The sequence below is a fragment of the Arachis ipaensis genome, chromosome B10, assembly GCF_059453495.1.
Source record: "Arachis ipaensis isolate K30076 ecotype BB chromosome B10, ASM5945349v1, whole genome shotgun sequence".
Lineage (NCBI taxonomy): Eukaryota > Viridiplantae > Streptophyta > Magnoliopsida > Fabales > Fabaceae > Arachis > Arachis ipaensis.
In genome coordinates this window covers 147139058-147209075 of record NC_142435.1, presented here as the reverse complement: position 1 = coordinate 147209075, position 70018 = coordinate 147139058, and the positions used below count along the sequence as shown (strand labels likewise).

Here is a 70018-nt window from a genome sequence, read left to right as displayed (position 1 = left end):
ATAGTGGAGGGAGTTATTAACCATTAAGGGCGCGATTATTAACCAGGGAAGTTTCAAAAAAACTGAACTGGAGTTTCCTTGAATCAAGGGATTAGTTGGAAAGAAAGATTTGATTTGACAACATGCTTTTTCTAACAAGATTTGATAAGACAACCAAGAGATTTTGTGATTTTAATTTTCAAAAAAAATTGAGGAACTAACAAAACTATCATGGTGGGGTCAAAGATATTTGGTGGGGCCCATGAGAATTAAATTCTGCGTTGCCTCCCCCTTGATCATAGCTCTTCCATCATGCCCTCATTTTTATCTCGTCCAAACCTACGAGACAAAACTGAACAGAATCAAATATTCACAGTTTATCAATAGAACTTAAATCAAACATTCCCAAACTTTTTCTCAAGGTGCAGAATCTGTCTTCACAGAGGGGTTTTGTAAAAATATCAGCAATTCGGTCTTCAGATTTTACAAATTAAATATCAATAGTACCCTTTTGCACATGCTCTCTAATAAAATGATATTTTATTTCAATGTGCTTAGTTCTCGAGTGCAGAACATGATTTTTTGAAATGTTTATAGCACTCATATTATCACAAAATAAGGGTATACTATTGATCTTTAATTTGTAATTTTCTAATTGTGTTTTTAACCAAATTAATTAAGAGCAATATGCAGATGCTGAAATGTATTCTGCTTCAGCCGTGGATAAAGCCACTGTGGCTTGCTTCTTGCTTGACCACATGTTGAGTGAGCTTCCAAGGAAGCAACACATGCCGGATGTGCTCCGTCTATCCACTCTATCTCCCGCATAATCTGCATCACAAAACCCTCATTCTTGTCGAATTGAGCAAGCTCTTCTTGCATTGCTTTGACCCAAGATGGATCTTCAAGAGCTTGTTTGACATTGTTGGGCTTCATTTGTGACAAGAAGGCAAAATTGCTTGGTTCAAATTGCCTTTTGGTGGAGGATCTTGTTGTTACTCCTTGAGAGGAATCACCAATTATGAAGTCATGAGGATAACCCCTCATAGACTTCCATACTCTGGGCTTTCTAAGTGGCGCTGAGCTTTGATGAGCTTCTGGTGGTCTCACTGTCTCAGTTTCTCGTGTCTGTTCAGGAGATAAAATGGAAATATCTCCTCCAATCTGACGAGACAAAACTGGACTGGCAGATTCTTCATTTTGAGCAGATTTGGGATTTTCTTTACTTGTTCCAGCCTCTTCACCATCTGAATCATTATGTATCACAATACTGGAAATTAAATTAGAATCACAAAAAGTAACATGTATGGATTCCTCTATGGTTCTATGCTCTTTGAGATAAATTCTATAGGCCTTGCTTGTGGTGGAATATCCAACAAACATTCCTTCATAGGATTTTGGATCAAACTTTCCAAGGTTTTCTTTATTGTTAAGTACAAAGCATTTGCATCCAAAAACATGAAAGTACTTCAGATTTGGAGGGGTTCCTTTCCATAGCTCATAAGGGGTTTTCTTCAACCCTTTTCTAATGACTGTCCTATTCAAAATGTAACAAGCTGTATTTACAGCTTCAGCCCATAAAAATTTAGGAATCTCATTCTCACAAAGCATAGCCCTAGTCATCTCTTGAAGGCTTCTATTCCTTCTCTCAACCACCCTATTTTGTTGAGGTGTTCTACGGCATGAAAAGTTATGAGAAATTCCTAAGTCATCACAGAATTTTTCAAAATCTTGGTTTTTAAATTCTATTCCGTGATCACTTCTTAAATGGGCAATTTTTAAATCCTTTTCGTTTTGAATTTTCTTGCAAAGAGTGGAGAAGGCATGGAAAGCATCATTTTTATGAGCAAGAAAAAGTACCCAACCAAATCAAGAGTAATCATCTACCACCACAAGACCATAGTGTTTACCTCCTAAGCTTTGAGTTCTTGTTGGTCCAAAAAGATCAATATGTAACATCTCCAATGGCCTTTTGGTTGAGATTCCATCTTTAGGTTTAAAAGAGAATTTTACTTGTTTGCCCAATTGGCAAGCATCACAAGTAAGATCCTTATCAAATTTGATATTTGGAATTCCTCTAACCAGATTTTTCTTAACTAGCTTAGAAATTTGGTACATGCTTGCATGACCCAACTTTCTATGACATAGCCATTTTTCAGATTCAAGAGATGTAAAACATGTCACATTTTGTTCTTTTAGGTCCTCAAGAGTCAATCCATACACATTATTGTATCTTTTAGCTTCAAATAAAATATCTCCAGTTTTTTCACAAACAATCAAACATACAAACTTCCTAAAAATAACTTTAAAACCTAAATCACACAGTTGACTAACACTAAGCAAATTATGTTTCAAACCATTTACAAGAAGGACATCAATTATACAAGATGAAAAGTTTTTACCAACTTTCCCAACAGCCACTATTTTTCCTTTTGCATCATCACCAAAAGTGACAAGTCCTCCATCATATTCATCAAGCTTTATGAAGAAGGTTGTCTTTCCGGTCATATGCCTAGAGCATCCGCTATCCATATACCACATATTTTCCTTCCGTTTGGATGCTAGGCACACCTACAAAACAAGCTCAAGTGACCTTAGGTATCCAAATTTTCTTGGATCCTTTCACGTTAAACCATCTCTTATGTCCTAAGCCATTATAATCAAAGACAACTTTACAAACTTTATCACCAATCATTCTTTCACCAAAAAAATATTGAATCGGAACGTGTCCATTTCGATTGCATAGTCTACAAAATCTTGGAGTTGCTGTTTTGTTAAAGTAGGTGGGATCTTGAAATCTTGTATCATTAGAGGATGAAGCAAGGTTTTCAAAATGAGATTTTTCAGCAGATTTATAAAACTCCAACCCAGCCTTATCATAAAGAGGTTTTTGACTAGCCAAGATTTGATTCAGATTTTCAGAACTTTGGGTGAACTTGGCTAAGTCTTCCTTAAGCCTTTTAACCTCTTTAAGCAACTCTTCATTTTGTTTAAAATAATCTACATATGCAAGAACAGAATGATTACTTTCACAGCTCTTAATTTGGGCTTTTAACTGCTTATTTTCTTCAACAAGATCACAAGCAGTTTTGGCCTCCCTTACTTTTTCTTTAAGAAAACTGTTTTCAGCTTTAAGAATGGTGATTTGTTGTTCAAGTTCTTGATTTTTCAGCAGGAAGCATCTTATTTTTTCAGAAAGATGGTCTATCATAAGATGAAGATCTTCAGTGTTAGGGTTATGGAAGACTACCTGATCTATGTGATCTGCCATGAGACAAGGTTATGACTTGGTCTTGGATTCCTCATCATCATCATCCGAGTCATTTTCCAAATCTTCCCAAGAAGCCATCGGTCCCTTCTTTTTTCCTCTTTTTGGCTTCTCTTCCTTCTTTAACTTGGGACAATCAGATTTGAAATGCCTCATTTCTTTGCAGTTGTAACAAGTTACTTTGCTAAGGTCTTTCCTTATTTTCCTTGAGCTGCTGCCTTTGCCTTTGAGCTTCATCATTTTTCTGAATTTTTTTGCAAACAAAACAAATTCATTTTCAGATGAGTTGTCACTGGATTCATCATCCAGAGGGTTAGTGATAGATGAAAAAGCTATTCCTTTTTTTTGAATCTTTTTTCAAGTAGGTGTTTTCAAAAGCAAGTAAATTTTCTCTCAAATCATCATAAGTCATAGAGTCAAGACCACTACTCTCAGAAATAATTAAAGCTTTTGTTTCCCACTCTTTTGTGAGACATCTCAACACTCTTCTCACTAGCACAGATTCAGGATACTTGATTCCCATAGCATCCAAGCCAACAATGATGGTGTTGAAGCGCTCAAACATCTCATCAATGGATTCTCCTTCCTTCATTGCAAACATTTTGTACTCTCTGTTTAACATATCAATCCTGGTCTTTTTCACAATGGTTGTTCCTTCATGAGTAACTAGGAGTTTATCCCAGATTTTCTTTGCTGTTGTGCAACGTGATACCCGTCGGTACTCCTCAAAGCTGATAGCACAGTTGAGCAGATTAATAGCTTTGGCGTTGAGCTCCACCTTTTTTCTATCTTCATCCGTCCAACTTGCTTCTGGTTTAAGAGAAACAACTCCTTCGGCACTTGTAACAGTTGGATATTGAGGCCCTTCCAGGATGATCTTCCAAATTCTGTAATCCACTGCTTGTACAAATATCTTCATCAACTCCTTCCAATAGGTATAGTTTTTCCCATTGAAAAGAGGAGGTATGTTGCTTGATTGTCCTTCGGTCAGATTGTAGGACACCACATTTGAGCCACTGTTTTCTGCCATGAGGATCTTTACTCCAAGCTGCAAAGCTTGATCTCTTTGAGATCAAGCTCTGATACCAATTGATGGTTATCAGTGGCTAAGAGAGGGGGGTTGAATCTTAGCCCCCTTTTTTTAGCTTGAAAATACTTGCTGACCTTCGAAACCAAGTTTGGAAACTTTTTATCTTTTTTATCTCGTAACTAGCCACGAGACTTTTTCTTTTGTCTCGTCCCCAACCACGAGACTTTTCTTTTTGTCTCGTCACTTGGCACGAGATATTTTCTATTTTTGCTCCTGTGCAGTAGAAACAGAAATGGAGTAGAGAGGAGAGAAAATTACACCCAGATATATCCTGGTTCAGCTGCTAAGTGCAGTGCAGCCTACATCCAGTCTCCATCACAAACATGATGGAATTTCACTATAATCTTCCTGATTACAATCTGTAAAGTGCTAACCCAGCTTACAAGGGGATTCCCACAGAATCATGAAACACAATATAGATGAACAAAGGAACTCTAAGGACATCTATGGCTTTTTCTTTTAATTTTACATTTTCTGCCTTTTTTCGCTCTATGGCTTTTTCATACAAATCTCACTGTTTGTCTTTTTCCATGAGACTCAAGACATGACAAAATTAAACAGAAAAATACAAAACAAAATACATTGAAGGAGAAGAGAAAATTGTTAGCTCAGGTAGCTCTGAGAATTCTGTGCCTTGCACTCTTAAACTTTCTCCTTGCTTCAAATCGTGACTGTTCTCTCTTTTTATAGAAGAGGGAAGCCTCCACACTTGAAGCCAAAACCCAAGCCAACTTCTTCTTCCTTCAAGCACAAAACCGGTTCGGCCAGAGAGAGAGAAGAGATAATCCATGCAATAACCAACATGCAATTACCTCTAGTCCTTCCTTGGTCATCACTCTTCATCAATCCGAGCTCTCCATCCTTGGCTTACTCTCCAAGATGGATTTCTGGCCCTTGATGCTTTATGATGATGATGACTTCTTCTACTCCACTTTTGCTTCCTTCCTCACGCAGCCACCCTAGCTACTTTCTGTGATGAGTGAACCCAAAAGCAGTGACAAGCCATCTCCTCCAAGATCTTCTTTCCTACTGGCCGAATCTCCTTGCTCCATTTTTGGTATGGAGAAGCTAAGATCTCATCACAAAATCATACTACAAGTGATAAGAATCTCAGCCACTACATTTTTTATGTTTTCTTGCCATCATTGTGATGGTCTTGAGACGTGCTCCATCTTCTTTTCGGTGAGTAGGTGTAGCTTCCATGGCTTCCTGGATAATGACCGAAAGAGAAGAAGGAAAGATGAGAGAGAGTGTAGAGTTAAAGTAAAAGCAATTAGTTAAAATAAAACAAATTAATGTGATTGCTTTTTCTTTCCTAGCTTGAGTGGTGTGCTGCATTAATCAAATCAATCATGTCACTCATACTCTCTCACTTATGTTTCCAATGCTTGCAAATTAAAATTTGAAATCCATCCCGAAGTGAAAAAAATGGAATCCGTTGGAGAGCATAAGGCAAATGATAATATTTGCTTTCCTGATGGACTTTGGATCAAGCATTGGATCACTTAGCATAGATCTTGGGCTTGTGACAATAATAAAATCAATTTGGCCCATTATAACAACTAGCTTCAGCCACAAATTAATTTGGACATTCAAAGCTGAGCTAATAGTAAAACACTTGGGCTTGTCAATTTTCTTTTGTTTCGGCCCAAAATTAATTCAGTCATACTCATCATGTATTCTTGCATTAAATCAAGGCTGAGTATAATTGGACTTGCACCAGAATTTTATTTTCGGCCCAATTAAAATCTGCATCACAAAATTATTAATTAATATATGTTAAATGAAAATCAAATTAATAATTTTATAATTAAATATTTCAATAATGTTTGTTCATCATCAAAATTAAATTGGAGTTTTCCAAACTCATCAATGGCTAATGATCAATTCATTGTAGTGATAACATTAACAGAAACACGGACATTACCTTGAAACTTTTCGTCAAAAAGAATTCCACATTATTATGGTGGAATTTATTGTTGGATTTCTCGACGGTAATAGAACAAATTAGAAATATAAAAAATTACCATTGAATATGAAAATTTGAGATTAAATCTTAAGTAATTATAGCGCCAAAGTTGACTCAATTTGAGTCGAGTGTTACCCTCAGTAGTAGTTGAACTAAAGACATTTGATTAGAGGTAAATATCAAATTAGTATCCAAAAAATTTTGATGCTGATAAAATGGTATCTAATTTTTATTATTGACAAAATAATTTTTTAAAAATTTTAAAATTTGACAAAAATAACCCACCGTCAATTGAGTTACATTGAGTTAAAGTTTAAGAATGACATGACAATTAACAATTATCATAATTACAAAAATTACTCACTTTTTTAAGTGAAGACCTAGAAACTCTCATTTTCAATTGAATCAATTTCAGTGTTCAGTGACAGTTTCTCGCCGGAGAATTACGAGCAGAAGAGACTGAAAATGCAGCAACAGAAAGATGAAAATGAATCTAAAGGGACCGAAAGGAAGGAAATCGGGACGAGTGACGAAGGAGAAGGAAAAGAGAAATTGGTGGAGATATGCAGTGAAAGAAGTAGGGAAGAAGAAGAGAAAAAATAGATTAGGGTTTTTATAAAATTAAAATTGGAATCTACTCATTCTTTTATAAAAGTTTGGAGAGGTCATGACCTTCCATTGTCTATAAAAACCTGTCATTACTATCAAAATTTTTTTACAATAATGAGAAGAAAAATCTATCATGAGAATGGTATCCAATGCTAAGTCAAAATCGCATCATTTTTATCATTGAAATCGTTACCGTCAAATTAATTCAATCGAAAATCTAACACTCATGTACCCTAAAATTCAAACTTCACGCCTCCTTCCTCCCTCTCCTAATTTTCGAGCCCTGCCCTACTTGAAACTCTCCCTCATCTTCAAACCATCATCTTCTTCTTCATCACTTCAAACTTTCTAAAATATTTGATAGCAATAATCACTATTTCGTTGAATCTAGGTTAGTATTAATAATGTGAAAATTTTTTATGATAAATTCGACATTAATTATTGTCAGACAAAAAATTTAATGGTAATATCCATTTTTATATTTTGCGTCGAGGTTTTTATTGTTGAAAAAAATTCAACAGTAAATTTAAAGATTAATCTAATGGTAACAAGTGAATTTTTTAAGTATAAAAGACGTTGAATGGTCGATTAGAACTAATTAAGATTATTTAGAATATATATTTTAAAACTTGTACTTGAATAAATATATTAGAAAAATATTAAAATCCTCAAATATTTGAATTTTTGTTCAACAAAATCTTATTTATTAACATTCTATGTTTTTGGTTCAATTTTATTCTTCTTTTTGTTGTTTCAAGTAAGTACATTGAATCATGTAATATAGTGCTAAACGACTCGTAATCTTTGGCATCGGTGAATCACATGATCCTTGTACCTTGTTTTTATGCTTTTGGAAAATGGTGAAAGCTAATTATATTACATAGACATAGTTGACTTTTCCTTTTATTATACCTTACAGTCTTACATTGCATTTTCGTAACGTCTTTCGTTATTTGGCATTTTGGCCAAGTGAAATTGTAATTCTCTAAAGTTGCGTAAAGAAGTACATATTTTAGGAATTTTAACTTTTAGCAAAATTATGTGCACTCAACTTAAATTCTATCATTTTGAAATATATTTATTAGGATTAAATAAATTATTTTTCTTAAGATTCGGTTGAGAATGGTGGATGGTGGTGTGCATGGAAAGTCATGGAAGTCTTGAATTATCATGATAACACAGTTGAGAAATAATTTTCTAATTTCGAATACACTCTTCTAGGTATATAAAATCTTATAAATATTATTGGAATTTTGAATTTTTATGTTACGGAAACAAATAATTTTATGAGATCAATTAAAATATTCTTAAAAATTATATTTTCTCTCATGTTGCACCATTCTGGCACAACATAACGTTAATCTATCGTTTAACAAAGGAAAAAAAAAAGTAAAAAACAATATGTTCCGGACCTAACACTTGGAGCTGTAGTAGGACCGAATACGATCTGACCCAAATAGCTTTCACTATTTATAACTGTCTGCCCTAATCATCTTTTGGTTATTAAGGGGCTCCCTCCACCAGAAAAGATAAGACAACCTTTCGTAGCTATAAAAAGGGAGTCCCTTCACTCTCTTAGGTATGATCACTCTTCTCTATATATTTACTCTTTACCCCTCTAGCTCTCTAATTTGGATGTTGGAGTGTCATTATAGGTGCTACTCTCGTTCCGAAGATCTTGCCTTGCCACCTTGCTAGACCAGCCGGCACCCGATCTATCTCATCCAACTGAACCATTAGGCAATTTTCTTGTATATTGGCGTTGGCTGTGGGATCGCTAGGATCCCAACAGTCATGGCAGATATTCTCGAAGAACGTTTCTTGGATATCGCTGAATCAATCCCCCACGACCAACCCGAGCAACTCGAGCCCTAGGACCACGACGACCATCCAACTCACGGAAGGATAGCCAGCATGATCCAACCCTGCATGACACACAGCCAGCCTAGGCCACCTTCGCAAGGAGATGACTGTCGATCCAACGAAAGTAGGCCGGTCGACGGCTTACGAGAGAATACGAACCGAATAATCCAAGAACTCTGCCACCGAGTGCAATCCCTAGAAGGCAGAGTCACCACTAATGAGTGCTACCAACCGGAGCACACAGGCGAAGCGATCTCCTGGACCGCCTCCTGAAGGGTTAACTGGTCAAGAACCCCAGTTCACGATTACGAGAGGTGTAAGGACAGGAGCAGATCTCGCGACTCCGATCCTGACACGTACCGATATGATCGCGACGAATGACGCCAAAGGGAACCCAAGTGGAGAAGAAGCAATCACAAAATAATGGGAGCCATCTCGTTTTCCGAAAAATTCCTAAGGGTCAAGCTGCCAAAAGGTTTCGACAAGCCAACCGACATGAAATAAGACGACACTAAAGACCCCCAAGAGCATTGAACGGCCTTTGAGGCCAGAATGAATCTAGATGGAGCTGTTGACGCTGTCAAATGTCGAGCCTTCCTAGTAACGCTAGGCGGCCCAACCATTAAGTGGTTCAACACGCTTCCAAACGGCGCGATTTCTTGCTTCACTGACATCTCCAAAAGATTTATGGCGTAATTCACCACACGGATTGCAAAGGCAGAGCATCTAATTAGCTTGCTTTGAGTCACCCAAAAGCCAGACGAGTCCACAAGAAAAATACCTGAATAGATTCAACAACAAATGCCTCTAGGTAGATGGATTGAAGGACTCAATGGCTAGTTTGTGTCTAACTAATGGACTCATAAAAGAAGATTTCAGGAAGCACCTCACAATCAAACTAGTATGGACAATGCACAAATTTTAGAATGTAGCAAGAGAATACATTAATGATGAGTAAGTGGGCCAGGTCGTTGCAGCCAATAAACGACATCACGGCAACATAGCACCATGATTCAATCCTTCGGGTAAGGAAGCACCGAAAGAACAAACCAAAACACCCGCCACTAGCCGGCCTCCCTGAGTGGGAAAGTTCACAAACTACACACCCCTGCCGGCCCCGATCACCAAAATCTATCATCAGATAACAGAACGAGACATGCTCCCGAAAGCCAAACAGCTGAAAGAGTGCGCGGAGGGAAACAAAAGTCTATATTGCGACTATCACCAGGGTTACGGACACAAAGCCCAAGACTGTTTTGACCTCAAGGACGCTCTCGAACAAGCCATCCAATACGGAAAAATTTCCGAGTTCGCCAACATCATCTGAGAGTCCCGGAGGACCAGAAGGGAAATATCACCCAAACAAGAAGGAAGAAACCCCAAGGTGGTATGGTCGGCGCAACATGAGAACCCAGATACTAACCCGACCATCGTAGTAAATAACATCACCGGGAAGGACACGTCAGGGAAGTCCAAAACCGCAATAAAAAAGGACATCCGTGTCTTGGTCGTCAAGGACAAAAAGAGGACACCCCTGCCATAAAGATGATAACATTCTCTTCTGATGACTGCCAAAACGGCACACTGGAGGAGGATGCCCCCTTCGTCATCTCAACTAGAGTCAAAACCAGACTGGTAAAATGCATCTTGGTAGTCACAAGAGCTGACTCAAACATCCTGTTTAGGGGAGTCTTCAACAAGTTAGGGTTTTCGAGATGAAAATTTACAAAGCCTTCGCAACAGAATAATCAGACACGGAGACAATTTTCTCAAGTCAGACGTATCCATAGTTCTGCCCATCACCATTGGAACCGGTAGTCAAAGAAAACTGTGCTCTTCGATTTCGTAGTCTTGAAAGACTCCACGACCTATCATATCATTCTCGACATGAAAACTATCAATGACCTCTCTGCCTCTATATTCACCAAATTCTTGGTCATGAAGTATCAAGCAGACGACGGGACCATTGAAACTATCCATGGGGATAAACAAATAGCAGTAGAATGCAACAAGGCTAGCCTAGCACTCTGAAAATGGTCTCGCAATGCGGCAGGAATCTTCCTCACTAGCTTAGGCATGCTGCAAGATGACTTGCCGAGACCAAAAGCGGAAGGAGACTTGAAGAAGTTAAAGATCGGGGATTATGGGGAGGAGATCACTTACATCAACTGGAACTTGCCTTTCAATCTGAAAGGACCACTAATCAAGATGCTAAAGGAGAACAGAGACTTGATCACTTTTACGCCTGCCGATATGCCAGGAATAGACCCAGAGATAATGTCTGATCAACTAACCGTGGATCCCAAAGCCAAACTAATGACCCAAAGAAGAAGAAAAATGTCCCCAGACCGAGCAAAGGAAGTGAGAGAACAAGTCAAGGGCCTACTGGAAGGGGGATTCATCCGGAAATTGCCCTACGCTACTTGGCTAGCGAACGTCGTGTTAGTCAAAAAAGTAAACGGTAAGTGGTGAATATGCGTCGATTACACGGACCTAAATAAGGCCCGCCCAAAAGATGTCTTCACCCTGCCCAAAAGACGCCTTCTCTGTGCCCAACATCGATGGAACATTGCATCGGAACACTAATATCTTAGCTTCATGGATGCGTATTCTAGGTACAACCAAATACCCATGCATGAATCAGACGAAGAAAAGACCGCGTTCGTTACACTGGAAGGAACGTACTGCTATACCATCATGTCGTTTGGCCTAAAGAATGCGGGCGCAACATATCAAAGACTTATGACAAAAGTTTTCAAAGGTCTTTCAGGAACGAAGCTCGAATTCTACATAGATGATATGTTGGCCAAGAAGAAAACTGGTGATGAGCTCATCAATGACCTCAAGTTGATACTCGAAACCCTAAGAAAGTATTAGATGCCGCTCAACCCAGGCTGAAAAATTTCTGGGCTTCATGTTCACGCAACGTGGGGTGGAAGCCAACCCAGAAAAATGTCGAGTCATTTTCGAGATGAACAATCCATCAAACCTCAAAGACATTCAAAAATTGACTGGACAACTAGCTACCTTTTTCCGGTTCCTCAGAGCTTCAGCACAGAAAGCTCTCCCGTTCTTCAAACTTATGAAAAAAGGCATCCACTTTCAATGGGGACCCGAATTCAAAGAAACTTTCTAGCACTTTAAAAGGGTGTCAACGGAACCCCCCATCCTTTCCAATCCCAAAATGGGGGAAACGTTGTACTTCTATCTCGCCATAACGAAAGAGGCACTAGTGGCAGCGTTGGTCCGTAAAGACAAGCAAAAAATCCAAAAACCAATATCCTTCATAAGCAAGGTGTTTTAAAATGCTAAAACTCGATACTCGCATATCGAAAAACTAGCCTACATTCTGCTTACGGCTTTTCGATGCCTTCGTCAGTATTTTCAAAGCCACCCCATTCGAACAAACCAAGCCGTCAGACAAGTCCTTCAAAAGCTGGACCTGGCGGGACGAATGCTCGCCTGGTCGGTGGAGCTATCCCAGTACGGAGTAAAATTTGAGTCCAGAAATGCGATCAAGGCTCAAGTCATGGCGGGTTTCATCGCCGAGATGACCCCGAGGGGCGAAACGCCCGAGCCATGGAGGCTGCACATCGACGGATTGTTGAACATAGGCTCTAGAGGAGCGGGAGTAATATTGGAAAATGAGAACAGAATCTACATTGAACAGCCAATTCGATACGAACTTCATATCTCCAATAACCAAGCCAAATATGAGGCGCTCCTGGCAAGCTTAACACTAGCAAAAGAAATCAGCGTAAAGGCTCTGGAGGTCTACAACAACTCTCAGGTTGTCAGCTCCAGGTAAAAGGAGATTACCAAGCACGGTATCCCTTTTTACAAAAATACCTATCCAGGGTAAAAGAACTGACCACCGAATTCGATGTAGTAATGGTTCAGCACATTCCCAGAGAGAAAAACGCAAGGACAGATCTGCTCTCCAAACTAGCAAGTACCAAGCCACACTACAGAAATCGATCCTTAATCCAAAAATTCGTACAGATGCCTTCCGTCTTGTCATCAAGCCCGACCTGCATGCTTTTTTCCGACCAATCGACATGGACAACCCCCTCGTCCGGTACCTGGAAAAGGGTGAACTACCCAAGGACCCGACGGAAGTGAGGTGCATAAAGCAAGAAGGGACCAAATACACTATCATGGTGGGACAACTATACAAGAGGGGACTCTCCCAACCCCTTCTCATAAAGAAAGTTGACAGCTTTGGCGTTGAACTCTATTTTCTTCCTGTCTTCCTCATTCCAATCGGCTTTGCCTTTGAGTGTAACCACACCATCAGCTCATGTAATGGTTGGAAATTGTGGACTTTCCAGGGTTATCTTCCAAAGTCTGTAGTCTACAGATTGAAAAAATATCTTCATTCTTTCTTTCCAGTAACTGTAGTTCTTTCCATTGAAGAATGGGGGTCTGTTGCTTGACTGCCCTTCTGTCAGAGTATATGCCACCAGATTTGAGCCACTGTTAGCCGCCATCAGGATCTTTTCTCCAAGCTGCAAAGCTTGATCTCTTTGAGACCAAGCTCTGATATCAATTGATGGTAATTAGTGGCTAAGAGAAGGGGGGTTGAATCTTAGCCCCTTTTTGCTGTGTGTAACTTTCTGCCTTTTAAGATAGCTTCAGAAGATATTTCTGCTTTTTGTCTCATAACAAGTCAAGAGAAATTTTCTTTTTGTCTCGTAACTGGTTAGGAGATATTTTCTAATTTTGTCTCCTACGCAATAGAATCAGAAATAGAGTAGAAGAGAAAGAGAGAATCACACCCAGAAGTATCCTGGTTCAGCTGCTAAGTGCAATGCTTCCTATATCCAGTCTCCATCACAACAGTGATGGAATTTCACTATAATCAACTGATTACATAAACCAAATCTTCCCTAGGAACTACCCATTTCTATCCGGGACAAGTCCAGAATCTATCCCCAAAACTGAACTTGACTTGGTCACCAACCAAGCTTTCAACCGCAAAGTACTAACCCAACTTGCAAGGGAATCCCCACAGGATTATGAAACACAACACAGCTGTAGAAAGGAACTCTTATACATCTATAGATTTTTCTTTAATTTTGCATTCTCTACCTTTTTTATCTCACTGGCTTTTTCTTACAAACCTCACTCTGTTTGCCTTTTTCACCACGAGACCCAGACAGAAAAAACTGAAGAAAAGAATACAAAATAAAACCCATTAAAGGAGAAGAACTCTATAAGCTTTGGATAGCTATGAGAACTCTGTGCTTACTCTCCTTGTCTCAACCCTTGGTCGTTCATCCTTATTATAGAAGGGGAAGCTTCCAAGGTTGAAACCGGTTCAACCAAGCCACCATCTTCTTCTCCAACACACATAACCGATTGAGGAGAGAGGGAAAACCGAAAGCAAATCAACATGCATGTACCCCTCTCTCATCCCTTCTCATCAAGTTTCTTCAATTTGAGCCTTCCATCTTGACTTTGGCCCCAAGAATGAATTCTGACCCTTGATGAACCTCTGATCCTTGACAGCTCCTTCCTTTCCATATTTGCTTCTTCCTCTACGTAGCTATAATAGCTACCTTCTGTCTTGGATAAACAAAAATGGAACTGAGCTTTATCATAGAGATCTTCTTCTCTGACCGAGGCCGATTGCTTCTACTTTTGGCATGAAGATCTTGAAGCTTCTTCTTCACATCTTGCCTTTAGTGGCAAAAATCTTAGCCACTCCATGCTTCAAATCTTCTTATTGCAAAGGCCATCACCCTAGCCTTTCTTCATCCTATCCTTTTCTTCCATTAGGCCACTGATGACTTCCTCTGATAACTTCTATCTTCTTCTTTCCTATTGACATGACCGAAAGATAAGAGAGAGGAGAGAGAAGAGAGAAAGAAACTTTTAAAGGAAGCAATAAATGAAATTAAAGCAAATTAAATTCCCACTTTCATTTTTCTATGCATAAAGTAACGTGTAAAGCATTAAATATATAATTAAATCAAATTTAATTTTTATTTCCTGTTACCAATACATGGAGTCACGTGTTTGGCTTTTGGTTTCTTAAGTATGAGCTTAATTGAGTCACAATATGAAGTCCATTAACCATGGGAGTTTCAGTTACCAAGGAATATAATTAATTGAATTGGAATTTGGATTCCAGAAGGTAACCAAAGCATGCATTGATCCACTTCTTTCTTCTTCTAGTTTGGATCAATAATGATGTTGGACCAAGAGAAGAGTTTATTTGGAATTTTTATTAGTTTCTTGGGCCAACTTTGGATTTCTTTCTTTTTTAATATTCAGCAACTAATATTTGAATTAATTTTGTCCAAGGCTGAATTTTCTTCAATGATCCATTTGGGCTTGTGATTTGGGCCTATTTGGTTTTCTTTTATTTCAAAGCACACCCACTTATATTAATTTTGCACATGGCTTGATTAATAACAAGTTGGGCTCATATTATCTTTTGACCTAATATGAAATCTGCACACTAACAAATACATTAAACAACCTATTGGAAGAAAATAACAATTTAATAATTTAATAATGTTTGATCATCAAATTAGGTATTAGTTTTCCAAACTCAACAATCAGCAATATCTTTATTCTCGAGCAACAGACCTTTGTAGGTTATCCTCGTCAAGTAAGAAGCCCCTACCCTGAAGATCCAATAAGTGGAAATTCGACACTCCCCTTCCAAGGTCAACCAAAATGAGTGATGCCTGATGCAAATTTTTATAAACCATAAACTACCTGCAAGTGCACCGAGTCTTATCAAGTAATATCATGTTGAGTGAGTTATCTAGGGGTGGCAGGCGGGAAAGCCTATCCCGCCCCGCCAGAATCCCGCCCTTTGGCAGGCTGGCCTGCCCCGCCCCGCCTAGTGAGGCGGTCCCATAATCCTAGCCCGCCCTGCCTAACGGCGGGTTGGCGGGCCGGCGGGCTAAGCCCGCTAAATATCCTCTTTTTTTTACTTTTAACTATTAAATAATATATATAAAGGCATAAAAAACCCTTCTGCTTTTTACTTTTAACTATTATAATTTCTAAAAATATAAACAAATTATAATTTTTATATTCACAAATATTAAAGTCTTTGTAATTATAAATATCTAATAAACATAATTATAAACCAAGTTTTCATCCAAAACATAATTATAAATATTGTTCGCAAAACAAAATAAACATAATCCAAAATATAATTATAAATATTATTTCTAAAACAAAATAAACATAATCCAAAATACCAAATTTTCATCTTCATTCTCTTGTAAGTTGGGTTGGGGGAAGTTGGATTTTGGCAAAAAAAATTGTAAAAATACCCCTTGCCAAAAAAATACTAAGCCCGGCGGAGAAGTCAGGCTGGCCCCGCCAAAGCCCACGGTTTAAGCGGTGCGGGTTAGGCGAACTTTTGCTATTTAGTGGTCCCAATTTTCCAGCCCAATCCGCCTTTTTTGGTGGCTTACGCGGGTCGGTTTGGCGGGTTTAGGCCCGTTTGCCACCCCTAGAGTTATCGTTCCCATGAGTAAGACAAAGCAATAATGATTAATTAATTGTTCTAATTTGACAAATTAAATAAACAGAGGAATGAATGAGGAATTCAAAACTTGTAACAAAGAGCAATAAAACTAGCAATCAGTGAGTGAAGGAAGACAATAATGGTGAGAATGTTAAAGTTTCAGAGATGTTCACCCTCTAGGAAAACAATCTTTATGTTCATTTATTTAAGGCATGCAATGATCAATCACGACAAATCACAATTAATCAAATTCTAATTCTTTGGTAATTCAATTTCTCTTTAACCTAATTAATCGCTAATTCCTTAGTCAATTATTTGAAAAAAGAGATAAAGTACAATTCTAATTTAATTTCAAATAAGATTCAAGAATAGTCCTTAGATTGAATTATATGTTACCTATCCAAGCTAGTCCTAAACAATTGAAACTTACAGGAAAAAATGATTTTCAAAAGTTTTATAATCCGAATTTTATGTCGCTTATTTAAACTAGAGCAATTGAAAATCAATACGTGCCACACACTCTTTGAAACACTATTCCTAGTTAAATAAAAAAGTAATGAGAAAATATTTTCAAGCTAATTCCAATATTACTTTTTCCAAAACAATATTTAGAATTCAAAACGGAGTTAAAATATTTTTCAACAATTCTAAATCTTTAGGGATGAAGAACGAAAAATTAATCATGAAATAGATCAAAGCATAAGCCTCAAATAAAGTAAAATACTTAGATTAACAATCCATAAAAAGATGAACAAAACTCATAACCTTAACAAAGGAGATTAGTTGCTCATAATGAAAAAAATACTAAGCTGTAAAGTGTGGTGTAATGTGGTGTCCTTGTCTGTTCATGCACAAGGATTTATTAAAACTTAAAAGCTAAACCTAGAATTCAAACTCAAACTAAATAAAAACAAAATCAAATCTAATCAAATCAAATATTTTCTAATAACTCTTAATTAATTAATGATCTTTCTTGTAATTGAAATTCAAAACTTGATGTGCCTTGTTGAAATAATGGGCTTAAAACTAAATCTTGGGCAACCAATTAAGTGCTGAAGAATTGAAGGATTTGGAAGAATTAGGAAGTGATTTATCAAGAAATCACAAGCCCTGGGAGTAGCCCACTTTGGTGTGTGAGGCGCATGAGATGGAGGCGTGAAGCGCAGCCCAAAATACAAGGAGTTGGAGGCCTCTGTGAACTATACGTGAGGCGCACACAACCATGCGTGAAGTGCATGAGGAGAAGGCAAGGCTGGGAGCTTTTTGTTGAGTATGTGTGAAGCACACAAGTCCATGCGTGAGGCACATGGCATGGAAGGTAGCTCTTGGGTGTCTCTGGATGCATGCGTGAAGTGCCTAGGCTGAGGCGTGAAGTGCATGGGGAGAAGGCAAGGAGAAACAGCTCTTGGGAGGTGAGGCTGTTGAGGCGTGAAGTGCATGCATGGCAATTGCACTTGAGATAGGGATGCTTTCAACACAGGAGGAAGCTGTCTTAGACGCATATCCACTATAGACTATTATATATTGTTGGAAAGCTCTCGAAGTTAGCTTTCTAAAGCCACTAGAATTGTCTCATTTGGACCCCTGTAACTCAAATTATACTCATTAGAGTGTGAAGAGTTTAGGGACTCATGCGTGAAGCACATAGGTTGCTGCGTGAGGCGCAGGGAATTTCGAGCTTGAGATGGGGTTGCGTTCAATGCAGGATTTGGGTGTGTTAGAAGCATTTCCACTATGGATAATTATATATCGTTAAAAATCTTTAGAAGTTGGCTTTTTAATTTTGCTTAAACTACTTCATTTGGACTTCTTTAACTCAAGTTATGCATGCTGAGAGGTCAGGATTACAAATTCTTTTTGAACTTCCCTTGGCTTGTTTTCAATTCCCGGTTCCTGGGAGGTTGCTTTCTTTTGCATGCCATTTTTCTTAGTTCTCCCAGGAGCTTCTTGGGTTATCTCTCCCTTCTTTGATCTTAATGTTCCTCTTGCTTGCTTCTTTTCATCCTTATTTTTGCTCATTTTTAACTTTTTTCTACACATACCAAAGCTTAAGATGACTTCAAGAAATATTGATTAGAGCAGAAAAAATCTCAATTATAACAAGAAAATTACTAACTTTATTCAAGAAAATAATAAAAAAACAACTAAAGATGCTCATGCATCAATGCCCTAGGGCAGGACGAATCTTAAAATACTCCGCCTTGAACCCATTAAACGAATCCTCGAATAAATCGAATATCCGACGATTCGGTTGGGCCTGAAAAGAAATATAACCCTTCTGATGCCTTCCTTCCTTATGAGGAATGGTGCAGAGGAAGAAATATAAAAAAATCTCGACCCAAATAGGGATCTCTAGGAAAGTACAATCCAAATCAAAAGTCCGAATAGTATCCCAGCTATTCGGATGTAGCCGACTTGGAGCTGCGAAAACCTAGTTCAAAAGGGCTATAATGAACTCAAAAAGAGGCAACCGAATCCCTACCTTTGTGAACAACGATTTGTGCACCCACCTCCAATCAAGGACAGTAAGAGAATCTAAATTAAGGTAGCATACTCTCTTATTCATATCGTCGAGTAGGAGCTTCTACTGCTGCTCCGCCTCCATAAACGGCTCCCTCTTCCCGGAGCCTCCGAAGATCATCTTCGCCCAATTCGGAGGGTGTACCCAACACGTCAGAAGTTATCTAATGATAACAGTCCAGTACACCCCTGGCCGGGAAGATGGGTCCCGGGTTCTCCTAAACCACCTTCCGTGGCACCATACCTATATTTAAAGGGGCACCACCATCAGCTCACTACCCAGAATTTCAGAAAAGTATACATCCTAAGAACAAATCCCAAAAATAAAATCCTTTCTAGTTTTAAAGCTACGAAAGTGCACCCCATTCTTTCCATACCACCATAAAAAATTTCCAAAAGAACAAGAATAAAACAACAAATGTGAAACATAAACAAGAAGAAGAGGCACCAACCTGTGTCAAAGTTTGAAAGGGGAGAAGAGCAATGAAAAGCACGATCGCAGGGGAATGTGGAACCACAAATTCTCGACAACAATAATGAACAAACAAAGGTTTAAAGCAGACGCTCTCACAAACGAAAAAGAAATAGAAAGAGAAAAGAACAGTTATAAAGAAGGGTAGAAAACAAAGGGGAGTGCTAGGGGAACAATGAAAATTTTGAACAACATGAACAACCACCAATCAAATGAAAATAAACTACACCTTAATTTAATGCTACTAATTAAATTTACTTTTTTAATCCTATTAATTCACATTGTTTACACATTGTTCAAAAATTTTGTTGGTTACCTATACTTTTCCGAAAAAAAAATCCCCAACACCATTCAAATAGTAATATGGAGGGACAAGGGGAAAAAAAGGAAAAACAAAGAAAACCCTTCTCTCTCCCATCACGTACCATTATGACACCTCGAGAAACGCAACGGATAGTTGTAAAAAAGGAAAAACAAAGAAAAATTTTATAGAATTTGTTGGGGTGCGACAAATTTATTCTATAAAAAAAAATTATATTTGTGGAATTAAAATTTAAAAATGGTTTCTGAAAAAATATAAATTTTTTTTATTTTTGAAAAAAATCCTTTTCTTTCTAAACTCTTGTAATTTGTTAAAATGAGTTTATTCTAATTAATTAATTTAGTTTTTCTAACTTATTAAGTAAAGAAATATTTAAAATTAACTATGATGACTCAATCTATTTCTTTTAATAATTATAAAGCATATTATAAAGAATCATTATCCCTTTATTTATGAGAGAGTTAAATAGAAATTATTTTTATTTTTATATTTTTTTATAATGTGTAATAACTTATTTTTATATTCTATATCATTAAATAATTATATATGTATCTAATTATTTAACGTATTAGCAAAAATAATATTAGATAATTTTATAAAATTTTTATATTATTTGTGTATTAAAATTAAAATTCTCGTATATATATATATATATATATATATATATATATATATATATATATATATATATATATATATATTTCTTTTAGTATATGCATTGTAAAGATAATTTGGTTTGGCTGCATGTCCTTAAAATCATTTGTGTATGCTGACGTGGCACTGTCAGCTCTTCATGTGATGTGAGAATAGAGTGAGCACAATCTCACTGTCAAGAGTACTCTTCTTCACTAGTTCAATGATCACAAATAAAATGAAAGAAAGTGAAAAGAAAGAAAGGCGGCAAAAGCAAAAGACACAAATAAAATGAAAGGTCACACAAACAAAGTTGAAGTGTGACAATAAAGCTAACTAGCTATTAGCTAAGTCTTACCGCTCCTTGAAAGCGAAAGTGTACATCACAGTACTGTCTCCCAAAACCATCTTTAACAAATATTAATTAATCAACAATATTATCATCTTAAAATTATGACAAAATAAAGTTTCTTATTTGATTCACAATTATTTTGAATGCTAAAACACTGTAGATAACAAATATTAGCATTATGTTTCGATATGGTTTGTTTGGAAACTAGCAAAAAATACACAATACATCACATGTAAAATATGTTACATAGAAAGTATATTCATAGAAAATATTTTATTTTATTTTATTAAATTAATAGCATACCAATTTTCGTATTAAAGCATGCAGCCTAAGAAATACTTAACGAATTTCGTAGCTATGGTTTTACAAAATCTGTGGAATCCACATGATGAAATGTGGATATGTTGAGGAATTATATATAGTGAAGAATAAAGGGTTAGCTTCTGTTGAAGAATCTCTCTTTTGCTTTTTCCTCGTTGAAAGCCATGACTTTCCTTTAGGCTTAGCTTCCAGAAGAAAAAGAGATGATGAAAACATTTATACATCATTTAGAGAAATGTTTAAAGGCCGTTAAAATTTATTGTTTTTAACTATTAGTTAGCCATTAATATTTAAAAGTATGGAATAAAGTATGTTGTTAGATTATTACACTAAAAAAATTGAATGATGTCTAAATGATAAAAAAATAATAAATTCTAATGGCCATAACATTTGTGGTTCATTTATTGTTTGACAGTGATGAAATGTCGGTTTCTGAGTAAGTGTCCAGTGTGAGTTTGTGACCCCCCGTTCATTTTCATTCAACCCGTGTCACCAAATTTGTCTTGGCCTATGCTTCACTAAGATTTTTGGTGATGTGAAATTATTGTAAGGTGCAAAATGCTACTTCTCAAGGCATTTACACTTGTTTGTTTTCTTTCCATTTGTTTTCACTTCATTGTTTGAATTTTGTTTATTCATCACTCACTTTGATTGATAGGATAAAACTTTTCTCCAAGTGGTTCAACTTTTCTTTTTCTTTTTCTCTTTCTTGTATACTTGAGCAGCCACATTCTGTTCTTGGTACTCTGCAAATGGCAAAAACACTTCATCCTTCAATGCTTCTCATTCTGGTAACAATTACACTCTCAATTCTCGATTCCGAGCAACAACGAATTCAATCAACGCAATCTAAGGCGCTTCTAACAATCCAACGGCTATTAAACTTCCCTGCTGTTTTAAGCAGCTGGAATAGCAGCACAGACTTCTGCAGCTCAGATTCAAAAACTTCTCTAACTGTTGTGTGCTATGAAGGCACCATAACTCAGCTTAATATCGTAGGCGAAGCGAAAGCTTCGCCTCTTCCGAAAACTTTCTCAGTTGATTCCTTTGTCAAAGCACTGGTAAAGTTTCCTACATTGAAAGTACTCACACTGGTTTCTCTTGGCATTTGGGGTCCCTTGCCTGCTAAGATAGCTCGTTTGTCGTCGCTCGAGATACTTAATCTGAGTTCAAATTTTCTCTGTGGCGCCATCCCTCCCGAGCTTGCTTCGCTTTCACATCTACAAACACTAATTCTTGATGACAACATGTTTGCCAGCCGTCTTCCGGACTGGCTGGATTCCTTCCCGGCCTTAACCGTGCTGAGTTTAAAGACTAATTCATTCAACGGTTCTCTTCCTGATTCGCTCGGTCAGTTAGAGAATCTGCGCGTTCTTTCGCTTTCTCATAACAGGTTTTATGGAGCAGTACCTGATTTAAGCCGGTTGGTGAATCTAGAAGTGCTGGAATTGGATGAGAATGCTTTTGGACCTGACTTTCCGAAGCTTGGAAACAAGTTGGTTACTTTAGTGCTAAGAAACAACAAGTTTAGATCTAATATCCCTGATGAATTAAGCTCATACTATCAGCTCGAACGATTCGATATCTCTTCGAATTCTTTCGTTGGGCCCTTCCAGCTGCAACTGTTATCACTTCCATCTATTACTTATCTAAACATTTCTGGAAACAGATTAACAGGAATGCTTTATGATAATGTTTCTTGCAACTCTCAACTCCAAGCAGTGGATTTATCCTCAAATCTTTTGGCTGGAAGCTTACCAAAATGTTTGGAGTCGAATTCGAATGGAAGGAGTGTCCGGTATGCTGGGAATTGTCTCGAGGAGACGGATCGAGATCAACACGAATCGTCGTTTTGCCACACTGAAGCCATAGCAGTTGGAATATTGTTACCTGAAAGGAAGAGGCACAGAAGAGTGTCTAAGGCAGTTCTTTCAAGTGTGATAGTTGGTGGAATTTTTGGAGTTGTAGCTGTTTTTTCATTGATTTTGTTTATTGTTAGAAGAGGAAATTCCAAAAGCAGAGTGAAGAAGAATCCTCCAACGAAATTGATATCAGAAAATGCAGCTTCTGGATACACCACTAAGCTACAATCTGATGCAAGTAACTTTCTTTCTTTCTCCCCTTGAAAATGCTCAAATGATATAAACTAAGACTTGATGATAACCATTTTGCATTGTAATCAAAGGGTATGTATCTCAAACAATGAAGTTCGGATCTGTTGGTCTGCCACCTTATCGAGCTTACTCACTGGAAGAGATTGAGGTAGCTACAAACAATTTTGACTCAGCTCGTTTCATGGGTGAAGGTTCTCAAGGACAGGTATATATACCAATTCTATTTCACTCCATCTTGTTTTCTTAGTTGTATGAAAGCTTCTGTTTCATGAATATTCTGACACATTGCTTAAGTGTCAATCAATCCAAATTGGTTGATGCACGTGTACTTTGATTCAAAGAAAAATTGAAATCGTAATGCATTCTGTCAGATGTACAGAGGTCAACTTAGGGATGGTTCACTTGTTGCCATAAGATGTGTGAAAATGAGAAAATGCTTCAGCACTCAAGACTTTATGCACTACATAGAGCTGATATCAAAGTATAGGCATCTCCACTTAGTCAGTGCCCTTGGACACTGCTTTGAATGCTATTTAGATGATTCAAGTGTCAGCAGAATATTCCTTGTCTTTGAATATGTACCCAATGGCACACTCAAGAGCTGGATCTCAGGTAATTCCCAAACAGCAATGATTAAGGAAGCATTTGTCTTCGGAGTCTAGAACTGAGATTGAAGACTAAAATTCGGTATTGTGTTTTGGTGGTCAGAAAATGGAACTAAAATTTCAGTTTTAAAACTCAAAATTTCAGTCATTTTAGTACCTCCAGAAAGTGGAGACGCGGAATGAAATTTTTGAGGATAGAGACGGAAACTTTAATGATATTTCTTCTTAAAAATATCATCATATAACTTTTCAAATTCTAAATCTATCACACAATCTCCATATTTATCTTAAATTAAACATAATACTGAGACATAACTTAATCCAGTATATTTTATACAAAACACAATACATAGACTTAATTTAATCTCTGTCCCTTAGTCTCCGTCTTTCAATCTCAATCTTTCAGTATCCGTCTCCCTTCCAAACGCAGCCTAAGAGTTCTAATTTATCCTCTTGAACTTCGTTGGCACTTGTGAAGTTGAGGAGTCACATCTTTTTATATTTGCATGTTATTTGGCAGATGGACATTATAGAAAATCACTGAGCTGGACACAACGGATAGCAGCTTCAATTGGAGTAGCAAAGGGAATTGAATTTTTGCATACAGGGCTTGTCCCTGCTGTATTCTCAAACAATATAAAGATAACTGATGTTTTATTGGATCAGAATTTTGTTGCAAAAATCAGCAGTTACAACCTACCTTTGTTATCTAATATTGTAAAGGTACCAATAAAATTTCTTTCTCTCACAAGTTTGATAGATCTGTTTTGTTATACGAAGTTGTTGAAATATCATTTTTGTTTCTTTTTATGATAAAGAAGTTACATTGTTTTCTTAGTAAATTTGGTGTATTCATGCCTGATGCAGAGTGGAAGTGGAAATCTTTCCATTGGATTCAGAAGTCCAAGCTTTAAACAAAGGTGATTTACTAGAAAATTTATCTGATAACAAATGTAACTATAAAGGGTATGGCAACTCATTAAGAATTGACAAGTGATGTTATTTTGCAGTTTAAGACATGAAGATAAGTCAGATATTTATGACTTTGGAGTAATTCTACTGGAACTCATTCTTGGAAGGACAATAAAACCAAGGAATGTAGACACCTTAAAGGACCTGGTAATAAATGGATACTGTGATTTATTATTCAGTATTTTCAGCATTTTTATTTTCTTTCTTTATATATTTTTAAAAAATAATTAAGTTTCACAGAAATTAACCAAGAATATCAATTATTTCTTTAAATTATGAGAGTTCCTATAATCTATTTTCTTTGAATTAATATACTGAAAGAGTAAAGTATTGTTTTTGTCGCCAATGAGTAATACGTCAAATGGCATAGTCTCCCCATACTCAATTAAGAGGTTGCGGGTTCGAGTCTCTTATCTTCGGTTAAAAAAAAAAAGTATTGTTTTTGTCGTATCTTCAATATCTTGCGACTGAAATCGAACGCATTAACATATTTAGAGTATCAATAATGCTAGAGATAGTCAAATTGTATAGATAATAGTAGTTTTGTTGAATATAACGGTTCACTATTTTTGCAATACAATATTTGTGAGTCTGATGCTTCCATTGATGATGGGATTGTGAGGTAGTTGCAAGCAAGCATAACATCAAACGATGAAGCTCGAATGAGCATCATAGATCCGGCGATTCGCAAGGCGTGCTTGGATCAATCACTGAAGACAATGATGGAAGTGTGTGTGAGGTGCCTGGCTAAAGATCCATCAGAGAGACCCTCAATCGAGGATGTTCTATGGAACTTGCAGTTTGCTGCTCAAGTCCAAGATGCATGGAGAGTTGACTCTCAAAGTCAAAGCAGTGATGGCTCTCCCATATCACCTTTGGCGTCGCGACCAATGAACTTCCATTAGCAGGTGGCTGCTTAGTTTAGGATTTAGAATTTAAGGTTTAAGGTTGTATGCACCGAAGTTTTTCAATTTATTTTTCTTCTTTGATATATCTTTAAGTTTAAGCCTTGAATATTAATGGTTAGAGATTGTGAGTTTTCTCATTTTTAAAGCATGAGAACTGTGCAACTTCATCATGAATTCATGATGTAAGAAAGTACGAGTTACAGGTTAGTTTAATACAAAATCGTTAATTAAAATGATTGATAATTATAGAAATTAGATACGAAAGATTGTCATCTTAATCTATTTCTATTATTAAGTAATAAACACTAATGAATATGAATTTGTTAAGTTTACATCTAAACATTTATAGTACATGATAAATGTATGTAATATTTAGATATTGTGTTCTATAGTACCTCATTTTTTAACTATTTGATAAAAAAAAATAAAAAAAATGGGATCTACTTTTATTTTTCTCATTTTTTAGATAAATTAGACCGTAATAATTTAGATATCATGATTTTTTTCTATTTAGATTTGAGATGGCATTATATTTTCTACATGAGTAATTATGTTTTTAGATACCATAAAATTTTTCTATTTAGATATTTGAGATGGCATTATGTTTTCTACATGAGTAATTATGTTTTGTTATTATTTATATGAGAAAATACTCAATTTGTTCATAAACTTACATTGGAGCCTCAATTTAGTCTTTAAAGTTTTAATTGATTCAATTTAATTTCTAAACTTTTCAAATTTTAATCACATTAGTCCCTGCCGTGGTTTCCATCCATAGTCAATTGAAAAGTTTAGAAACTAAATTAAGACAATTAAAACATTAAAGACTAAATTGAGACTCGAATATAACTTTAGGACCAAAATGAGTATTTTTTCTATTTATATACTTGTGCCATACATTTCAAATAGCCAAACTTTGGGTATAGCTAATTATATATGTATAAAGATAGGTGAATAATTAAAAAAAAAATGAATTGTCTAGAATAAATAAAAAAGAATATGACGTACTATAAATGTAAGATTATTCTTTATTGCCAAACTATTCACACTCAAAAAAGAGTTTTCAATTTGTGTAACACTGACCAAATTAAAGAATAAAATCAAAACCAAATGGTCAAAATAAAATTAAAATCAAATGAAAATCTTGATGGCAAAAAATCTTTTTATTATTCAATAATTTTTTTTGTAAATAAAAATCATATAGATAATGTTCCTAAAACCTATTACTTTTATTAAAATTTATTGTAATACAGAAACATTTTTATTAAAAATAGCATATTATGGTAAATATCATATATTTTATTAGTGAATTATATAAAAAGATTGTTTATAAAATATACCAAATATTATACAAAAATAATTCAAATATATTTTAAATTATATTGTATATAAGAATTCTGCGTTTACAATGTTTATTCTTTAATTTAAACATATTTTCAACATTAAAAATAAAATAAAAACAAATAAATTCATCGATCTTTCCAAATCATTATTCGATCAATGCTAAAAGTTTAATAATTGGCACAGAGTTGTCAAAAAATGAGTAGACGGGTTGGATTCAAGCAGATTCACCACCATCGGTAAAACAAAATTAAAAAAGATGGACTAGCCTGAATTTTAAACAAGTTAGGAAAATATCAGCTCAATTCGATTTTTTTTCTTTTTTTTTTTTTAAATATTCCTACAGAATTTTAGCAATTTTTATTTAATTTTCGTACAAATAAAAAAATTATTGATTCATATATTTTCATAATAAACTATCTAAAATCTAAAAAATAGTTAACAAATATATAATTCATAATATATAAACTCATTAAGCTTCGTTAAAATGGATGAGAAGAGTAAAGTCTGAAAGCGGAGAGTTGAGAGCCTACTCGTGTGTTTGTTCGATCTGAATCTGTTTAACTAAAAAATTATTGTAGGCCAGCTAAATTGATCTGCTTCTAAACAAATGAAAAAAATACCATCTCAATTTGACTCGTTTAATTCTTTCTTTTCTTTTTAAAAAATCACTACATAATTTCAACAATTGTTTTTAATCAATTTTCATATAAATAAAAAAATTTGTCATATATTTAGGGATGATAATCCAACCCTTATTTGCCAATGAGTAATAACTCAAATGGCATAATCTCCACATACTCAATTAAGAGGTTGCGGGTTATCTTTGGTAAAAAAAAAAAATCCAACCCTTATTCACTCCACCTTTAGGTTGGTTTGCGAATTGGGGTAAACACGGATTGGATTGGATTGGATTGGATATAGCCAAAATTTCAATCTGATCCACACTAAAATCATCAAATTCAATATCCGCAGTTTTTATGTTTGGATTCAATCCGATTCGATCCGCATATTTGTGTATCGAATGTCGGATATCAGATATATCCACAAAACACTAAAATATTTTTAAAAACTTATTTTTATTAAAAAAATATCAATAAAATTATCTTTTCTATTAGCTTAAATATGCTTACTCTTAAATAATATTAAACATATTTTTTTTAAATAATGAATTAAAATAATACAACATATATGATAATTATTAGTTGAAATAAAACATAAAAAAATATTTATTTATTTATTTATTTATTTATTTTTGTGGATATGTAGATACCTACACAAAATTCGAAATCCAATTTTATTAGTGTGCGGATCCGATCCGATCCGATCCGATAGCCTTGCGGGATCGGATCTATTTCCGCAATTTTTAGATTTAATTTGGATAAATACCGCGGATATGCAAATCGACAATCTATGAATACCTCTATTGGCTATTTGCTCTGATATATATATATATATATATATATATATATATATATAATAAAAAATGAGGAATGCTAGGGGACTAGCAATTTTTGTGATTTGTAGCCATCAAATAGCCATCAATGATGATTTTAATGGTGTGAGATGGGTGTGAGATTTCATCTAATGGCTCACTTTTCTTTGCTGGTTATATGCTGACCAGAATTTAACAAAGTTGCTGACCCCTAGACTTTTCTATAAAAAAATAGTTTTGAGGGGGTGGATTTTTGTTCAGGTGGATCAAGAGTCGGATTTTGGCTTTACTCATTTCAGTATATATATAATATAATATAAAAGATAAAAAAATGTTTAATTTTAAGAGATTATAGAGTGAGTAGGAGATGGAGTAGATAGAAATGGTTAAGGATACAAAATTTTGCTATTCGCGAGTAATAGCAAAATGGATTTTTCTTAGAATATAGTAAGACGGGGCACAGAATCGGATAGTGTAAAAATCTGTCACGTTGTCATCCTTATATACATTCATATATTTTCATAATAAACTATCTAAAATGTTAAAATAGTTAACAAATCTACGACACATAATATAAACTCATCAAGTTTCGTTAAAATGGGTGAGAAGGATAGAGAGTTTAAAAGAGGAGAGTTGAGAGCCGCAATGAGAGTGTACTCGTGTCTGCTTAATTCAAATCTATTTAACTCACAAATTATTCGAGTTGAGACAAATAATTGATGCGCTTCTAAACAGCCATGACTTTATTAATTCAAAATTTGTGTTATAGCGTTTGCCCTATGCTTAGTGGATACAAAAGAGGAAGAAATGAACAAAAGAGAAAAAAGCAATCTTTGGTAGTCGTCTAGCCATGACATGAATGCATGTTTGGTGTTTTGCATATGAATCCCACACACGCGAAGAGAAGCAAAAAGACTACACAATTCTTGTGTGCTTCCCCACCAAAGATAAATTATAAATATCCTTTTTTTTTTATTTCTTTTCAATTTTCTCATCATAACAACCACTATTTAACCGTTATAATAATATTTATACATAACGCCTAACAAACAAACACAAGTATTTTATGTGCTACACTTCCATACAATAAAAAGGGCCACATTAGCCACACCATCATCACTCACTTGGCACGTGCTCCTCACACACACAACCCTCACCAACCTTAACGTTTTCTTCTTTCACAATGAACAAAAAGGGCCACATTATTCACCATGCCAATCAACTCACAAGACCAACGTGCATTGACGCCCCCCAAAAATTTCCATATAAGGATCAAGTCTCTATATTCCCATCTAATTAATCACATACCATACAAAGATATTTCATAATTCATAACCCAATATGGCTGAGCCACAAGGCGGTGGTGCTGAAGGAAGCAGGCGTAGAAGCACTAGTGCCGCAAGGCGTGGCGCGGCGGCGCCAACGCAAGAGGGAGCGCCGCCGCCATCTCCGAGTAGTCCATGCGGGGCTTGCAAGTTCTTGAGGAGGAAGTGTGTTGCAGGGTGCATCTTTGCACCCCACTTTAGCTCGGACCAAGGTGCCGCTAAGTTTGCGGCGGTTCACAAGGTGTTTGGTGCTAGCAATGTGTCGAAGCTTTTGTTGCATGTTCCGGCACACCGCCGCAATGAAGCGGTGGCGACTATTTGTTACGAGGCTCAGGCAAGGCTATCTGATCCGGTTTATGGTTGTGTGTCCACCATTCTCTCTTTGCAACAACAGGTTAATCTTTAATTTTGCACTTGCTTTTTACAACTCCTGGTTTTTTTTAGTTGTTCAAATTAAAGCATGCTTGCATGAATTCAGTGACACCAAGTAGCTAGCTATATGGATCGTCAATACAGATAGTAATGTTACTAGTTTGCAATTAAAACTCAGAAAGATAATTGATTTCAAAAAAGAATTAACAATGATAGAAGATGTTTGGACAAACACAAGAACAATTTTATAAGAAATTAATGTATTAATTAATACTAACACGTCTATTAATTTATTTTTTTATAAATTAAATACGTAGAATAATAACAAATATAAAGCAAGTCAAGATAGTAAATATATATTTAATGCTCTAATTAAGAAGTTTTATTACATTCAAACTTTAGTGAGTTATTGTATCCACGTGTCGGCTCACATTTTGGACACGATATATATCGACACTCATCTATACGCACATATTTGTGGTATCTAATTGTATCTTAATAAAAAATAAAAGAAATCTTTAATACATTTAGATACACTTATATACCAACATATATCAGCGTGTTCAATATTCTTAACATGTATTTTTTAAAATGAGTTTAGAAATAGTATATGTTATTTTTTATTAAAATAAAAAATACTTTAAATACTTTATATAATTAAAAAAAGACATTAAAAATAGTTAAAATTTATTTTATATTTTAATATTAATAAAATATAAAAATATCATTATAATTTATCTAAAAAATATTTTATAATATATATATATGATGTATTCTCAAAACACCAAAAAATATATCTGCGTATTTCGTATTGTATCCGTATCCGTGTATGTATATATATATTTCAGACAAAAAAAATTGTGCTTCAAACTCTTCCTATATTCCAATATGTAATAAGTAATAGATGACAGATTACAAAAAGTAAAATCTCTAAAACAACATCAACTAAGTTTTAAAGTATATACATATTCTTGTACTAAATATTATATTATTAAAATATACTGTATATTGAAATTGCATATGGAATAACAGGTGATGTACATACCACGTATTCATTCTCGTAGTTATGCTCTAAGTTTAGGATTCAGGATTATACGTCGATTGACGCAGTTATATGCTCTTGAATGACTAGCTCCTAACATGCATGCTACAAAACATGTACTTGAATGATTAAGGCATTCTTACTATTCTTATAAATTTCTCCCCACCTAAAAAAATCATAAGAAAAATAAAGATCTGGCTAAAATTCCTAATTAGCACCTTCAATTTTATAAAATTTATTATTAAATTCTCTTTATTTTTTCACCACTAATTGTAGATCCATCGTCTGTAAATAAAATAACGTCATTATATATAAGAAAACAGAAGCTCTAGATCGAGCTCTAGATCTTTTGAATATAGAGCTCTGATACCATATCATAAAACCACTCATCCTACAAACTTAAGCGAATAAGAAGAGACAACGTGAATAATTATATCTCTAATAAAAACTAAATTTTCTTTTGGGCCAATTCAGGTGGCATCTTTGCAAGCAGAGGTGGCTATGACTCAAACTCAAGTGATGAATGGAAGGATTGCATATGCAAGTGTTCTTGACACCACCCAGCAGCAGCAGCAGCCGCAACAACAAGCACTACAGCATCACCACCCAAACATGATGATCAACAATTTGGGGCTGTATCCAGCATTCTCAAACAGCTCATCTGCCTCCACAACTAACCTTATGAACATCACCAACTTCAACCCTGCTACCGGTGGTTTCGACCTCTCAATGGAGGCGGCAACAGCACCCTCATCGTCTCACAGCATTCATCCACTTCATCATAATAGCAATTTCTCTCGCTTGTCTCAATATGATGATGATGATGAACAAGAAAGCAAGATTCCTCCGGTCTTTAACCCTGATCTGTAGTGGCTATTTATATTCACCGTAAAAAACCATCAGTTTTTGTTTAATGTTTGGTCTTCCTTTGATTTACTCTTTCTATGACTCTGTCAGTTTCAAGTTTACATGCGAAAGAAAATTGAGTTTGGGGGTATAGTTGGGGGATTAATAAATGATAAATTTACCTAAACTTTTTCCAACTAAATGAAGTTTTAAGTTTATAATATAAATTATGGTCATTGCTTGATTGATGGAATGACAATGCAATTCCCTTTTTACTTAAGCATGCTGTTAATTGTATACAAGGAAGGCCGAAAATCCTGCTTTGTGAAGCATTAAGGATTTAAGTTAGATTAAATTTAGGTACTAAACTCAAATGACATAATGGTTTCCTAACCCTAACTTACCTCATTTGAGAAGGAGTATGATGCAAATTGTTTTAGCAACATCCTCTTAAAATATAAAATTGTCTTCTTTTAATAATTTGTTTATTTAATTTATTATTATTCCTTCTTTCTTCCTTTCTTTTAATAGTTTGAAGGCAATGACTCCCTCCTCAATCAATTCAAAAGAACCTTTTACTTTGTTGTTTTCTACCCCAAATACGTTCGCCAACTCATGTTATATATAACATTAACAAGGCACTAAATATTAAAAAAATGACTAAAAATGTACATTTAAAACTAGGTATATTTAAGATTTATTCAAGTCAAATGAGGTTGACCTAAAGGAAGAGTTTATCCACATTAACTCATTTTGTAAAAGCTCATGCCAACAAAAACATCGGTATTCCTTTCACAACTAATCCATATCCTTAAACAAAAACGTGTCTCAAGTGTCTTCCGAAGGCAAAGTTCCAAAGCATGAAGGGCTACTGCAAAAGCATGGCAGACCATTGGCCTTTTTCCTGATTTCTCCATAGCTAAATGTAAGCTCTTCATCTGTCTGGATATCTTTCGAAGCAAAGAAGCAGAGGCGGGGGAACAAAGCTCCTGAACTTCTAATTAGCTTTGTGCTCAAGTTACCACCATCACAAGAATGATTAACAAACCGGGCAACATTTCCTATTCTTGTGGCATCAATATTCAATCTCAAGCATACGTTTCCAGATGGAAGATGTTCCCTTACAACCAAAAGTGCAGAAGAGAATCTACCATGTGATGATTTTTCATCATAACATTGATGTCTCCTCCGCGCTTCCTTGGTTGTCAAGAGTTCGCCTTTTCCAAGCAGGAAACCATGAATCAGTTTTACATTCGTATGATGTATTGGATACACTAAAAGAAATCCAAGTGTGAGAACACAAATTAAAGAATCAAGGAATTACTAGCAACCAAGGTAGTTAACAATGACATCCTAACCAAAATACAAAAATACTTCTCAAATGTGTATATATGCATGATAAGCAAACCAACCTTGGAAAGACATCTTATTAAACTCTAACTCTTAACTACAAATGCATAAGATCACCACAGCAAGTTGAAGGTAAAGTTGCGCAAATAGAATTAAAAGATAAATGATTTCAAAAGAATCAAAAATAAAAAATCAAAAGAGAACAACTCAAATAGATAACTTGTGCAAATATCTGGTTCAAATCCCCAAACAGAGATAGCTAAAGCAGACAGATCGCATATCAGACAACTAAAGCACCCGACAGTGAAATAAAATTGATCAAAGCAATTAGCATCAACAAAAAAAATGATCAAACAGTCATAAAACTTCACAACCAGAGAAAAATTAGAATCATGTGCTTCGAACAAAAAACAGAGCACTGAGTCAAACTCAAAGCAAAGTCAGAAAAAGAGAAGAAGCAAACTAGAAGAACAGGTTGTACGAAAAAGTGAAGAACAAGACCATTAGATTGAAAGACAAGCTCAGAAGAGTTTGACGGATGGCACCCACAAATTTGAAGCAAGCACCAAGAGTTCACTTATCAAGCATTTTGAGGATGGGACTAGTGGCCCTAAGACTTCACATTTATATTTCAGGGCAGGCTCTTCAGTTTAATGTTCACAGATAAACAACTCCTAACTTGTTATGTGCAATCCCATCAACCCCACAATCAAACACATCGATCTCAATCTCATACAGAGACCAAAGGAGTTCCTAAAATTACTTGTAGGCAAAGCAGCATTGAAAAATGATAGAGAATAGGAATCCGATCATAAAACACCATAGAAAATACTAGAACGTGGCTTGAACTAGTATTCATACAACTTTATAAAGGGCAAGAAGACATCTGATCTCATAATTGAGAACCATTCAGTTCTGTACTCTGTCTATGTCAACTGCCTTTCACATAACCCTTTTAAATAGAAGGTTGCAATTGAATGCCTCACTTGATGACCCCAGTGAACTTACAATAACTTCTTAGGTTCATTTCCAGATTTCAAATATGCATTCTGCGAAGATACTGATTTCACCTCCTATATGGATTGCCATAAGCAAAGAGGCCTCTGTCACTTTCTAGATAAAGACCTCCTTAGTCCTTATAGCTTCAAAGCAACGTAGGTGAGTACTTAACCAGAACAAAAATTCAAACAAGAAAGAGACTTTTGCCACTAGTTAAAGGACACTCCTACAACATCAGTCAGCATTCAATAACTTGAACTCATACATGGATTTCAAGTATTCAATGATATACATAACATTGATTGCACCTCCAATATGGGTAGCAAAGACCAAAAAGCAGAGAAACCAGTGGTTCTAGGACTATCTAGTATCCATTGTTCTATAACCTACAGCCAACTCAATCAAACAAACTAACAATTTTCATATCTATAAAAATACTTCTCCTATCAACCAGTCATACATTATTTCATCACTAGGCCCTGTTTTGTACATTGTATAAGGCATGATAGAATTTTATTTAACACTATCAAATCGAATTTTATCACATGTTTGAAGCTATATGAGTTAAACACTAAATTTAAAAGAAGAAAACACACAGAAATGATATAGCAGATACCTGCATACTCAAACAAGAACTCCTCTTTCCGAATCCACTGGTCAGAATGCAAACACCACCCTTTCCTTGCATCCCTCACAATCTTCACCCGAACAGCAATCCCATTCTGAGTCAACCGGTTTCCGCACTCTGGTCCGCACCCACATCCCGGCCCGCACTCACTGCCCACGTCATCCAGCCCACCCAAGCCCAAACAAGGACAGTCGGAACCCACACCGCCACAAGCCTCGCAGTCGCAACCAGACAACACACTCTGACCTAACTCGTCGACCAAACTCACCGATTCCGCGGGGATCCGACTCGGCGCGGAGGCGAGAGGAGCAGCGGATCCCCAGGGTTGGCGGAGGAGGCGGGATGCGGCGGAGGGAAGGATGAGGGAAGGGGTGTAGAGGAAGTAGGCGTAGGGGTAGTGGTCGACGGTGTTGCGGAAAGGGACTGGAAGGTTCTCGAAGGTTCTAGAAGCGTCGGAGGATCGGCGGGTGGTGATGGAGGCGGAGGCCTTGTGGAGGGATGTAGAGGTTATGGAGACGGTGGCGAGTTCCGGTGGGGTTAGCCATGGAAGGATGAGGTCGGCGCATTGGATAAGTGGGTCGTTGGAGCAGCTGGCTTTTCTGGGAACTGTCTCTTCTGCCATTAACATGAAATGCTCAAGACGAGGATAAAACTAATTTAAATTAAAAGATGAAAACTATTTATTTTTCGAAGGGAAAAAAAAAATAGTATTATTTCGGGGGAAAAAAATACCATTATTCTTGCAGAAATTATTTTTTAAATGGATATTAATGCTGGATTATGGGAGGTATAGGTGTTGTATGCAAGGATAGGGGACAGGGCTTCTCGCTGGATGCGGAATTGCGAATTCCCGACGGTTTTCTCGCTCTTCGCGAAACATACAATCAATTTTATCAAATTCATAGAGTAAGAACTCAATTGCTTTCTTAAATTTCATACATAGTTCAATTTCTAAAATTTTTAATTATCAAGTTCCAAATTTTCACTGTCTTTCTCTTTCACATGGTTCTTCAATTCTTAAATCATTTACGCAATAATCAATTTTGATCCCTCGATAATTATTTTGTGAAATGAGAGAGAGAAAGAGACATGAGACGAGAGAGCTTGCTATAATGTGAGAGAAATGATTGGTGTGAGTTTCAAGCTGACTAAATCAATTAGAGTTGTACAATCCTTCATTTTTTTACAATTGAGAGAGTAAAGTGTGATCTATAGAGTAAGTTTTTACACTTAAAATAAATTAACTAATAATATTAAGGATATGTTTGGATAGGTTTATAAATTTTTTTTTAATTTTTAATTTATTAAAAAATATAGTATTAATATTTGGTATAATTTTTGTTCTTGCCTGTAGAGTAGGTCAGCTACTCGTATAGAATGTCAGCCGAGCTATCTCTTTGGGAGGCTGCACTGCTAGCTCGTCAGTTCCGAACTTTTCCTTTCAACTTGCAGAAGTGTGGACAATGAAGAGAAAGAGAGGGGGGAGTGTACCTGTAAAGGTACTCCAATGCTTAAGTCAGTATAAGATTCAAGTAAGTAATACCTAGAAAAGATACTTTTACCTTGCTTTTATATGATCGGTTCTCTGTCAGTAATGGTTTTTTTCCTCAACGTTTGTCTTGGTGAGGATTGATAACGTATATGGTCATTATGTTGCCTTTTACTCGGTTGTTTGGATCTATAACGTCGGTTTTGCCGAGTTATTACTCATGAAGGCGGTATTTGTAACGTATATCGCCGAGTTATGGCCGAGGTGTAACGTGTTTTGCCGAGTTTTGTAGGTGTAACGACTATATCACAGCCCCCAAGTTTAGCCTGAGGAAAATTTTTAATGAAGCAGGTTGAGCTTCTTGATGAGTTATAGCTCGGTTAAATTGATTAGTTATGGAGCCCCCAGTTCAACGTTCTTCATTAAAAAGAATGTTAGTGGGAAAAGTGGGGAGTCGTGTCAAGCCATTAGTGAGGAGAGAGAAAGATGTTGTGTTTATTAAATGGTTTTTTACGTTTCCAAAACACACTTTACCGTTTGATGTGATTGAGTTTTGAGGGTTAAGTTTCAACTTGGTTACCCCTGATCCTTGGTCTTGCTACTTTCGAAACAGTAAGAGTAAAAGAGGTATGCATGTCCTTTGTATCCTTTACTGATTTTTCATTTCCTTCTTCCTCTGTTATTTTCATTGTCTGGGCTCTCTTATGGGTTTTGAGAAGGATAAAAAGAAGACTATTGATTGGTCTTATGATTGGGTTAGTGAAGATGTTAAGTCTCGGGTATCTTTATTTTGTGATGAGGCGACTGTTAAGGAGATTGATACTGGTAAGGTTGTGAGGGTTGGTTCTGGGGTGCAGGTGGAGTTGTTGCCGTGTAGTGTGGAAGATAGGGTTTATCACCGGGGTCAGGGGTTTGAATACTTCTACATGCATAGTTGTGTTTTGGAGGAACTGAGGGTTAAGTTGCCATTTACTGAGTTTGAGTGCCAAATTCTGAAGCAACTAAATTGTGCTACTTCACAGCTGCATTCTAATGGGTGGGCATTTTTGAAGTGTTTTGAGATATTAATGGAAATTCTTGAGAAAAAGCCTTCTGTGGATTTGTTTTTTTCTTTGTTTCAAGCTAAAGGGGTTTGAAAAGGGGATGGGTTAATCTAAATAGAACTCCTGGGTTTGGTATCTTCAAGTTGTATAAATCTTCCTTTAAAGAATTCAAAGAGATGTATCTAAAAGTGAGGAGTGTGGAGAATCAATTTCCTTTTTATATGGACGAGTTTGTAGCTGAGAGATTTCCCCTTTGATGGTGCTCGGAGCAGCAAAATATACTTAGACCCGAGGTGATAACTCCGAAGAATGTGTGCATTATTGAGTTCCTGGTGGAGCAAATTGATCGGAAGGATTTGATATCTATGTTTGAAATTTTAAAGTGGGAGGAAAATAGGGATTCGGTTATAGAATATTTGGGTGAGTTTTGTTATTTTGTGTGCTTTATCCTTACTTGAAATGTTGCTAACTTCGTTTTGTATGTTTATACAGGGGGTAAGTATCCTGGTGTCTCAGCTGCATCCTTGAGGTCCAGGTTCAAGAATAAGAATCTGGAAAAAGAAGTATCCTCGTCCAATAAGGAGAAAACTACTGTTGCCGCTGAGGTCAGCAAGCCTGTAATTGATCGGAGGAAAGTTATTGTGAAGAAAAGAAAGAGTGAAGTTGTTGACCTGTCCGAAGAATCTAGTCAAAGGGGGGATGATGTTTCGTTGGAGGAAATTCGTGCATTTCTAATGAACCAGAAGAAACTTCATGAAATTTCTGAATATAGTGATGGGTTATCGGTTTGGGGAGGTGACTTCCCGTATATGTCTGTGGCCGATGATATTTGCCAATCATCGGCCGATGTATCATTGGCCAATGAGGTTGGGGAAATAGCCGTCGGGCAGTATATGCAGGTAAATGTTTCTCGTTTTGAATTGTTATTGTAGAGTTGTATCTGATTGTTCGGAAATATCTTTTCCTAGCCGAGTTGGATGAGCCTCCACTAGCATCTCCTCCTGAAATACAATTGATGATACCTTGTGGTTGGTCATACTGGGTCGAGGAAGGCTTGTCCTTTCCTCGGCTTGGTTGTTCGGATGGAGTATTGCCTGCCGAGGTTGGAGTATGTTTTTGAATGTGTCCTCCAATATACTTGTCAAGGTGCCCTTGCCGAGCCAATCGTTCCAAGAGGTCTTTTGCGACGACACATTCGTCGGTTGTGTGGCCGTGCTTCTGATGGAAAGTGCAGTACTTAGATTTGTCGACGTGTTTTGTGTCCTGATATGTCCCCGCTTTTCTTGGTGGTTTGATTAATTTGGAGTTCAGGATCTCTTTGATTATATCCTCCCGTTTAGCGTTGAACTGTGTATAAGAGTCAAAACGAGGGGTTAGTTTAAAATTTTTCTTACTGTTATGCACTTTTTCCTCGTCTCTGTAGTTTGTTTTGTCGGACTTCCGAGCTTGTTTCAACTCCTCAATATCAATCTGGCCTTTTGCTTTCTCTCGAAACTCGGCGAGTGTTTTTGGTTTAGATACGGCGATTGTCTCTTGGAATTTCCCAGGTCGAAGTCCGCTTTTGATGGCATGAAGGCGAACTTCAGGGTGGAGATCAGGTATGCTTATGACGACCTTCGTAAAACGAGTCATATAGTCTTTTAGGCTCTCATTTTGTCTTTGCTTAATTGTATTCAGATAATCTGAGTCATGCAGATAAATTGCGGAGCCAGCAAAGTGATCCTCAAATAGCTTGGCCAGCTGTTGGAATCGTAAAATTGAACCTGCAGGCAAAGCACAAAGCCAATCAAGTGCAGGACCGTCTAAATAATTTGGAAAACAACGACACAAAATAGTATCAGATGCACCGTTGACGATCATTATTGATCGGAATTTCTTGATGATTTTTTTTGGGTCTCCGAGTCCATCATAAGGTGTGAGGGTCAATGGTAAAGTGAATCGTTATGGTAATTCGAAATTCATCACGTCTGACGTGAAAGGGCCTACAAGTTCGTCTGGTTCCTCATTCTCGTCTTCTGGCTGGGCATCCTCGACTTGAATGGTCTCAAATACATGAGTGGGGTTTGAATGATGTTCGGCATCCTCTGGCTGAGATTGACGAATGTTGTTATTTTCAGTTTGGCCATTGTTCAACTCGGTGATCTGGGCAGCCATTCTCTGATTTTCTTCTGCCATACGTTGGTTTGCTTGTTGCAGCTCGGTCACCATCCGGAGAAGTTCGGATGGAGTAGGAGGCAGCGCGTCAGCCATAGGTATATGCGGAGGAATCGAGACCAAAAGAGGAAAAAATTTATCTCTTCGGCCCCACGGTGGGCGCCAATTGTTCTTGCCTGTAGAGTAGGTCGGCTACTCGTATGGAATGTCAGCCGAGCTATCTCCTCGGGAGGCTGCACTGCTAGCTCGTCAGTTCCGAGCTTTTCCTTTCAACTTGCAGAAGTGTGGACAATGAAGAGGAAGAGAGGGGGGAGTGTACCTGCAAAGGCACTCCAATGCTTAAGTCAGTATAAGATTCAAGTAAGTAGTCCCTGGAAAAGATACTTTTACCTTGCTTTTATATGATCGGTTCTCTGTCAGTAACGGTTTTTTCCTCAACGTCTGTCTTGGTGATGATTGATAACGTATATGGTCATTATGTTGCCTTTTACTCGGTTGTTTGGATCCATAACGTCGGTTTTGCCGAGTTATTACTCATGAAGGCGGTATTTGTAACGTATATCGCCGAGTTATGGCTGAGATGTAACGTGTTTTGCCGAGCTTTGTAGGTGTAACGACCATATCAATTTTTAAAATTAAATTACAGTTTTTTAAAAAGTTATTTTAGTATTTATAGAAAAGTTAAAAAAAATTACTTCTCTCGTAATAAAAAGTTTATTATCATTCTTCTCTTAAAATAAATACTTTAAAACTAAATAATCAAATACAAAATAATTTATTTATAAATTACTTTTAATATAAACATTTATTGTTTAAACTATTTTTTCAAAAAAAAGTTTAATTAAGCTATTTACCCGCACCGAACCTAATTGCTATACAAAATGTCTATCTACCATATACCAAAACTACAAATGAAATATCATCTAAGCTAAGTAACATGTCTTCTCAAACTTGCAGTACTTGATTTGTGAGAATCAAGCATGCCAAGTTTGGATACACGAATTGAATGGAGCTAGAGACATGTACTTGATAAATAAGTCAACCACTTGCTCATGCAAACTAATCGAAAGAAGATAAAGGAGATCACTAAACAACTTCTCTCTAGACATTGTGATCTTGTATTAATTTATTTAAATCTTTATATAGTTATGAGCTACTTAAGTTAGTTTTTATATAGAATATATTTGGATGGATGTGAACTGCCTCTACTTAATCATATGTTATATGCCTTTGAAGTAGTGTAGGGCGTTGCTTATATATGGTTACATGAGATTGTTGGATTATAAACAAACATATTATTTTTATTTGTCAAATAGTTAAGGGTGTTGAGCATGATTAATGCGCAAACAAACAGTTGAAACAATAATATTGAATAATAGTATAATACTGACAAAGCTTGGTATAGAAAATATTTTGATTCAACTTAACATTTATATGTGCTGTCATATAATATAGTCGAGGATGAGTGTTGTGTGAGAATTATTATTATTTTAAGGGTTACATAAGTCAGAATGTAGAAAATATTTGTTGTATCAATAAATATGTATGAAAGGATTAGTGGAAGCAAGATCCTTTTCGAGCGTGTACGGTGTATTAGAGAAGCAGCCTCTAACCAAACAAGATTGCAAGCAAGCACCAAACTGCAAATAAATAAGATTAGTCATAATATTATATTATTAGACTATTAATTAATATTATTTTATTACAGAGGCCACGCCGATTGAATCCATTACCATATTTAAATCAAATTTGGTTGCAGATCCCAAGTACAATGACAACGACAAGAGAAAGAACCGAAGAACCTAAATCTACCCACATGACCACATGGCCTTCCCAAACATATGGATTATGATAGATCCACACGTATGCATGCACCTATGTCAAAATATCACACCTCCATCCTTGCCTTGTCTCACTAAATTTGCATATTTTTTTTTAAATTTAATTATTTTATCAATTTTATAGTTTTATCAAATTTTTAATTAAATTTTTATATTTTTTTAATTAAGTCTTTATATTATATCAGATTTTATAATTAAATTTTTATTGTGACAAAAATATTAAAATTGATAGAATATTCTATTAAACTATACAAAATATTCAGTCAAATATTAGGTATATTTATTTTGCTTAATCGAATATTCCGTTAATTTCAGCGTTTTTATCACGATAGAAACTTAATTATAAAATCTGATATAGTATCAAAATATATATATATATATATATATATATATATATATATATATATAAGAAGCTAATTAAAAATTTAATGAAATTATAAAAGACCGACAAAAAAATTAATTTTTTTATAAGAAATACTCAAAAGTAAGTAGATTTTATTATTTTTAATTATGAATTTATTTTTTTAATTTAATAATTTAATAACATAATTTTAATTTATATTTTTTAAATATTGATTAACTGATGGTCGTCAAAATTTAAAATTAATAAATTCTATCGATTATTTAATATTTCTCATTTCTTATATAATTTTTTTTAAAATAAAGACAAGCTTTGAGAAGGGTTATACGAGAGAGATAATTTCTTATTTGTTATTTATTAAACAATTTTTAACTATACATCTATAGTAACACAAATTGATGTGTAGTGAGGGAATTAAAGAGATAAAATGAAAAATAAAACTAATGATATTAGTCACAACAACAATTTATATCTACAGTAATTTTTACAACCCACAAAAAGGTATAGTGTAAATGAAAGTTTATAACAGTTTATTGTAACTTTTGGTTGTTTGGCATATTGAGTAAAATGTCTCTTTTAAAAAATTTAGCGATTAATTTATCTCATAATTTGAAAATTTAGGGATTAACAAAGAAAGATAAATAACTCAAGTAGTTACTACATACTAAAAACCACAGTTGTCAGAACTGAATCGGTGATCAAACCGGTCAGACTATTGAGTTACTGAATTACTGGTTTAATCGGTGGATTACTGGTTGAACCGGTTAACCCGGTCCTATGTAAATAAAAAATAAAATATAGTAAAAAAATTAGAATTAAAAATTTAAAATATATATTTTTACTAATATTTTAAAAATATTTAGCTATTCTAAACAATACGGAACAGAAACAATAAGTATTTTGTTAATTTTACTCTATCATAAATATTTTTATTTTGTTTTTATATTAAAATAAGTATTATTTTCGAATTTTAATAATTTATTAATTAGTTTATATCTATTATACTATTATATACTACAAGTATTTATTAAAAAATAATATTAATAGATATTATATAATTATAAAAAAAATAATAAGTGAGTTTATAATTACTATTAAATAAAAATATAATTAATTTAAAAATGATGAGCTTATAATTAAAATTAAAATAAATTAAATAAAAGTAAATTATTTATCGAAAAATATTAATATGTATTTTAATTTGTATATACATTAGTAAAAGGCAAGTTAGTCTGGTGGGTGTAGCTACTTTTTATTTCCTGGAGGGATGGGTGTTCGAACCTGCTTCATTTTGAGAAAATTTTAAATTTTTTATTTCCTGGAGGGATGGGTGTTCGAACCTGCTTCATTTTGAGAAAATTTTAAATTGTACCGGTTGCTATCGAATTTGACCAGTTTTTATCGGTTCTTTGTGAATTTGACTGGTTCGCACTGGTTCTTAACTTTGTGCGGTCCAATTATTGGATTAGTATAAGGTATAGTTTTTCGGTCAAATCGACCGGTCCGGTCCGGTTCTGCTAACAGTGCTAAAAACTCAATGAGGACCAGTTGAGTTTTTATTGGGACAAAAAAAATAGTTTATTCGTTATTGGGACAAAAATGTTATTCATATATTAAAATTAGTTATCAATACATTTATATATAAATATATATAATTTAATTTATTTTTAATATATATTTATAGAAAAAGTTTAGGAGATTAATATTTTTATTAAAATTTAGTCAGTATTTAACCATAAAAAAATAAATAATCTCATATCATTAGATAAAATTTCACATTATTAAAAATATTAATAATAAATAAATATAAATTATAAAATTTACGAATTTTCTAATATTTTTTATATTTATATTTTAATATATATTTATATTTTACTATTAGCATAGTTGATACTTGATAATAATCGTAACAGTGATAACAATCATGACATGCTCTTAATATAATACTCCTGATTTAACCATTGGCAAATAAAAAATCAAAGATTCTAATTCAAGTGACGTAACACTTTTGGAGCCGAGAATCATGTTTTCTTTTTGGTGAAAGGAGAGGAGAATCATTGACAATTTAACCATATGCCATTATTGTGGGCCATTTCTGCGACGGCAATGGGCAGAGTCGTGGAAGAATGGAGGATAGAGATCCCTTTTCCTCTCATTTTAAAATTATCAAGATTTTTCGTCCTTTTTTCTTTTTTATTTTTCATCGGATCAATTTTCTTCTTCTGAGTTTTTAACATTTGACCATGCCGATTACGTCTTCAGAATAACGTTTTGACGATTGCTTTGTCCATAGAATTATTTCAAACTATGATTTGTGACATGAAATAAACCATGTTTTAGCAATAAATCATGTGATTTTATTAAAAATACTATTTGTATATTAAAATTAGTTACAAAAAATTAATAATTATATATTTGTATATAAATTTATATATTTTTAATTTATTTTTAATATATATTTTATAATAATAACCAATACTTTTAGTTAGTCACGAGATTTTGAGACTCCGACGTGAACTGCGTGAACATCAAGTTAGGAGAATATTTTACAGAGACATTTTGATATTTAATTAGTAGTATTTTTTGGGATGATTATAGTGAAGAGATTGTAGCTTATTTTGAGGTATTATACTGTTACTAAATAAATATTAGATATTTACAGTCTTAAGTATACCTTTTGGTATCACAATTTATCTAATTTTCGAATTATGACTCCATCTATTCTTTTGATATATGTTATCCTTGTGTTAAATGGGAACATATCAAATTTTTTTTATGGGATTCTCAGTTTACTGTTTAACTGATTTTGATTAGGAGTGAGTACGAGTAGCGGGTATCCAATTATCTATTCGAATTCAAACCGAATTAATTAAATTAGTTCTAAAATCAATGGGTAATCGGATTCAATCCAAACTAAACTGATAGTTTTTGTTAGTGATTGGTTTGGGTATTGGTTTTGGGGTGCAGAATCCAAACCAACCCGCAAATCCGATCATATATTAATTAAATAATATATATATGATTTTTTCATTAGACAAAGATTATTCATTATTAATATGTTTGGATTTTAATGAGTTTAGTTTTTAATGTATTTGGTGTTTAACATGTTTGGATTATTTCTATTGATGTTACATATTTATTATACTTGTTGAATTTTTAAAATAAAAATTTGATTTTTTTTTATGAATTTCAAAATCATCGGGTACCCAATTACCCGAACCAAACCAATCCATTCTTAATTGGTTTAGTTTGATTCGGTACATATACAAAAAAACACAAATCCAAATCAAACCGAATCAATTATATTTTGATCGGTTCGATTCTAATTTTACAATGAATCCGAACCAAACCGACCTGTGTTCATCCCTAATTTTGATAATTGATTTAGTATAAATATAGTTGAGATTTTATTAATAAAAAAAATATAGAAGTAAATGCTCTTAAACTAACGCCCAGTTTGGGTAAACAACTTAATTAAGTTACTTTTGAAGAAATAGCTTAAATAATAAATGCTTATATTAAAAGTAACTTATAAATAAGTTATTTTGTGTTTGGTTTTTCAGTTCTAAAAGTACTTATTAAGAGAAAAATGATAAAAAAACTTTTTATTATGAGAAAAGTCATTTTTTTTAACTTCTCCTTAAGTATCAAAATAGTTTTTTAGAAAGTTACAATTTTACTTTGAAAATTGTACCAGACATTAATACTACACATTTTCATAAGTTAAAAGTTAAAAAAAAAATCACTTATAAACCTATTCAAACGGGCCTAAAAAGTTTTTATATTTATATCATTTATTAGAAAAGATTGCATAATTATTGAATTTTTTATATTTTTTCCTTTAACCTTTGTATGCTGATTTTCGTATTAAAAAATATTAATTTTAAAGTAAAATAATTAAATTTATTATAACAAAATAATAAAACTATTTATGTTAGCAACATAATTACTTGTTTTAACCTAACATTCAATTCTCTTATATAGTTATATTATTCATTGCCAATAATTGCTACCTAACTTTCTATAAACACATGAAACCATTTTGAGAATTGTAGCGGCACAACAGAGACTGGGACTTGTCAACAACAGATTGGTAAAGCGAGAATTTTTCATTCTAACTACCAATCAATCTTCTTCAACGTATCACAACATTATCATCTATTGTTAAATTTACCCATCATTTCCTAGGGAAAATAAAAAAGAAAAAGAGAATCTGCTGAATTTGCTATTTTGTCAAACTCAACAAAAAAGGAAGCTACTTTTGTGATGGGAATTTTGGTTGATTCACAAGATGGTGGTGAAAATGGAACTCAGGGTTCATGGATGTTCTTCACTAGAAGGAAGAAGGTTGATTCTGCCAATGAAAGCAGCTCCAAGGGTCAACTTGCCAAGGAGTTGACTGTGCCTCAACTCATGGCAATTGGTAATTCAGTTTTCTTTTCTGATAATTAGAGAATCATGATTCCTGATTTTTATTGTAGGATGTTGTTTAGAATATCTTTTGATCTAAGTAATTGGTTTGAGATTGATTTCTTGTTCTAGCTGAATTTTTGTTTTGTATTGTATTTGGGTCCAGAAAGGTAGGCTTTTAACAATGGTTGAGTTGGATCTTTGTTACAAACTTTGAAGTAAGCCACTTATGCTTGCTTCGTAGGTTAGACTGCCTGCATTACACCCTTTGTCCTGCGAATTAAGGGATGCCCTTCTCTGGTATTTGGATCTAAGCTGTTTTGATGGTTAATTCATTCAGTTTTGGCTTTGATTCAGGTGTTGGTGCAACAATTGGTGCTGGTGTCTATGTTCTTGTTGGAACCGTTGCTCGCGAGCATTCCGGTCCGTCGTTGGCGATTTCTTTCCTGGTAGCTGGATTTGCAGCTGCTCTTTCAGCTTTTTGCTATGCAGAGCTTGCGAGTCGCTGCCCTTCTGCTGGAAGTGCCTATCATTATTCATACATATGTGTTGGGGAAGGGTAAGTCACTTTCTTTGGATTCATTAGTTCTAAATCAATAAGGTCCTTTATTGAGAAAGATTTTCAATTGAGAAATGTTTATATCTGGAAAATTATTCATTATTCATTATTTTATTATTATTTTGTCAGAGTTGCTTGGTTGATTGGTTGGGCATTGATACTTGAATATACAATTGGTGGATCTGCTGTTGCTCGTGGCATAACTCCCAATTTGGTATGGTTTTCTATTAACTATTCTGTTGAGTTATTATTTGTCTTAGCAACTTTGATTGTATACTGTACCATTTTATTTATTCTACACACCACATTATTTGAGGTTGATTCGACTTTGACTTTATTGTTCATGTTTACTTTTATTTACTATTTATGGAAGTTTTCAAGTGATTTCGTTATTCACTCGTTTGTTACCCATTCTACTAGAAATAAAGTCTTAGGTTTGAACTATTCTTTGAAACTACCCTCTGAAGCTCTCTGTTGTAGGTTCTTGCATGAAGTATACCCTTGAATCCATCATCAATAACTTGGCATATCCCATGGTTTGTTAGTCCTAATTGGTGTTTGACTCTAAAGTCTAAAGGAATATTAGCAGATTCTATTTTTCAAGATTCATATATATATATAGTTAGCAGATTCATTTGTTGGAACTGTGAGTAGAGTTGTACAAATTTTCTGATGCAACTATTAACTTCAATATATATTTCTCTGGTTAGGCTGCACTTGTTGGAGGTGCGGAAAATTTGCCCACCTTTTTATCACGTCATCATATTCCCGGGCTTGATATTGTTGTGGATCCATGCGCAGCAATCGTGACATTTATTATCACTGCACTCCTTTGTTTTGGGATTAAAGAGGTATATCTCTGTTAGAATCTTTTTCTATAATATGATATTATTTTAAATGTTGTACTTAGCTATGTTTCTAGATTTCATGCTCTTGAGTTTCTCTAAACATTGGTTGCTGCAACTTATTGTATTTATCCTTTGCTTATATTCACTCCCCCCGAAAACCCATTCGAATGTTTTCTTAATTTTTATATGAATTCATGATATTGCAGAGTGCAATGGTACAAAGTATAGTCACATCAGTGAATATATGTGCTTTGATGTTTGTAATTTTAGCCGGCAGTTACCTTGGATTCAAATCTGGATGGGCTGGATATGAACTTCCTACAGGGTACTTTACATCCTTATTTTGCTATTCAACATGCATTTTGGTGTCTTATAGTTACTGATTACTTCTCTCTTGCTCTTTTTGTAATAGGTACTTTCCATTCGGGGTAGATGGAATGCTTGCTGGTTCTGCAACTGTCTTTTTTGCTTATATAGGTTTTGATGCAGTAGCCAGCACTGCCGAAGAGGTAGTATAAATGATGACACAGTGCAGATTGTCTATTCTTGTTTCTAAATGCCATTTCTGTGCTTGATACATACATAATTAAGGATGTTCTTCTAGCTACTTATTAATGTGTTACTTTGATCAACAGGTTAAAAATCCTCAACGCGATTTGCCACTGGGTATTGGTGGTTCACTGTTTCTATGTTGTGGATTGTATATGATGGTCTCCGTTGTTATTGTCGGTTTAGTACCTTATTATGCTATTGATCCTGACACCCCCATATCGTCTGCGTTTGCTGACCATGGGATGCAATGGGCAGCGTAAGTGAATAATTAAGCTATGCTATAGTACTTATGATTCTTCACGAAGTTTACACCACCTAGTATAAGTAGTAAAATCACTTTTTCTCCCCAATTTGTGATTTGCAGTTATATTATAAATGTTGGGGCATTTACAGCTCTATGTGCATCATTGATGGGTGGGATACTGCCCCAGGTAAATTAATTGGAACACTTCTGGGCTACATTAAACTCTGAAATTGTTTAATTTATTCTTCCCTCGATGGTTTTGCAATTTCTTTTACTACATACATGATCATAGGGGTTAATGCTTTGGATGCATGTTATGTTTGAACTTTGAAGTTCATCAAATTCCAAAGGGTTAAAAGATGCATATCGAGTATTAGATGCAAATTAGGCATGCCTTTTGTCGTCTTTAATTACACTGGATTCATGTAAGTTTCATCGTTTCTATTAGCCTCATACTAATAGGCTTCTTTGCTTAAATTTTATGCAATAATCTAGTCATAGTCTACTGGTTTCAATGAAGACTACTATTATGTTCCTGGTAATAGGTGCACTTTTTCATGCTAGTTTTTGGCTTTTTAATTTCCAATGATTACTTTATGCAGTTATCGCAAAATTTTCATTTTCATTTGACGTCTTCTATTTTGAGGGCCAAGAATTTTAATCTGTTTTCTTCAATATCTTTCAGCCGAGAATTTTGATGGCTATGGCAAGGGATGGTCTGCTGCCACCACTCTTTTCTGATATAAATAAGCACACCCAGGTTCCTGTCAAGAGCACAATAGCTACTGGCCTTGTCGCTGCGGTTCTTGCGTTTGCTATGGAAGTCTCTGAACTAGCTGGCATGGTAAGTCTACTAGGTTTATAACAGTTAGCATTGCTGTCAAGAAACAACTCCATCCAAGAGCTTAAGCTACTTCAGTCTGAAGAATTGCTTTTATTAGTAGTAACAATCCCTATCTTGCTAGAGCAACGAAATCCCTCGGATGAAATAATTGGCTTCTTCAATTTTAATCCAGAATCTTTTTTCCTTTCTATTCCTGATTGTTTTGAAATTATTAAAACATTTCTAAGGCTGTTCTCATGGCCTGCACGGACTTGTTTGTTGGCTGCGAGTAGGGTGTATTTGAAGCACTAAAAGTGTATTTGGCTTGTCATCTGCAGGTTAGTGTGGGTACCCTTCTCGCATTCACTGTTGTGGCAATATCTGTGTTAATACTAAGATATATCCCTCCGGAAGATGCACCGCTGCCCGGTTCCCTCCAGGAACCAATTATCTCAGTTGATTCTTCTGGGGAACATAAACGTTTAGTTGTGAAAGAAGATGTATCAGCTGACTTCATTTCTAAATATCTTTCTGCTGGCAACTGTGAGTTACACATCCTTCTCCATTGCCATTTTCTCTATCATACATGATGCAAAATTTGTTACTAAGAGTTGTAATTAGTTTTGCTTTACTAGCATACACAAGTTTTTTCCATTTATTGTCCTTACTTTTTCTTCTGCCTTTTGATCTGCTGTTTTACACCATATTCCTTATTGGCGCAGATTTACACAATGGTAACAGACGAAAAGTTGTAGGGTGGGTAATAGCATCGACATGCATAGGGATATTAGTCCTGACATATGCAGCTTCAGACTTGGTTCTTCCCAGGTTGGTTTTAGATTCATATTGTTATTTTAATTTTCATTCTCATTTTTAACAAGATCAAATTGTAGACAGTTTAGCAGCTGATTTGAGATGCTAAATGGACTATATAGGGACTTTGCTTTATCTATAGGGAAAGAGAGGGTCTTGATTTTGCAGGATAGTAGCTAAATTAGAGTTGTATTCTTTAGTAATGTTTGTCTTGCCACTTGGGTATTTCTTAATGTTCTTACTTCTTGTGTTTACCTTTTACCAGTTCTATTCGATTTACACTGTGTGGAGTTGGTGTCACTCTTCTTCTGTTTGGTCTTGTCTTCCTAACTTGCATCGATCAAGATGATGCAAGGCACAACTTCGGGAACTCGACTGGTATGGCTTCCCATTATGATCTTAGGGTAATTAGATTTATGCAGGATGAGTGTCTTGATTTTATTCAACTAACATGCACATTATTGAGTCAAAAGCATTTTATCTGGCAAAAGCTAAATTGTTAAATTAATAGATTCGCCATAGTCTCTTACTAATATTCCTCCATTCTACAATACATTGTTTAGAATTTTTTTTGTACATTCTTAAACTAATGTATCCAGAATTCCAGATACATTGATTATTGATATAAGAATGTATTAGATAAATTTGGCTTGGATGTAAAATGATAAATGATTTTTTTTTTACTGATTTATTTTCAGGTTTCACTTGCCCACTTGTGCCACTGCTGCCCATAACTTGCATTCTGATCAATTCCTATTTACTTATTAATCTTGAGTAAGTATTCATATTCAATTCTGAAAGTACATAGAACTTATCCTCTTCATTCATTACCTTGGAAAAGCAATTAGTTTCTTGATTACATACCAAATCTGTGCCATAACTTGAACCTAGGGAACACTTGAAGAACAAATTAATAGGATATTACTGCACTTTCAGCATCCCGTTTACTCAGTATAGCTCGATTAACCTGTATTTTTCTTCCATTGTGCAACTTATCTAGCCGGTTTTTACTTCCAGGTCTGGTACATGGGTGCGTGTTTCTATATGGCTGGCAATAGGGCTACTTGTTTATGTATTTTATGGCCGAACCCACAGCGCGCTGAAGGATGCAGTTTATGTGCCGGCGGCGCAAGTGGACGACGCCTATCATGCATCGACAAGTTGTCTTGCTTAATCTTGGTGGCAGCCCAAACTGCAGCTCCACTTTTGTTGTATATATCTGTAATTTCTGTACAGAAAATGCATATAATATCGAGATTTAATAGTTTAGCAATTGTAGTGTGGAATATGATTTCCTTTAGCAACAGTTGTATTATGCCTTAAACTACAGCTGTAATATTCTTTTTATACGGATTATACCTTCTGTATCATCCTAAATGCAAATATAATTTAAAAAGTTGATAACACAAATGAGCAAACATCTCCTCAGATTTCAAATTTTCATTCCATATTGATGTAGCCAAATCTTGACACTACAGTGATTTCCAGGGCAATTAGAATGTTTAATCTGTTTTTCTTTTCTCACTATTGCTTATTCAGATATAGTCAAGAAGTAATGTAGAGAAGCAAAAGTGATCATCATTATGAAACCAGAGAACTATTACATTAGAAGTATTTCATTGTTGAAATGCTGAGGAAGGGCTAATGTTCACTCTAATTTTGATCCCAGGTTTTAATGAGAAATAAAATAGCAACTGTAAGAACTAACTTTGTTAGTGGAGTGACATGTGTCATCATTTCGCTATTTTAAATCACTTGTGCAACTACAGGAACACTATCACTTCCAGATAAACCACCATTTATATTCGAAACTTCATCTGTCATGCGTATAATTATTCCACTTCACAATCATTTGACATACTTAAACTTTCAAACTGTCTCATTGGGTGTGCCAATTTGTTTTATCGATTTTTAGCAAATAAAAAAATGGTTCGATATCTAGTGGTTTGAGTGCGAAACCTACTAGTTATCGAAAGAGGGATTCCTTGATCTTCCTTGCTTCTTGAACAACTTTACATGTACACCATAAAAATTTGCATAGAAGTTACTTGTAGCTAAGTTCAAGCTTCAAACAACACAGTAATTTTTATTCAATTGAACAAAATTTGAACACAGCCTAGGAACAATAAGATATTTATTACATAGTTACATGAAATGCAATATGCTCTGATATTTTTTAGCGGTACGCCATATGTAAAATATTTTATGTGGAATATATGGTTATGCTACCTATTTGGTGAATTTGTAACTATGATTTATGCATTTTAGCTACAAAGGATTACATTAGAATCCACGAAAATAAAAGGATGAATTGATCATGAAATTACATACTATCAGGATCAACTCTGGCACTTTGAATTGTTGGCATCTTAAGACCTGTCTCTTCAGATTGACTAGCTTCTTCATTCTTGCAACACTGCATCCAGTTTTGTTTATCAGGGCCCTTTTCTACATCTCCAGTTTTGACAGAACTCCTCAATCTTTTACTTGTAGAAGGAGATGATACTTCTGCTGCTGCTTTCACTTTTTTCCTCGGCCAGCCTCGTGGCGGCAGTTCATTCAAGATCTTAATCGAATTGTCATGGCTGATGTGATCCAAGGAAGGATAGTTTATTTCAAAGCCACTAATGATGTCATGAATGTGTACTTCAATGTTAGAAGTTTCATTGTAGTACGCAAAGAACAGCATATGGCCATTATCCAAAGAGTAATATGAAGCAAATTCTTTCCAACCATTTTCAAATAGAATCATACCATCATACAAAGACCAATCTATCTTCCATACAGTGCCATCTGGAGGCTTCAGATACACTGGATTTGGAACACCATCACCATATTTCTTACTGAACTTTTTTGGTAACTTCTGCAATTCAAATGAAAGTATGAAACTAGTCTTAGTAATAAGCATAAATGAAGAAACCCTTACAAGGGAAAAATCACAAAGAGAAATGCATGCATTAAATAATATTATAAGTAAAGAGGATATGAAGTGAAGAAAATGCTTACAAGGTTTCCATCTTCAAGGCTTTTTTGAGACCAATCTTGAAGAAACTGATCACAGAGGAAGGAGAATGCTTGTTTCTTTGGAAAATAGAAGAAGCCATGGATGTTCTTCTTGTTCACAGACACAGTCACACAGTCTCCGGTAAGAAGACAAGTTAATTGAAAAAGCCAAAGAAGATGACAGCAACAGAAGAGTATTTAGGAGGTGGTGGATGATGAAGTTATCATTTTACCCTCAGTATGAGTTGTCTCTACTCTCTACTCTCATGAAAGTACTCAATGCAATACCAAGAAGAACTGTCATCAAATCTAAGCAGTTATATATATTAGCAGTTATATATATACACACAAAACAGTGAGAAAAAACAACACACGCCGTGTAATAAGAAGTGATAAACCAAAAACTATATTTAAACTCTTAATTATAGAGGATTAAAATTCGAGTGGTAGTACTTAAAAATGGTTTTATCTTGAATGTATCAATAAGGTTCTTAAGTGTGGAAAAGACTCAAAAACTATTTTAAAAGAATTCTTAACCTCTCCAATTTTTATAAATTTTTATTTGATAAAATAAGAAAAATTTTCTCTCAAAATAAAAAGCACAAATTTAGTACATTAGTATTCTAAAAAAAATCTTACAAATATTGGAATTATAATAAACATAAAATTAATTATAATTATTTTATATTTTACTAATCTTCAGTTTTTTTATGATATACTATTTTAATGAGTTGATGGATTAGATTCATAGGTAAAAGTCCATGAAGATTTTGCCTCACTTTTTTTTTATCCCTATACCAAACACAACCTTATCTCACTTTGAGAAGATAAACAATGCAAGTGACAAAACAAGAAGTAAAATTAAAACACTTAGTTCATACATATATATATATATATATATATATATAACTGGTGACACTAAAAAGGATTAGGAATACAGGATACAGTAGAAGTTTGATTCAACAAAAGAAAGCTGATACATTCTTCACAAAATTAACTTATCTAAGAATTAAGAGTTCTTAGTTCCTAAAGTTATAATACATTAGCCTAGCATTTGACTCTACAGATATGAACATTAAAAAGATCTTTTTTATTGATGAGCTCAAAAACACAAACATCTCCAGCTTCTAATTTACTTGCTCTAGCAAAAGAGCTCCAACCAGCCGAAATAAAGGTGTTTCTTGACGACGGATTGTAGATTATCGTAACAGGCCACAACTCCTTTCCGAACTGTAACTTTACATTCTGCTGATTCTTTTTAAAATATTTTCTGTAGAAGATAGCTGATAAGTTCTGCACCACATTTCATTTTTGAATCATTATGGTTAAAAATAGTAATACACTTACAATTTGTGAAATTAAGTATAAACTGCACTCAAAAAGTTTGTATGGCATATTATGTTTCGTCAAAGATAAGAAATAAACTTACAGGCCTTGATCTTCTTGGATCACTGTCTTTTATCTTGACCATGAAAGAGGGATTCTGTGAATTGAGCTCCTTAACTTCTTTCAGGAGCTGAATCCCATGAGTCACTGGTTTGGAAAGTGACTCTGATATCATAATAGCATTGTAAAAAAATTAGTATGAATCTTACTTGTGAAGAGTTTTAGATACAAGCTATATCTATAGGGTTGGAGACCAACAAAAATTTTATCATAAGATTAGTTTATATAACAAATTGTGATTACATTAAGAACCAAATATATAGTCACTGCAGTCATAAGCTAATTGCATTCTCAGCCAAAACTAACAATAGTTCTCTTGAGATTGGGATTCTACTGCTATAAATGTTTAGAGGAAGGGAAAAATTAGAGATTTGTAAAATGTACTCCAAGTCAAACATGGGATCAATTAATTTTTAATATAATTTTTTTTTAATGAGAATAATGCTAAATTCTATTCCGTTATTAAGGTTAATTACGTTTTCAATGTTGGACTGATATCTTAATTTTTTTACAGAATAACACAGCTTAAGAATTCCTAAACAATTGCCTTACCGCGGCGTTGTCGACGACAAATATGAACATCAAGCACTGGATCTTTTCTATTGACGAGCTTAAACAAACAAACATCTCCGGCTTGTAATTTACTAGCTCGAGCGAAAAAGTTCCAACCAGCAGAGATAAAGGCATAACATGATGATGGCCTATAGATCAACTTAACAGGGAACAACTTCTTTCCAAATCTTATATTTGCATTTTGTGGATTATTTTCAAAATACTTCCTGAAGAATTTAGTTGGAAAGTACTGCAGCACATCATATTAATGTCAAATGATAGCACATGGAGGTTCACATGATACATAATTTTCTACACAGATATATGTATTAACTTATACTTACACATGGTGCTTTCGTTTGAGACAGTTGCTTTATCTTGATGATGAAAGAGGGCTTTTCCCACTTGAACTTCTTAGCTTCTTTCAGAGATTCAGGTCTTGCAGGATAGGGCCTAACAGAAGATTCAGAATCTTTTCTTCTTCTATTCCTTTTGCCTTGTACATGGGAAACAAAGAATCAGAAGTTACCACCATAACTTACAAAAAGCAGTTGCAAGTTGTAACTACAAAAGTAATAACGGTTGAATCCAAAAAAGGAAAGGATGATTCAATTGTGAGACACATACCATTAGAATCTTGATTGACAGACACTGTCTTCTTATGGTTTTTCTTTTTAAATCTAATACCTTCCTTGATTTGTGTGTCATTTTCCAACTGTCTACCTTTAGAAGCAGATGACACTGGTGCTCTCAGTTTTTTCCTCGATTGTCCCTGGACTCCTCCTAACAGTGGTTCATTCAATCTTTTCTTCTGCCGTCCCTCATTAAGTCTCAAGTTCTGAGTGTTGGGACTGCTATCCACGTCTCTAGTTTGTTGTTCTTTTGGCCTTTCCACCGGCTGGATAGGGCCTAACAGAAGATTCAGAATCTTTTCTTCTTCTATTCCTTTTGCCTTGTACATGGGAAACAAAGAATCAGAAGTTACCACCATAACTTACAAAAAGCAGTTGCAAGTTGTAACTACAAAAGTAATAACGGTTGAATCCAAAAAAGGAAAGGATGATTCAATTGTGAGACACATACCATTAGAATCTTGATTGACAGACACTGTCTTCTTATGGTTTTTCTTTTTAAATCTAATACCTTCCTTGATTTGTGTGTCATTTTCCAACTGTCTACCTTTAGAAGCAGATGACACTGGTGCTCTCAGTTTTTTCCTCGATTGTCCCTGGACTCCTCCTAACAGTGGTTCATTCAATCTTTTCTTCTGCCGTCCCTCATTAAGTCTCAAGTTCTGAGTGTTGGGACTGCTATCCACGTCTCTAGTTTGTTGTTCTTTTGGCCTTTCCACCGGCTGGACCCTGTGTTGTGGCGGGTGTTCTTTGATCTGATCATTGGCAGGATACTCTATTTGGAGGCCACTCATGTCAAATATTTGTACTTCAATGTGAGAAGTTCCAATATTATAATCAAACCATAACACATGGCCATCATCAAGAGAGTAATATGCAACAAATTCTTTCCAACCTCTTTTAAACAAAGTTCTACCATCATGATTGGTCCAATTTACTCTCCATTCAGTACCATCTGGAGGCTTAAGATACAATGGGTTTGATAGGCCAGAACCATATTTTCTGGTGAACTTTTTTGGTAATTTCTGCAATGTTATGAACTTGATGTTAATAACCATATTAACAGTAAGGTGATAGACATTAGCATGTCTTCACCAAGATGTTAACATGTATTATGTTAAATAATTTAATCAAATATGTCAAGCTATCATATAGTAATATTAAACCCCCCAATTCATCCTTCATTGATCATTATAAATAGTGCAATAAAATAGTCCAAGTATATTAGTCCTAAATTTTGTATGTAGGTAAAGATTAATCTTTCACCTATTTTAAAGGAGAGACTAATTTCAAATCTCAAAGGACTATTTTGCAACATGATTTGCATAGTTAGAGACTAGAAGTGAAATAAAAAAAATGTTAAGGACGGAATTGTCCAACATGAAAATCAGTAGGGACCAAATCAGTAATGATAAGAATCAGAACTCATGCACAATGAAAAATGATTAGTGAAAGTGTAACCTGATCATTTTTCATTAACAATAATGTAGATTTAATTGTAATTAATTTTGTAGTAAGAATACATTAGGAGTACATAAGATGTAACCACTTAACAAATATAATTTTAGGTTTTCATTTCATCTTATGTATTTTTTTTTTATCTATTTTTGCTGCAAAATTAATTATAATTAAGCCCATATTATTGCTAATGAAAAATGATTTAGATAACAAGAAGCAATGAATAGTAATACTATTAATTTTAAAGAGCTTACTATTACTATCTTTGCAGCTAAGAAGCCATGCATGTGTGTTGTTCTATGAGGAAAGTGTTTATAAACAAAAAAATCATATACAGGGTAATAAAGAGAGAAACTATTGTTGAACTGAACAATATCTCAAAAGATAAACAGTTTAAAAGAAAGAAGAGGAGATGAAAAAAACGAGAAAATGCTTACAAAGTTTTCATCTTGAAGAGTTTTTCTGAGAATAACCTTGAAGAAACGGATCATAGTAGAACTAGAAGGAGAATACTTGTTTTGTTGACCGTTAGAGGAAGCCATAGCAATGGATGATGGATGGATTTGATTGTTATTGAGGCTCACAGTCTCTCTCGCCGGTGTTGGTTAAATAACTTTATTTTGGGATAATAATTAAATTACAAAAATAACAAGTGAGTACTAAAATTAGTTATATATGTTTTAATTTATTTTCTTTTTCTTTAGTCACAAAAAAAATTATTTTTATGTATTATATATTTTTAGATAATTTTAATATATATTTAATATAGTTTAATAAATTAAAAGGATCAAATTAGGGTATGGATTCATTCATAATTGATTGCAAAGTTATATAACCTTAATGGATAATGGTACTGCTGTAAAAACAAAAAAAAAATATAGTTAGAATTTATCTTGTAATTATTTTTGTTTCTTTTTTTTTTATCAAATATTTCTAAAATGGTAATATGAAATACTATTAGAGAAGTTAAACAAAAGGAGAAGGTGCATAAGAAACAAAATAGAGGCATAACGAAGTGGTATGATAATTGATAAATGTTAGTACATAAAATAAAAGGTGAATACTGATAACCAATTGAGTTAAGTTAGGCTTAGTTTGATAAAAAAAATTATTTTATAAAATTAGATTATAAAAATTAATTTTTATATATGATTTTTTAAAAGTTATAGTATTTATATTTAATAAATTAAAAATAATTTTTAATAAACATAAATAATAACAAGTGTATTTAGTAAAATAATTTTTAAAATTTAAAAATATTATAATAATATTAATATAAAAATTAAATTTAGATATTAATTAATTTATGAGGTTATAGTAAATTTTTTAATTTTAATAAGTATAAATAAATTTTAAAAAATTTTGTCTGAAATGCTTTAAAAAATACTCATAACTTTTAAAGGTTACAAACACACTGACATAAACTTTTTTATTTACCAAATATAAAATAAAGTACTTATACTTTTACATTTTTTTTAAAAAATTTTACCAAATCAAGTTTTAATGTGTTTGATAATAGTTAGATTATTACTTATAAAAATATTGACAGACAAAGGTATTAAATAATTAAATCAAGAACATTTAAGAATAATATACAAATACAATAAGCTAGAATATTAAAAAAATTTAAAATCAAATTGAATTAAAATTAAAAATTAAGTTGCATGCTAAATTAGAAGGTGGTAGAAACTACAAGAATCAAATTATTTTTCTAGTGCAAGACAACACAATATTCATGAAGAACGAAGAATCATAAATTGAAAATTTCAAGTTGGACTAAATTTGAAGAATTTAAAACAAATTTGAATAAAAAATTTGATTAGTCAAAATTTTTACTAACTTAATAAAATATTATAACCGTACTTCGTTGTTATAAAAATTATTATTTTATTTTAAAACTTTGTCCATATATAAGCTTGAACCCACGTATTTTAATCAGTTATTAAAATTTCTCTCTTCTTTTGTGAGTGTGTTAGTGAGTTTGAAAGATAAAAAATGTTAGTATTATTTAAGTGAGTGAGTTGGTCCTGAGACCAATAAAGTGTGGATATTATACTTACAAGTGTTTGAAAATTTGTGAGGTGTGGGAGAGTTCTCACATAGTTGTTTGTTCATAGAGTTAGTATAGCAAACACTTTTAATGTTGTGTGGTCTGTTTTCAAATTAGATGAAATTTGATTACCAGGAGACTTTGATGTCTACCCATTTGAAGGTTCAGAAACTTGTAGAATTTTAAACTGTCATACAAAGACATAGATAAAGCCCAAAAAATAAAGCTACAGTCTTTGAGAATAGAATATAAAAGTTACGAGATAATGTCTAACTCAAAAACTGTTGAGCAATATTTTTTTCGTGTTACAAATAGAAAGAGTCTAAAAAAAAGATATTCCCAATAATAAAGCGGTGGAAAAAATTTTTTGCACTATGCTGATGAAGTATGGTCATGTGGCGATTACAATATTAGAGTCTCATGATATGGATACTATGATGATTGCAAAGTTGCAAGGAGCCATGTAAAGCCACATTAGCAGAATATTAGAGAAGTTAGAAAAATCAACTCAAGAAGCCGTGAAAAGCCGAGTGAATTTAAACAATGGTGCAGAATCAAGCTGTACACAAGAAGGACGAGACCGTGCTTTCAATTTTTAAAGTAGAGGTAGAGGAAGTTCTAGAGACAGGGGTCATAGAAATTACAGCCATAAAGTTATAGTAATTTTATACTACCTAATCAAGGAGAAGGTGGAACAAATTTCAGGTTTGTCAACCGAAGAAGAAGTCGATGCATTTTTATCAAGAATGAACTAATTTCAACTGTTTTTATTGTAGAAAGTATGGATACAAAGTGGCAGATTGCAAAATTAAAATGATGAATAATAATTAAGTACACGTTGCAGAAAATCAACAACAAAATACTGATCATAATTCAGATATTCAAACTTTATTTTTTACAAGGGATTCATATGCTGAAGATAAAAATATATAATACTTGGATAATGGTCGTGATAATCATATGTCTGGTAGAAAAATTCCTATTGCAATTTGATAATAGTACAAAATTCTTATTGAAGGAAAAGAGCAAAGACCAATTAGATTGAATGATGGTTTTCTGAGTTATATTTTTTATGTTTTCTATACTCCTAAACTTGATTAAAATTTATTGAGTATGGGACAGTTATTTGAGAACGGATAAAAGATAATAATATATAGTGGATATTTGCATAATATTTGACAACAACAAAAAGTTCATAGATAAAGTAAAGATGACTTCAAACATAATGTTTTCATTGAAAATTTAACATGTTAATCCTTCTTGCATGAGTTCTGTAATACTTGATGATAGCTGACTGTGGCATATGCGGTGTGCATTTTCATTTTTCTGGCCTAAATTACCTGTAAAAAAAAAGACTTGTTTCCATAGATTCATATTCCTAATTGTGTTTGTGAGATTTGTCAACTGAAAAAGACGCACGGAGATCCATTCTCTACAGAAAAGTCATGGAGAGCTTGAAGATTGCTTGAAATGGTGCATTCAGATCTTTGTTTTGTTGACATTCCAAGCAATGGTAGTAGCAAGTACTTTATCACTTTTATTAATGATTTTAGTAGATATACATGGATATACTTTCTATTGTTATAAAGCATTCTCATATTTTAGTATATAGAAAGTATATTCATGTATGTCGCAACAACAGTTCATATTTTAGTATATAGCAGATATCCAATAAAAAATGTCCGTAATAAAACTCCATAGAAAGTTTGGAGTGGAAAGAAGCCTTCCATTAATCATTTTCAAAATCTTTGGGTGTATTGCTTATACCCATGTTCCATATCAATTAAGAAAGAAGTTAGATGACAAAAGCGAAAAGTGTATTTTTAATGGCTATAGCACAGACTCAAAAGTATACAAGTTGTATAATCCAGAATCAAAGAAGATGATCATTAGCAAAAAATGTGACGCTTGACGACAAAGATATTTGGGATTGGAACAGAAAGCAGCCAATTGTAATTTCAAATTCATGTGATAAATTAGAAGAAAGACAACCTAACACAACTAAACAACTAAAATCATCTAGAATACCTCAAAGAAAAAGTAGACTACCTGCTAGATTGGCAGATTATAAAGTTGGCAACGATGATGATCTATTTGATGAAGAAATCGTCAACTTTGCTTTATTTTCAAATTGTGAGCCATTGAACTTTGAAGAAGTCTCTAGAGGCAACAATTGAAAAAAAAATAATACATGAAGAGATTCATGCCATTGAGAAGAATGACATATGGGAGCTGATAGATTTACCAACAAATAAAAAGTCAATTGGAGTAAAGTAGGTTTACAAAATTAAATACAATTCCAACGGTGAAGTTGATCATTTCAAAGTAATATTAGTTGCTAAGGGATACAAATAAAAATTAAGTATTGACTACTTTAAAGTATTTACTCTTGTTGCTATATTAGACACTATCCATATGATTAGTTCACTATCGGCTCAAAATAAATAGAAGATATATCAAATGTATATTAAATCTGCATTTTTAAATGACACTTTAAAAGAAAAAGTGTATGTTGAGTAACTTGCAAGATATGAAATTCCTGAAGAGCGAAGAAGAAGGTACAGTTTATCGATTGAAGAAAATTTTGTACAGGTTGAAGCAAAGAACAATAGCATGATACAAAAAATTATTTATTCTTTTTTCACTCAAAATGGTTTCAGAAGATGTACATTTGAATATACTCTTTATATCAAGTTTGTTGAATCTAGATAAATCTTAATTATGTGCCTTTATATTAATGATTTGATCTTTACTAGTAAAAATTTGAAGATAATTGCATAATTCAAAGAGGTTATGATAAAGCAATTTGAAATGAGAGATATGTGTTTGATGTCTTACTTCCTCGACATCGAAGTCATTTAGAAAGATGACGAAATATTTTATTTCACAGAACAAATATGCAAATGATATTTTGAAGAAATTTCATATGGTACATTCCAAATCAGTTCCTACTCCGATCGAAGAAAAGTTTAAGTTGTTAAGAGGAGATAAAAGAAGAATAATAAATTCTACTTATTACAAAAGCTTGATTAAAAGTCTGAGGTACTTAACTGCAACTAGACAATATATTATGTTTAGAGTTGGATTGCTTAGCAGATTTATGGAGGAGTCTTGTATCAACTATTTGAAAGTAGGGCTGTCAAACGGGCCAATCCGAACTATTTATGCCTGACCCGTTTAAGTTCGCTTTATTCGTAGGCCATAATTTTTAGCCCATACCATTTATGGTTAGTCCGATCGGTTAAATGGGTTGGTCCGTTTATCATTTTATTTTATTTTTGAAAAATATTTTGACAAACAATATTACTTTTAGGTCAAAAACTTTAAACAATTAGTATTTTTTTAGTCGATGGGTCAGATTTCGGGTTGAATCAATAAAAATATCGGCTAAAAATGCTATTTTTTTTAAAAAATAAATAAATAAATGGATCGTCCATTTAACCGATGGACTAGCCCATTTAACCCCTCATTTTTTTTTTCGAGTTAATTGGGCTCAGTCCATTTAACCTGAAATTTAAACGAACTTAATTTTTAGGGACAAATCCCACCCATTTAAATGGATAAATAGGCTGGCCATATAAGTTTAACCCATTTTGACGCTCTATTTGCAAGCGGCAAAAAGGATTCTTTGATATATCAAAGGTACTTTAAATGATGGTATTTTTTTATGAAAATACTAATGAAATAAATCTTGTTGATTACACTGAGAGTGATTGGATTGAAGATATTGAAACAAGAAAAAGTACTTCAAAGTTTGCATTTCATTTTGATTCTGGTGTAATTTCATAGTCTTCGAAAAATAATCAGTAGTAGCATTCTCTACCGTAAAAGTAGAATATATAACAACAATAAATTATGCAACACAGGCAATATAGGTAAAAAGAATTATTGAGAAATTGAACAAGAAATAAAGTACTTTAACAACGATATTTTGTAATAACAAGTTAGTTATTGCACTTTGTAAAAATCTTGTATTTCGTGGAAGATTAAAGTATATTGATATTTGATTTCACAAAATTAAATAATTAGTAAATGAGAAAGAAATTTTAATTGAGTATTGTCCTACTAAAGATTAAGTACAGTCGTAGATATCTTTACAAAATTGTTTAAAACCAAGATATTTAACAAGTTGAAGGAGATGCCGGAAATGATTAATTTTGTAAGCTTAGTTTAAGGGATATAATGTTAGATAATTAAATTAAGAAGATTTAAAAATAGTATAAATATAATATGTTAGATGTTACAATGTGCTCAAAACGGACTACACATACGATGAGGTTGTGACAAAAAAAAAATAATATAAATAATAGAGTCGCCACCAATTTTATTATAGAAAAAATTGGATAAAATTATTAGTTTAAAAAAATTGACATTTCAAAGATATCTAGAATTTTGATTATGCCTAAAAAAGGACGAAAACTTAATTTCAATGCATCCCTAATACATTCATTTAAAATTGTTATCTTTTGAGTATATTATGTCAATTATTATGATTTAATTAGTATTTATTTTTTTGTTTTTTTTTTATAAATTGCAATTAAAGGATATTATTTGCACAAAAATAACAAATAAGGGCAAAAATTTAAGAAACTTGCTTTTTTTTTTGGAACGAACATAATATATCTATGATAAAAACTAAACTAAACGCAGTGACATCCCTAATAAATTGTAGAAAAAATGTATTGTTAAATTATAAACTGGACCTTGTTATTTATTTACTTCTGACCCTTTTTAAAATTATTTTATTCATTTATGTTACTGTTAGGTAAAAAATTATTATCACTTAGGAAAAAATAATTTGTTTTAAGTAAATAAATATAAGATAATATTATTATTAACTTATGAAGCCAGATTCAATATATTAGGAGAAGTTTCTAATTCACTAGCAAAGAAGCAGTTTTTATTCAAAATTTGAATTAAGCCTGAATTATAGGACGTGTTATATGCAGGAGTAGTTATCAACATGGAGCGTTAAAATTTGAGTAAAACAGCTATCTATTTAACTTTTGAAATTCACAAGAGGTGCGGGAACAGTTACAAGAAATTTAAATTTTTCGCAAGTGGTGTACAAATGGTAACTGTTAGCTGACATTAGGTTAGTCTATAAATAGAGCTTTAGAAAAATATTGTAGGCAGTTCAGTTCTTCTTGAAAAACGCTTAGAAACTCAAAAAACGCTCTCAGCCCCTTGGCATCACAGAGTAAAATTGGGAATCTTAAGTAATTCCTCTGAACTCAAACACTTGTACTTTGCTTTTTTCCAGTTTTTATTAATAAAATTTCTCTACTTTTACGTCTTTTTCTCTTTTACGTTCATGTTTCTTCCTTCATCTTCTTTTTAATTTCCTGTTTGTTTTAATTTCTGCATTTTACTTTGCCTCCGGCACCTTGCATGTTTTCTTTTCATCTTTAATTTTACTTTCGAAACTACAATTGAGACCTTGAGACATCCACAAAAGGAGTCGTTTCCGCTCCTTAAATTAAGATTGTGAAACAAAACTCGAAAATTGTTGATTTATTTGTTGTTAACAATGGAACAAAAATTTGAGTAAAACAAATTGGCACGACCGGTGGGACTTTGTCAATAAAGTGTAGTTTGTCAAAAGAAAAATCAAGAGTTTTGAATTTGAATGTGGTTGCGCAGTGGTAAGTTCGTGCGTCCAGAGCCAAGGAAATCAGTGTCAGTTGACATGTCAAATACTTCTGCAGCATCTTCTTCTACTTCTAGTGATGAGATTAAAGGAAATGAATCCGGAAATTCTCCTGTGGTTTCAAACGCAGAGCCTACCTTGATGTCAGTGAGGCATGATGGCGTTGGCCATGCCCATACAAGGTTAAATGCAACTCACATAAATACCGTGGGGTGGCCGCCATATGGCTTGCCACCGGGGTATGTCCCCTCCATGGTGACACAAGGATTGCCTGTGCCTCTCTACTCAACTTTTCAAAATCCATATGGCATGTCAAATGTACCTGTTTCTGGGGCGTCAGGTTCACACATATCACAACAAAATTTTTCACATTCTATTAATACAGGAAATAACAGTGCATCTAATTCTACTACATCCACTGTCACTAGGGTAGAAAATTCTAGACCTGTATTTCCTGACATGTCAAGAGCAATGCCTGTTAATCAACCTAGTCAAACTGTGGGATCTTTAGCAAATATTAGGCAATAGATGGATGAAAATCACCATGATCTAGTAAACATGTTAACTCATCAAACGGTGACAGTTTTAAATCCTCTTTTAGAAAACACAAACACTAGAATTGAACAATTAAATAGGCAAGTTAATAGGATTGCTACTATGGTAAATTTAGAAGAAAATGATAACCAGAGTTTAAGATTTGATAATGTCAATCAAAATGGTGGAGCGATTCCTAATTATGATGTCCATATGCCTAGACATGGTCAAAATGCTGATGATATGTTAGAAAGACTTAGGCAAAACAACTTAGGGGGGCATTATAATCTAGCAAGAAATGTTGAACAAGTTTTAAACCGTTTGGGATTTAATGTTAGTTGCTTAAATAGGCCATATTTTGTGTCTGCTTTTCCTGAATGTGTCCAACAAGCAGAGCTCCCAAGGGGTTGGAAAATTCCAAAATCCCTTACAAAATTTTCTGGAGAAGAAAATGAGTCTACAGTAGAGCATATTGCTCGATATACTGTTGAAATTGGGGAAGCAGCTTCTAATGAATATCTCAAGATGAGATACTTTCCTTCTTCTTTAACAAAAAATGCATTTACATGGTTCTCCAACTTGAGACCAAATTCTATTCATTCTTGGGCGCAGTTAGAAAGAAATTTTCATGATCAGTTTTTTCGAGGTGAATTGAAAGTTAGTCTTATGGATTTATTCTCTGTCAAACGTGTAGAAGGAGAATCCATTGATACTTATTTAGCGCGATTTAGAAACATGAGAAATAAGTGTTTTACTCCGATCCCGGAAACTGAAGTTGTCAAGATGGCTACTAATGGGTTAGAATTTGGAGTTAGGAAGAAACTTGTCAATCAACATACTTTAGATCTTTCCCGGTTAGCTAAAAGAGTAAGGCAGATAGAACAAATTAAGAAAGAAAAAGAAAAGTTTAAAAAGGGTTCAAAAAAGGTTGCATATGTTGATTGTTTTTCTGATAGTAGTGATTCAGATGAGAAAGATATTTATATTGCTGAATTACGTGGGGGTCCTCCTTATGTATGCAAATCTTTGAAGCCTGTTAAAGGAAAAAAAATTTTCTTCTTATTCTAAAGTTGAAAATAAGACTTATTCTTTTGATATTTCTAAGGAAGATCAAATATTTGAGGTTTTATTAAAAGATAAACAGCTTATTTTACCAGAAGGAAAAAAGATGCCTTCAGCTGATGAAATAAAGAATAAGAAATTTTGTAAGTTTCATCAGGTATTTTCACACACCATTAATAATTGCGTCCGTTTCAGGGACTTGATATAAAAAGCAATTGAGGAGGGAAGATTGAAGTTTGAGGATAAAACTACTATGCAGGTAGACACTGAGCCATTTGCTGCTGACTCAAATTATGTTGAGCCATTCAATTTGTCAATCAACATGGTAGAAGTTGATGCCACAATGGTTAGTGCTAAAGATGAAAATAAAGACCTGAGAGTCTTGAGCAAGATAAGAAGCCAGTTTATCCTCGTCTTGGTAAGGATCTGTTAGATTTTTTGTTGAGAATTAAAGAATCTGACAGCACCATCTCCATGTGCCCAAAGTGCAATGCTATTTTTGACAAGGAAGCTGCAAAAGAGTTTGAAAAGTACAAAGATGAAGAGAAAGAAAAGGCTGAGTTGAGAAAGAAGATTGCTGAAAAAGAAAATGAAACTAACGAGCTAAAGCGTAAAATAGCCGAGGGAAAACAAAAGTTGGGCGGTCAAACTCCTTTGAACAAGTGCGTCAACAACACTGGGGTACAACCCGTCAACTAGAAGATGAAGACTGTGGTCATGATTGATGGAAAACTTGATGGATTTTCTCAAAAGACAAGAGTTCCTCCCACCAAAATTTCAAACAATAAATGGGTCCAGAATGTGAGAAATTTGCAGAATCAACCTACTACTTTTGCAAGAGGAAAAAATAAATGGGTGAAGCCTAGACCTTTCAAGCCCAGGTACTATGAGTCTCAGTTATGGAACATGAATCATGCACAAGATGGAGGTAGTATATATATTCCAAAAAATGTGCCTATTCCCTCAAAGCCAATTTATTCTTGTTATAATCCTAACATGCAGTAGGTTCCTAATTATTCTCCTTAGCCAAATTGTCAAAATATTCTAAAATATTCTCCTTTTACAACTTTTGAGCAGAAAGAGAATATACCTGAGTATGTTCCTTTGGATCCATACAAGGGACACGGAGTAGATTTTCCTCCTTTGCCAACCATGGCCAAGTCTGTAGAAACAGGCAATTCTTCTAATCACCCTAAATGCAATAAAAATGTCAAGAAGAATCTTGCTGGGAAGAAGGTAATGGTTGAAAACAAGGGAGAAAATGATGAAGATTTAATTACTGATAATTTTGACACTGGTTTTGATGACAGCTTAGAAGCAATATTTGGTGTTAAGCAACCTATAGCTGTGGTGTCAATACTACCTGAGGAGTATAGTCAAGTCCAGGAAGTAGAGTCATTAGAAGATGATTGTTATGATGTCTTCCCTGGAAGCGAATGCTTATTGCTAGATGACAATATGTGTGGTGGAGGATTATTTGAGAAGCCTACTAAAAATGATAAGGAACACTTGCGTCCACTGCATATCAAGGCTCGTGTTGACGGAAGGATAGTCAATAAGATTTTGGTTGACGGAGGAGCTGCTGTTAATCTCATACCTGAAAGAATGATGGGAAGGCTTGGAAAGACTGAAAAATATCTGATTAAAAGTAGCATTGGGGTGACAGATTTTAATGGAAAGACTTCTTCTGTTAGAGGTGTGGTTCTGCTGTCAATTGAAGTTGGTTCTGTCAATAGGCCAACTCTATTTGTTGTGGTTCCTTCAAAGGCTGGTTTTAACTTGCTTTTGGGACATGATTAGATTCATGGAATGGGTGCTATTCCATCCACTTTACATCAAAAATTGATTTTCTAGAATGAAGATGGAGGAGTGGAAGAAGTTCTTGCTGACAATAGTACCTGTTACTACGATGAGATGCATGTGGAGTTTAAGATGTATAATCCTGGAGTCAAGCCGCTGACAGTTGACACCAATGCATTTAATCCTGAAAATATTGAGATGTGCAAAATAGATATGAATAGTTTTATTTTGGTCCATAAGGCCGGGGCGGATACGGCCTCAGGAGAAACTTAGATGAGCTTGACGAGCCAACTGGCTCGACTGTCAGCCTATATGGCAGACAGAGAAGGGTGCATTGATAGTGTACCTTATGATTGTATATATGATGATGGTCCTTTAGGTTTTGAAAAAAATAACACTGACACTATAAAAAAAGGTTGAAGTGCAGGATCCTTTGGAGGAAGTAGATATTGGTAACGGTGATTATCCTAGACCAACATATGTGAGCAAGATGCTGCCTGATGATTTCAAAAAAGAAATGGTGGAGATTTTGAAGGAATATTGCAACTGTTTTGCATGGGATTATGCAGAGATGCCAGGCTTGAGTCGTGAATTAGTAGAACATCAATTGCCATTGAAAGCCAATGTTAAACCTGTCAAGCAGCCACCAAGGAGATTTGCTCCTGAAGTCGTGCAGAAGATTAAAGAAGAGATTGAAAGACTTCTTAAGGCTAAGTTTATAAGAACAACAAGGTATGTCAACTAGATTTCTAATATTGTTCCTGTCATGAAAAAGAATGAAAAATTAAGGGTTTGCATTGATTTTAGATATTTAAATTCTGCAACACCAAAAGATGAATATCCAATGCCTATAGCTGATATGTTGATAGATTCTACTGCTGGTCATGAAATGTTAAGTTTTATGGATGGATATTCAGGTTATAATCAAATATACATAGCTGAAGAAGATGTGTCAAAAACAGCATTTAGGTGTCCAGGTGCTTTAGGAACTTTTGAATGGGTTGTGATGCCATTTGGGCTAAAAAATGCTAGTACAACTTATCAAAGGGCGATGAATAAAATTTTTCATGACTTTATTGGAAATTTTATGGAAATTTATGTTGATGATGTGGTTGTCAAATCAAATGCTAAAAAAGAGCATTTAGAAAATTTTAAAAAAAGCATTTGAAAGAATGAGAAAGCATAAATTAAAAATGAATCCCTTAAAATGTGCATTTGGTGTGAGTGCAGGGAATTTTCTTGGTTTCTTGGTGCAGAAAAAAGGGATTGAAGTTGACAAAAATAAGGCAAAGGCTATCTTAGAGGCTCCTCCTCCAGCTAACAAAAAGCAACTGCAAGCATTTTTAGGGAAGGTCAATTACCTCAGAAGGTTCATTTCCAATCTGTCAGGAAAAATCAAAGTTTTTGCGCCTCTGATCAAGTTGAAAAAAGAGGAAGAGTTCCAATGGAAAACAGAGCATCAAGAAGCTTTTGACAACATCAAGCAGTATTTGACTAATCCTCCTATTATGACACCTCCAAGGCATAGAGCACCTCTAAAACTTTACGTGTCAGCTTCTGAAGTAACAATTGGTGGAATGCTGGCTCAAGAAGATGAGAATGGCAACGAAAGAGCGATTTATTATCTAAGTCGTGTGCTAAATGATGTTGAGAGCCGTTATTCTCCAATTGAGAAACTTTGTTTAGCTTTATATTTTTCTTGTTTAAAACTTAAGTACTATTTAATTCCTAGGAATGTTTATGTAATTTCTAGGTTTGATGTTCTTAAATATATGTTGTCTTCTCCAATATTGCATGGTAGACTAGGAAAATGGATGCTGGCCTTAACGGAATTTTCTTTACATTTTGTTCCTGCAAGAGCCGT

The 70018-nt window shown here is 34.2% G+C and overlaps 6 protein-coding genes across 9 annotated transcripts; 3 read left to right on the top strand and 3 right to left on the bottom strand.

The window, feature by feature from the left end:
* Nucleotides 1–21403: 21403 nt before the first annotated feature.
* On the top strand, nucleotides 21404–25735 carry LOC107624015 (Leucine-rich repeat protein kinase family protein). Its single transcript, XM_088485995.1, has 7 exons — nucleotides 21404–22993; nucleotides 23079–23212; nucleotides 23379–23619; nucleotides 24133–24335; nucleotides 24480–24532; nucleotides 24623–24731; nucleotides 25211–25735. The coding sequence occupies exons 1-7, from the start codon at nucleotides 21646–21648 to the stop codon at nucleotides 25487–25489; spliced, it is 2367 nt and encodes a 788-aa protein (XP_088342121.1). The 5' UTR covers nucleotides 21404–21645; the 3' UTR covers nucleotides 25490–25735.
* Nucleotides 25736–29518: 3783 nt separating this feature from the next.
* Nucleotides 29519–32006, top strand: LOC107623702 (uncharacterized). Its single transcript, XM_016326051.3, has 2 exons — nucleotides 29519–29987; nucleotides 31482–32006. Exons 1-2 carry the CDS (start codon nucleotides 29610–29612, stop codon nucleotides 31875–31877), a joined length of 774 nt encoding a protein of 257 aa, XP_016181537.1. The 5' UTR covers nucleotides 29519–29609; the 3' UTR covers nucleotides 31878–32006.
* A 516-nt stretch (nucleotides 32007–32522) lies between these two features.
* On the bottom strand, nucleotides 32523–35555 carry SDG20 (SET domain protein 20). Of its 2 annotated transcripts, none has more exons than XM_021112874.2 (2): nucleotides 34819–35555; nucleotides 32523–33127 (listed from the first exon to the last, which is right to left on the bottom strand). In XM_021112874.2, the coding sequence occupies exons 1-2, from the start codon at nucleotides 35456–35458 to the stop codon at nucleotides 32682–32684; spliced, it is 1086 nt and encodes a 361-aa protein (XP_020968533.1). In that variant the 5' UTR covers nucleotides 35459–35555; the 3' UTR covers nucleotides 32523–32681. The 2 variants fall into 2 exon arrangements, with proteins under 2 accessions (XP_020968533.1, XP_016181536.1); XM_016326050.3 differs by having other exon boundaries at nucleotides 32523–33070.
* A 10108-nt stretch (nucleotides 35556–45663) lies between these two features.
* LOC107622416 (cationic amino acid transporter 2, vacuolar) lies at nucleotides 45664–51377 on the top strand. 2 transcript variants are annotated; one of them, XM_021113616.2, is made up of 15 exons: nucleotides 45724–45811; nucleotides 45907–46141; nucleotides 46486–46687; nucleotides 46817–46901; nucleotides 47398–47538; nucleotides 47742–47860; nucleotides 47948–48044; nucleotides 48171–48343; nucleotides 48452–48518; nucleotides 49017–49175; nucleotides 49493–49697; nucleotides 49877–49982; nucleotides 50233–50345; nucleotides 50666–50741; nucleotides 50985–51377. In XM_021113616.2, exons 2-15 carry the CDS (start codon nucleotides 45985–45987, stop codon nucleotides 51139–51141), a joined length of 1857 nt encoding a protein of 618 aa, XP_020969275.1. In that variant the 5' UTR covers nucleotides 45724–45811; nucleotides 45907–45984; the 3' UTR covers nucleotides 51142–51377. The 2 variants fall into 2 exon arrangements, with proteins under 2 accessions (XP_016179780.1, XP_020969275.1); XM_016324294.3 differs by having other exon boundaries at nucleotides 45664–46141.
* A 707-nt stretch (nucleotides 51378–52084) lies between these two features.
* Nucleotides 52085–53274, bottom strand: LOC107622420 (uncharacterized). Its single transcript, XM_088495176.1, has 3 exons — nucleotides 53259–53274; nucleotides 52974–53107; nucleotides 52085–52830 (listed from the first exon to the last, which is right to left on the bottom strand). Exons 1-3 carry the CDS (start codon nucleotides 53272–53274, stop codon nucleotides 52291–52293), a joined length of 690 nt encoding a protein of 229 aa, XP_088351302.1. The 3' UTR covers nucleotides 52085–52290.
* A 548-nt stretch (nucleotides 53275–53822) lies between these two features.
* Nucleotides 53823–57651, bottom strand: LOC107622418 (B3 domain-containing transcription factor VRN1-like). 2 transcript variants are annotated; one of them, XM_088485993.1, is made up of 7 exons: nucleotides 57496–57651; nucleotides 56052–56625; nucleotides 55596–55920; nucleotides 55313–55464; nucleotides 54969–55218; nucleotides 54400–54521; nucleotides 53823–54263 (listed from the first exon to the last, which is right to left on the bottom strand). In XM_088485993.1, the coding sequence occupies exons 2-7, from the start codon at nucleotides 56130–56132 to the stop codon at nucleotides 54018–54020; spliced, it is 1176 nt and encodes a 391-aa protein (XP_088342119.1). In that variant the 5' UTR covers nucleotides 56133–56625; nucleotides 57496–57651; the 3' UTR covers nucleotides 53823–54017. The 2 variants fall into 2 exon arrangements, with proteins under 2 accessions (XP_088342119.1, XP_088342118.1); XM_088485992.1 differs by lacking the exon at nucleotides 55596–55920.
* Between the last annotated feature and the right edge of the window lie 12367 nt (nucleotides 57652–70018).

Excerpts from the sequence above, each read along its gene's own strand:
- LOC107622416 (XM_016324294.3), top strand. The coding sequence starts at position 45,985 with ATGGGAATTTTGGTTGATTCACAAGATGGTGGTGAAAATGGAACTCAG. Across the intron at positions 49,176-49,492 it reads TCTCTGAACTAGCTGGCATG|GTTAGTGTGGGTACCCTTCT; the intron begins GTAAGTCTACTA and ends TGTCATCTGCAG. Across the intron at positions 50,346-50,665 it reads CAACTTCGGGAACTCGACTG|GTTTCACTTGCCCACTTGTG; the intron begins GTATGGCTTCCC and ends ATTTATTTTCAG.
- LOC107624015 (XM_088485995.1), top strand. The coding sequence starts at position 21,646 with ATGGCAAAAACACTTCATCCTTCAATGCTTCTCATTCTGGTAACAATT. Across the intron at positions 24,336-24,479 it reads TGTTATCTAATATTGTAAAG|AGTGGAAGTGGAAATCTTTC; the intron begins GTACCAATAAAA and ends TGCCTGATGCAG. Across the intron at positions 24,732-25,210 it reads TAGACACCTTAAAGGACCTG|TTGCAAGCAAGCATAACATC; the intron begins GTAATAAATGGA and ends ATTGTGAGGTAG.
- SDG20 (XM_021112874.2), bottom strand. The coding sequence starts at position 35,458 with ATGTTAATGGCAGAAGAGACAGTTCCCAGAAAAGCCAGCTGCTCCAAC. Across the intron at positions 33,128-34,818 it reads GTTCTTGTTTGAGTATGCAG|TGTATCCAATACATCATACG; the intron begins GTATCTGCTATA and ends GATTTCTTTTAG.
- LOC107622420 (XM_088495176.1), bottom strand. Across the intron at positions 52,831-52,973 it reads GCCTTGAAGATGGAAACCTT|AAGTTACCAAAAAAGTTCAG; the intron begins GTAAGCATTTTC and ends TTTGAATTGCAG.
- LOC107622418 (XM_088485992.1), bottom strand. The coding sequence starts at position 57,600 with ATGGCTTCCTCTAACGGTCAACAAAACAAGTATTCTCCTTCTAGTTCT. Across the intron at positions 56,626-57,495 it reads CTCTTCAAGATGAAAACTTT|AAATTACCAAAAAAGTTCAC; the intron begins GTAAGCATTTTC and ends ATAACATTGCAG. Across the intron at positions 54,522-54,968 it reads TTGTCGTCGACAACGCCGCG|AGTCACTTTCCAAACCAGTG; the intron begins GTAAGGCAATTG and ends TTATGATATCAG.
- LOC107623702 (XM_016326051.3), top strand. The coding sequence starts at position 29,610 with ATGGCTGAGCCACAAGGCGGTGGTGCTGAAGGAAGCAGGCGTAGAAGC. Across the intron at positions 29,988-31,481 it reads TTCTCTCTTTGCAACAACAG|GTGGCATCTTTGCAAGCAGA; the intron begins GTTAATCTTTAA and ends GGGCCAATTCAG.